This window comes from Solanum dulcamara, chromosome 1 (genome assembly GCF_947179165.1).
Source record: "Solanum dulcamara chromosome 1, daSolDulc1.2, whole genome shotgun sequence".
Lineage (NCBI taxonomy): Eukaryota > Viridiplantae > Streptophyta > Magnoliopsida > Solanales > Solanaceae > Solanum > Solanum dulcamara.
In genome coordinates, this window is record NC_077237.1 from 9,000,990 (window position 1) to 9,073,078 (window position 72,089).

At 33.1% G+C, this 72,089-nt stretch overlaps 5 protein-coding genes across 7 annotated transcripts; 2 read left to right on the forward strand and 3 right to left on the reverse strand.

Moving 5' to 3' along the window:
- Positions 1-2,086: 2,086 nt before the first annotated feature.
- LOC129901062 (G-type lectin S-receptor-like serine/threonine-protein kinase LECRK3) lies at positions 2,087-4,867 on the forward strand. The gene has a single exon (XM_055976182.1). The coding sequence runs from the start codon at positions 2,126-2,128 to the stop codon at positions 4,460-4,462; it is 2,337 nt and encodes a 778-aa protein (XP_055832157.1). The 5' UTR covers positions 2,087-2,125; the 3' UTR covers positions 4,463-4,867.
- Positions 4,868-5,223: 356 nt separating this feature from the next.
- LOC129901070 (polyubiquitin) lies at positions 5,224-8,599 on the reverse strand. The gene is made up of 2 exons (XM_055976193.1): positions 8,431-8,599; positions 5,224-6,781 (listed from the first exon to the last, which is right to left on the reverse strand). Exon 2 carries the CDS (start codon positions 6,779-6,781, stop codon positions 5,405-5,407), a length of 1,377 nt encoding a protein of 458 aa, XP_055832168.1. The 5' UTR covers positions 8,431-8,599; the 3' UTR covers positions 5,224-5,404.
- A 2,763-nt stretch (positions 8,600-11,362) lies between these two features.
- Positions 11,363-19,279, forward strand: LOC129901082 (serine/threonine-protein kinase ATG1t). 3 transcript variants are annotated; one of them, XM_055976208.1, is made up of 8 exons: positions 11,363-11,644; positions 15,091-15,208; positions 15,553-15,611; positions 17,113-17,177; positions 17,267-17,360; positions 17,429-17,509; positions 17,592-17,703; positions 17,785-19,279. In XM_055976208.1, exons 1-8 carry the CDS (start codon positions 11,411-11,413, stop codon positions 17,850-17,852), a joined length of 831 nt encoding a protein of 276 aa, XP_055832183.1. In that variant the 5' UTR covers positions 11,363-11,410; the 3' UTR covers positions 17,853-19,279. The 3 variants fall into 3 exon arrangements, with proteins under 3 accessions (XP_055832183.1, XP_055832176.1, XP_055832191.1); XM_055976201.1 differs by having other exon boundaries at positions 11,369-11,644; positions 15,550-15,611; XM_055976216.1 differs by having other exon boundaries at positions 11,369-11,644; positions 15,550-15,611; positions 17,601-17,703.
- A 7,252-nt stretch (positions 19,280-26,531) lies between these two features.
- On the reverse strand, positions 26,532-30,803 carry LOC129901104 (acetylglutamate kinase, chloroplastic). The gene is made up of 2 exons (XM_055976224.1): positions 30,615-30,803; positions 26,532-27,931 (listed from the first exon to the last, which is right to left on the reverse strand). The coding sequence occupies exon 2, from the start codon at positions 27,807-27,809 to the stop codon at positions 26,766-26,768; it is 1,044 nt and encodes a 347-aa protein (XP_055832199.1). The 5' UTR covers positions 27,810-27,931; positions 30,615-30,803; the 3' UTR covers positions 26,532-26,765.
- A 4,905-nt stretch (positions 30,804-35,708) lies between these two features.
- On the reverse strand, positions 35,709-37,190 carry LOC129891272 (protein NODULATION SIGNALING PATHWAY 2-like). Its single transcript, XM_055966573.1, has one exon. The coding sequence runs from the start codon at positions 37,188-37,190 to the stop codon at positions 35,709-35,711; it is 1,482 nt and encodes a 493-aa protein (XP_055822548.1).
- Positions 37,191-72,089: the final 34,899 nt, after the last annotated feature.

Here is a 72,089-nt window from a genome sequence, read left to right on the forward strand (position 1 = left end):
GAATAATTTGGATTTATGCTGAAAATTTTACTTTTAAGGATAAACCGCTATTTTAACGTCATATTTGAGACTAATCAAAAATGAAAGAGTATTTAGCGTTGGTGAAAATTACAAGATTACAAATTACAATTGAAAAATAAAATGAAGAAAATAAATTTACTTCTTGGCTGAGGCGCGGATATCTCGCTCTCTTTAAGGAGATTCAAGCCCACTGCAGCAAATCTTTTCACCGATCCAGCAGTAGTACACTTGACTTGTCCCCTCCAGGATACAACAGTCTTATCACAAAATATAATTCAACAAACTCTGGACAAGAGTTGAGTTTAAAACTTCACAAAAAAGAACACCTCCCTTCAAATAATAAGAACTTTTTTTAGACAAACTTAATACACTCAATTTTTTCTTACCTTTCAAAACAAAGAAGACCTCTCTATTTATAGGAGAGGAAATTATTCAAAAGATAAAAAAATAATGGAACGCTATCATTATTATTTAGTGCACCACTTATTAGTGATAATTAGGTTAAAAATACATAATGGAATGAGTAATCTTGCACTCACTAAAGATGATAATGAAAGGCATTTTTATGCACTAAAGAGAGAATTATAACATATGCAACTTATGCAAATTAATATCACTCAATATTAATATTAAAATGCTAAAAACTGACATTAGTATTCTACCACAACTTTTGTTCGTTAATACCACCTTCGGTTTGCTGCATAGTACAAATGCAAATTTTACTTTTTGAAGCGTACTAAATTTTCTCTTTCCATCAATACCAAATTTGATTTAAAGAAAGGGAAAATTACAACAAATCTTTCTACTATATTACGTGGTATGGGTATAGTTTAAAATAATTATGGGTCGCAGCAAATATATTTACTCGGTATGACAAATCTTGTTGCCCGATATACAATATATCTGACCTCTTTTTATACTTCTTTTGAGTCGAGGGTCTCTCGGAAACAGCTGTCCTACCTTGATAGAAGTAAGGTCTGCGTACACTTTACCCTCCCCAGATCCCACGTTATGGGATTTCACTGGGTTGTTGTTGTTGTTGTATATCAGCTACCATTATACAATTTTTCTAACAAATATACATATACTATTCGACAGATATACATATACAATTTGACTCTCTCCTCCCTCTCTCGATCTCGCTCGCCTCTCTCTCAATCTCGCTTGCTAGATATATAAATACATATGTATACCAGTTACATATATACAATTTTTTAACAAATATACATATACAATTCGACATATATACAATTCGCTTCTCGTTTGCCTCTCTCCTCCTCTCTCTCGATCTCGCTTGTCAGATATACGGATACATATGTATACCAGTGTTTGTATATTTTGGTATATAAACAATTCGTGGGTATAGCGATTGTGTAATTCGCTACAGCTTTTGTACAATTCGCTATAACATTTGTATAATGGCAAAATTTATGTTTGCCATTATAAGTAATTAGGAAAACTATACTATATGGAGTAATTATGCTTAAAAGGTTTGTCATATCTGAAAATTTCCCTTAAAGAAATTTAATTATCACAGAATTATAATGCTCTACATTCAGTTAATAATTGGAACAATATAAAGATCTTGGGAAAGGCAAAGCTAAAATTTGAAGTTTATGAGTTTTGAAAGTAAATTTTTTTAAGTTATTTCGTTCTAAATTAATAACAGACGCATTCGTCCTACATGACAATTTTGTGTCCTATGTATATTGTGTCATGTAGGACACATGTGTTTACTTGTTCAATTTTATGCAAGTTTCAGTGCCTACTTGTACACATCCAAAATTAAAGGGCATAAATGTGAAATAACGTCAAATTAAAGGGCATATTTATGTTTTATGTCCATTCATAAAAAAATATCCAAGTGTAAATTTTGAAACCATTATTTCTTGACTAAAGACTTGTATAATATATTCTCAAAATTGACAGGACTCAATAATTTCCAAGTCTCCTCTGTAACGCGTCTTTTACTTAATTGGCATAAGTTGACTGGTCCGAAAGTCTTTGGATGCATCCAAGTTTTAGTTATAAATTGAATGTATTAACATATTAACGTCACAATTTTCTGATAAATCAAGAAGAAGAAAAAAACTAACTAAAATATATGGCTGTTTTGCTATGGTTACTAATCTTATGTGCATTTCTTGCAGTTGCATTAGCACAACAAAGGCAGTTTAATATAACTCTTGGCTCTTCTCTAACACCTAATACCAATTCATCATGGTTTTCGCCTTCCAGGCGCTTTGCCTTTGGGTTTTATGAACAAACAAATGGGTTTGCTGTTGGAATCTCAATCGTCGGTATGCCTAAGAAGACAGCAGTATGGACAGCAAACAGAAACAGTCCTGTTGTCTCTAGCAATGCAGTCTTGCTCTTAACTAATGATGGAAGACTCATTGTGCAAGTAGGAGGCCGAGAAATCAGTGTCACCGATAGCCCTGGGCAAGCTATTGCTTCAGCTTCCATGCTGGACACTGGCAACTTTGTGCTCTACAATTCTGATCACGATGTCATATGGCAAAGTTTTGACAATCCAACAAACACCCTTTTACCTGGTCAACATATATCAGCTGGACAAGAGCTGTTCTCGAGTGCTTCGGAAGCAGATGATTCATTTGGGATTTTCCGTCTCAAAATGCAAGGTGATGGGAACCTCGTTCAGTACCCTGTCAATACACCAGACACTGCCCCATATGCTTACTACTCAAGTGGCACCGATGGAGTAGGGAATAATGTTACACTGAATCTTGATGATGACGGCCACCTCTACTTGCTCAATTCCACTAAAAGTCTAAGAAATATAACCAGAGGAGGCTACCCTAGAAAAAGCACCATCATCTATATGATGAAAATTGATGCTGATGGTATTCTTCGAGTTTATTCACATTCTCTGAATCAACAGAACAGCTCCGCGATATGGTCATCAACAAATGATAGGTGTATTCCAAAAGGCCTTTGCGGGCTTAATGGTTATTGTACCAATATAGATGATCAAGTTAAATGTTTGTGTCTTCCGGGATTTGATTTTGTAATGCCAGGAAATTGGACCGCCGGCTGTGAAAGGAATTTTACCGCGGAAACCTGTCGGTTAAAGGAGAACACTTCCAAATACTATGCCATGAGACCAGTTGTAAACACAGGATGGGAAGATAGTACTTATGTTACTTTGGACACAACAACCAAAGAAGATTGTGAACAAGCCTGTCTACAGGATTGTAACTGTGAGGCTGCTTTCTTCAATGACAACAAGTGTAGAAAGCAAAGGTTGCCTCTGAGGTATGGAAGGAGAGACATGGGTAATTCCAATATAGCATTGGTCAAGGTGGGCATTAACGTGTTAGCCGATGAAGCGCTGCCTAATCAGATTGAAGAAACAAAAGGCAAAAAGCTAAGGATAGACATCCTAATTGCCGGAATTACATTGGCTGTTTTTGCTTTGTTGGTGTTAGGCATCTCTGGATTCCTCATTCACAGAAATCATGTCTGGACTTACAGGAAAATCCAGGAGAGTAGAAGTGTTCAGTTATTCGAGGATGTTGCTCCACGAGCATTTTCCTATGCAGAACTAGAGCAGGCAACCAGTGGCTTCAAAGAAGCACTAGGGAGGGGAGCATTTGGAACAGTATTTAAAGGGATTTTGGCGGAAGACCAGAAAGTGATAGCTGTTAAGAGATTAGACAAAGAATTGGTAGAAGGGGAAACAGAGTTCCAGACTGAAATGAAAATCATTGGAAGGACACATCACCGAAATCTAGTCCGCCTCCTTGGTTATTGCTTAGATGGATCAAGCAGGCTTCTGGTGTATGAGTACATGAGCAATGGGTCACTCACAGACGTACTTTTTACACCAGAAAAAAAGCCCACATGGGAGGAAAGGTGTGGCTTCGCTCGAGATATTGCAAGGGGCCTCCTATATTTGCATGATGAGTGTGACACACAAATCATCCATTGCGATATAAAGCCTCAGAACATACTCATGGATGATCAGTTCTGTGCAAAAATATCTGACTTTGGAATGGCCAAGCTCTTAAAGAAAGACCAAACAAGAACCTACACAGGGATAAGAGGGACCAGAGGCTATGTTGCACCAGAATGGCACCGAAATCTGCCAGTGACAGTGAAAGCAGATGTTTACAGTTTTGGTGTCGTCCTAATGGAATTGATCTGTAGGCGGAAGTGTGTAGATTGGAGCCTTGATGAAAATGAGTCAATTCTTGAATACTGGGTTTACAATTGCTTTGATACAGGAGAGCTAGATAAACTAGTCGGGGACGAGGAGGTTGATAGAAGACAATTCGAGAGAATGGTGAAAATAAGCATCTGGTGCATTCAAGACGAACCATCACTTCGCCCTTCAATGAAGAAAGTTTTACTGATGTTGGAAGGGACAGTAGATATTCCAGTGCCTCCTAGTCCTACTTCTTTTTTAAGTGCCATATAGTTTTAAACTTCTTCACTTTTTGGTTTTTGGACTTCAAGTTTCAAGTATCCCAACTTTCCCATAGAGAGCAGAGTACTTTATCATAATTCTATTCAAATTTCTACATCACTATCCACCTCTTGTAGCCACCAATTAACAGAACTACATGAATTTATCTTCCGCTATGGTATCTCAAGGCTTATGTTTCCATATTAACACTTCTCTTCAAATTTACATGTAGTACAATGAAACTATATTTTTTGCCAAGTGACTGACCTTTTAAGTGGCAACAACCACCATTGTAATATTTGAATTGTAAATACTAGTTTAGGAGACTTACGGGGTTTCTCCGTAGCATAAGCCCACGACTCATTTCATGTCACCGATAGTCGGAAGTCCTCACAAAAGGGATGAACTCCCTTACTCCACAGCCTAGATATCCTTTAGGAATGCAGAGAGTTTTTCTCCTCCTATACGCTTTTTTTAAAATTAAAAAAAAAAAATCTTGCAAAATATTTAGTGAACCTATTACAATAAGGTCCTTATGCCTACCTTTTAATAAAAGAAATATACTACAAAACAAATAAGACTGCGTAGATCAAGGGTAGAACTCTTCACTATTAGCAGAATTTTACCACACCACCACCATAATACTGTTTTGCAAAAAAGAACTACTGGGTTCTCAAACTGTCAAACATGGCTTCTTTTTTTCCTGTCCTGTACCTGCATGGTGGGGTGCGTGCATGCGTGTTAAGTTCACAATGTATCTGAGAGAGTGAAGATCACCAACACATTTTTCGGCTAATCTTTATTTATTTAGGTTGCAGCAAAAACAACAGAACATAACACAGTATGAGGTCTCTTAAGATAAAAAACTATAACGGAAACACAAAGTCTTGAAACAAAACAACAAAGCAACCATTGACACAACCATCATGAAATCACCATTAGTGCGCATGAAATTCAGAAGTCTCCACCACGGAGCCTGAGGACAAGATGAAGAGTAGACTCTTTCTGGATATTGTAGTCTGCAAGGGTGCGGCCATCCTCAAGCTGCTTACCAGCAAAGATGAGCCTCTGTTGATCTGGTGGAATCCCTTCCTTGTCCTGTATCTTTGCTTTCACATTGTCAATAGTATCTGAGCTCTCCACCTCCAATGTGATTGTCTTCCCAGTCAGTGTCTTCACAAAGATCTGCATCCCTCCTCTCAAACGCAACACCAAATGGAGAGTTGACTCCTTCTGGATGTTATAGTCTGCAAGAGTCCTCCCGTCCTCAAGTTGTTTACCAGCAAAGATCAAACGCTGCTGGTCTGGGGGAATACCCTCCTTGTCTTGAATCTTTGCTTTGATGTTGTCAATTGTATCTGAACTCTCAACCTCCAACGTAATTGTCTTCCCAGTCAAAGTCTTGACAAAAATTTGCATGCCACCTCTAAGACGAAGAACAAGGTGCAGGGTTGATTCTTTCTGAATGTTGTAATCTGCCAAGGTCCTTCCATCCTCAAGTTGCTTCCCAGCAAAGATCAACCTCTGCTGGTCTGGAGGAATACCCTCCTTGTCTTGGATCTTTGCCTTAACATTGTCAATAGTATCTGAACTCTCAACCTCCAAAGTAATTGTCTTCCCTGTCAATGTCTTAACAAATATTTGCATGCCACCCCTCAGACGAAGAACAAGATGTAAGGTTGACTCTTTCTGAATATTGTAGTCGGCCAGGGTCCTTCCATCCTCAAGTTGCTTGCCGGCAAAGATCAGTCTCTGCTGGTCTGGAGGAATCCCTTCCTTATCCTGAATTTTCGCCTTCACATTGTCAATTGTATCTGCACTTTCAACTTCAAGGGTGATAGTCTTTCCAGTAAGTGTCTTGACAAATATCTGCATACCACCACGAAGGCGGAGGACAAGGTGAAGGGTGGACTCCTTTTGGATGTTGTAGTCAGCAAGAGTTCTACCATCTTCAAGTTGTTTCCCGGCAAAGATCAGCCTCTGCTGGTCAGGGGGAATGCCTTCCTTGTCCTGAATTTTAGCTTTGACATTATCAATGGTGTCTGAGCTCTCGACCTCAAGAGTTATAGTCTTTCCTGTCAGAGTTTTAACGAAGATTTGCATTCCACCACGGAGACGGAGGACAAGATGGAGGGTAGACTCCTTTTGGATGTTGTAGTCAGCAAGTGTTCGGCCATCTTCAAGCTGTTTCCCAGCAAAGATCAGCCTCTGCTGATCAGGAGGAATGCCTTCCTTGTCTTGAATCTTAGCTTTGACATTATCAATGGTATCAGAACTCTCGACCTCAAGAGTGATGGTCTTTCCGGTGAGCGTCTTAACAAAGATCTGCATCTGAAAAATATTGAAGCACACAACTGTCAAACTAGCAGCTTTGGAAGTTCAAAGAGAAAAGAAAAGTTCTGCAAGTTCTCCTACAGCAGCGAACTACCGCATAATAGGAACTCTCATAGCTTGCAGACGAATCCTAGAACTTATTTAATTCAGAACCAGGTCATCCCAAGAAACAAAGTGAAGCTAAAGTTAAGCATATCAAACCAAAGGCAACTTAGGAGAGTATAAGGAAAAATATCCTAATTGATTAGAAACCATAGAAAGTGCAAAGCAACATCTCCAAGAAGTCAACTAATTACACTACCAGAGAGCCACCAGAAGACGAGAACAACCAAATAAAGAAGATAAATAGATCTAACATCAACCAAATAAAAAAATATCATCTAATTTCAGAATTCTTTATTAACAAATCAAATCCAGTGCACCTGCATTTTTACAAAACAAACCAATAAACACATAGAAGCAGATCCAAATCTACATAAGCCAAACTATATTTCTAATTCATTGAGTGATACATGTACAGAGAAACCCACAATTGGATACATCGCAAATCAAATCAAGTTCACAATCCAGTAAAATCAGAAAAGAATTACGAATTGCCCGCACAAAAATAAAAACATTCCAAAAAAAACCTCACATCAATAAGAGTTGACAAACAAAAAACAACAAATCAAGAAAAAGCTGTAATCTTCAGTGCTACTAAAAGTTTCAAAATCTAGTTCAATTTGTTCACAAAAATCCTAACATAGGACACAATTAATGAAACCTGGAAACTTCTAATTTTTATTAAATCGCGAGTAAAAATAGATAAATTCCAAGGCTATAAAATCATCAACAGAAAAGGCATGCATCATCCATTTAACATAGTTCTCATTTTGATCACAAAAATCCCTAGATAGGACGTCCACAAATATAATCAAACCTGGAAACTTGAACAATTTCAAATAGAACCAGAAATGGAGCAACTTGACAAAATTCAAGACTATAACATCATCAACATTAAAAAAGCATGTATCATCCATTAAAGATAGTTTGCAAATTGATTAATTTTGATCACAAATATCCCTATATAGGCCATAATTAATCAAACCAGGAAACTTGAACAATTTCTATTTAAATAGACCCAAAAGTCAACCACATGGACGAAATTCAAGGCTATAACACATTATCAATAGAAAAAGCAAGCATCGTCTGATTAACATAGTTCTCAAATTGATTAATTGTGATTACAAAATTCCCTAGATAGGACACAACTAATCAACCCTGGAAACTTTAACAATTTCTAAAAAATAGAAACCAGAAATCGAGCAAATCAACGGAATTCAAGGCTATAACATCACCAACAGAAACGGCAAGCATCATCCATTTAACATAGTTTTCAAATTGATAATTTTGATCATAGAAAACCCTAGATGACACAATTAATCACACCGTACACTTTAACAGTTTCTATTCAACGAAATAACATCATCAACAGATAAAAAAAACATGCATCATCCATCCTAAAAAGTTCTCAAATCGATTAATTCCGAGCAGATCTGATCGATAAACAGGTAAAATCTGTTCATATATTTACAATATAAACTAAGTTTGCGTAAATCTGAACCTCTTAAACAAACGATTGAATTGAAAGAAGAAAAGATTATTACCTTGAGAAGAAGAAGTAACGCTAGAGGAGATTGATTATCGAGAGAATTGAAGGAAGAGGAGGTGCTTTTCTTGAGAGAAGTTGCGCTAGAGAAGAAAGATGAATTTGGGGATTAGGTAGAAAGGGGGACATTTGTATTTATAACAACAGAGAGAGAACTTATGGGCCTCATGGCTCAGCGCTTACGCAATTTCTTCGGATATCTTAGAAGATACGGTTACGCAATTTATTAGATCCTAGATGCTTCTCCTCTTTCCAAACAAAATTAATTTTTTAAATTTTGTTGGTCAATTCAAACATAATTTAATCGAAAAAGACTTGAATATATTCTTCTATTATTTTCTATTGTTCAAATTTATTTTTATTATATTATTTGGTTATATGAGCATTTATTGTCAATCAAAATTTCATATATACTCCTAACTTAACAGATTGGACATGTGGAGGTTAGAGAATGAAAAATTCAACCTAAATTAAATAAGATTTATTTTGTTTCGTCACTAATCCGTTAAAAAATTTACTCTCAATTAAATTTTTTAAAACTTAATAAACATTTTAAAAGAAACAATGAGACACTTTTGGATGTTCTTGTCTCATTGGAAGGATTCGATAAGTTGATGAAATTTAATCATGTCAATTAGCATAAGTATTTCAATTTATATGTCATGCATTTATTAATCGTCTTTCTTGTAAATTTCTACATTATAATATTTTATTAATTTTTATATTATTAATTTATAATAACTTATTTTTTGAATCAAAACTATCCTTAATAGTATTTATATGCATATTAGATGTTTGACTTTATTTAACATGTTCTATTTTTAAAAAAAATGAATGAAAATGGCCTTTAAGCAAACAAAATGGGTCTTGGCATGTCATTTTTCATTTAAAATATATTGTTGTTACTTTTTAGACTAAGGTTCAATTATTTCAAATAAATCTTAAGAATATTAATATTGATATCCCCTCATTTTTCTCATTAAAATCATATACTTAAACTTTTTCTAAGGACTATTATTACTCTTTATCCATGTCCAAATTGAATTCATTGCCATGGTGGATGATTATTTCTTTCCATGTTACTTACAACACAAATATTTTGAATATTTAAAAAGTAAAGGAATGAGCATTAGGCACCTTTCATCTTTTTCCTTTTTTTTTTCTATAAATTTGTAATAAAATTACGATCAATTAATAACATGATAATTATTTTTAATCGTATCAAACACAATAAAAAAATCTATTAAAAAATATTATAGTAATATCTTCGTTAACTAAAAAGAATTTCAATTTTTACTAGTATGATTCGAAAAAGAAGAGATTACAACTATTTAAAATAAATGAATGTGGCCTAATGGCTAAAACTATAATATAATAACAAAATAATCTAAATAAATAGATCTTTTGAGATTGCTACACAAATTTCTCTAGAAAGTCCCAAACATGATCTTGACAATAATTTCTTTTCTTAAATTTTTTTTAGAGACCTCTATCCATGTTTAGCTCATCACGGTGACCTTTTTTGTAGCTTATGATATTAAATTTATTTATTTATTTTTAATTTTCTTATAACAATTTTATAATAGGAAAATGGTCAAAAAAAATTAAAATTATGTGAAATGAATAAAAATGTTCTCCGTTTATAGTTTGATCAAAAATATCATTGTCGTCAATACTTTGGTTCAAAAATGTCATTATTGTTATTTAATAAATCAAAAATGCTCTTTTTCTAAATAAATATATCATTTATTTTCTTTTTTAGCATATTCTTTTTCTAATAATATTTTTTTATTAGCAAATGTTTATCCTACGTCAATTCAAAAAAAAAAATATTTCTTATTTTATTATAAATTTATGGTTATCTAAATAAAAATTAATGATGGGTTTAATATGATCTTATATATATGACATATATTATCTGTTAAAAGGATACGATATGCTATTTTAATTAATAAAATGGGATTAAGAAGAAAAAAATTATTTTCCTACATTATATTAGTTAAAGTGGTTTTAAAAGAGACAAAACAAAAAAAGGGTTCTTTAAAAACAACATTTTTATTAGGAACTTGATATGTTTAAAAGAAAGAAATAATATATTTATTCAAAAAATGATAATTTTGACCCATTTAGTAACAATAAAGATATTTCTATTCTAAACTAACAATGACAAAATCATTTTTGAACCACAGTACAAACGAAGAACATTTTTTTGTTTATTTCACATAATTTAAGAATATTTTAAAATATTTTTTCTTTTATAATTTATTTGTCATTAATATAAAAATAGTGTGAACTAACTAATTTACCCTTTATAAACATCATTTTAAAAGAATTAATATCCATTCTTCTTCCATCTATTACTTCGAAAAATTGAAAGAGTTTTTCTAAAATTGCTGAAATTCAACTTCTATGCTCACTTAACAAATATCATAATCCCTTTCAAGTAAATCTTTACCATATGCATACTTGCATATTATCAACATATTTTTTTTCTAATGGAACGAGCAATAAAAGATATTTTGGAGATATAATTTCAAAATTGAATCTTTACGTGAATATCAAATGTGATTAATTAATAAATTAATACGAGTATCAAATAAATAGGGGACTCAATGAGAACATAAATGAGCAACCACGTTCAAATTAAGAATTAGTGACATTATATCATAGAAAAAAAAAGGTATCAAAGTGTGGATGGAAGAACTAATTAGTATTAATACGAATTGTGGTGCAGTTATCGAACTGTTTAATATTTAATTATAGGTCTCAGATTTGAGTCTTATGTATGGATTTTTTTTTATTGGGACGCTACCCCAAATGAACTTTAAAGTGCGCAATTTAAATTTAATCGGGGTTCCATGATCTCCGAACATCGAATGGAAAAAAAATAAAATAATTAAGAGCTTGGAAGAAATAATAGAAAAAATATTGGCTCCTAATATTATTTGCAAAAGAAAAAGCGCAGAGAGAGTATACAAATGGAAGCTGATCGTCCGACGATCGGAGAGTACAAGCTTACGTGTAAGCTCGGCGGCGGCTCATCGTCGACGGTGTGGAAAGCCGAGCAGCGGACGACCGGAAAAGTGGTGGCACTGAAGCAAATCGACCTCCTCAGGCTCACTCGCCAACTCAAGAATTGCTTGGACTGTGAACTCAGCTTCTTGTCTTCTGTTGAACATCCAAATATCATTCGCCTATTCGATTTCTTTCAGGTTTTGTGGTTCTTTCTCTTTAATATCAATAAAATTATCCAATTTCGCATTTTGGGATTTTTTCGCTTACATTGATTTATGGTTTTCTACAACTCTTGTAAATGGAATTTGGGAGTACCATTTGGTTCAAAGGGAAAATGTAGTATGGCTATGTGGGCAGGTGACTAGGTGTACATTATGAGGAGTTCCAATCTTGCTGATGAGCCAGATTTACTATTTGAGTGGACAAGGTAAAAGGAGGCCAAGAGGGGAACAACTGATTTCTCAGATATCCCCCCAAAAAATAAAATAGAATACGTCGTTCTTGTTTGATAAGATGGAAACTAACTGCATTAGTGGTTTATATTCAACTCTCATTGTGTCCCAAATGTGTGATTTTGTTGTGGGCTTGTATGATATGAACCGTTTAACCTGATTTAGGTTAAAATTAGTGTTCTGTAATGGGGATAAGTGTGTGGTTTTTCTTAAATGGAACTAGTGTGTAGTTAATGGATAGACTATTCACTAGCAAAATCACCAACTTTGATTTAGTAAAAGGTGACTTTGATCAGTTAGCTAGCAGCTTCTTATCAAAATTATCAATGTCTGTGGCTCTGTGCAGCTTATCAAAAATGAAACAAAAAAAATCAAATTATGTTCAGAAATTCCAAAACCAAACAGATCGGCAAATGCATCTTGTTCAAACTTTAGATGTTGTTGCGAAAAGAATTCGAGTATCCAACACAAATAGGCAATGGGCAGAGTAGTCCAGGACATTATAGACGCCTTTGGAAATCCTTACACAACTAATGAGGGACAAGTGCATCCTCTAATACCCTCTTGCATGTGTAACCTGGTGCTTGGGCCTACACGGGGATTAAATATTTTTATCTTTTGTTTTTTGGAGAAGTTTGAAGAGTGGACCTACTAGAGAGAGATCAAGCTCAACAGGCCAAAGAGTGGGCTTGGATCTGAGAAGAGAGTAAGAAGTGGACTTGGAGAAAAGTTTGCGGCTAAATGGGCTGAATTGAGAGAGAGAGAAACATAAAGAGGTTTGATGGGATGAGTTGAGAGAAAAGCTCATGTTCTTGGGTTTATGTGTGGGTTTATTTATTTATTTTGTCTTTTTTCTTGGAGAAGATTGGAATGGACCTGCTGGAAAGAGAGAGTGATCGAGCTCATCAGGCTGAAGAGTGGACTTGGAACTGAGTGGAGAGTACGCTCACCGGGCGTAGGAGTGGGCCTGAAGCAAAGTTTGTGGCTCGATGTGCTGAATTGAGAGAGAAGCACAGAGAGACTCGATGTGCTGAGTTGAGAGAAGCCTAGAGCATTTCTGTAGGTAGAGAGAAGTGGTTGTTCCAAACAGACTTACCAAAGTCTGGCTTTGATGTGACATGTGAGCATCTAATACAAAACCTTAAGGCAATGGGTGGAGTAGCCCAGAACATTATACACTCCTTTGGGAACTCGTACACAACCCATGATGGACAAGTGCATTCTCTAATCGATGCAAGTAGAAATAGACTAGCTAGCATGCTAATGCCAAAGTGCCTGTGATATGTAGGTTTTCATTCTATCTTTGAGTTATTGGTAGTGTGTGTGCCTGATTTCTGTGTACATGTGAGGCTTGAAGTTTCTATGCAGAGGGCTGACATAGCAGATTAATAATTCAAAATATTTGTTTCTCATGTTTAGACTATTCTCTTTATGTGTAGACCGTTTCTCCTGCATTTCAATATGAAGGTACATAGGTTACAGTACCCAGAGTTCTTGCTATGTTTATTTCTTTTAGCTATGTAGCTGTCCCTCTTGAAGGTTGTGTTGTTTTAAATTAAATCCAGTAACTACTTAAGTTTAGATCTTGCGAAGTTTCACTAATTAGGAGATTGTGAGCCTGTTTGGATTGGCTTTTGGCTTATGACTTATAAGCCAAAAGCCATAAGTTAGAATTTCTAACTATGACTTTTGGCTTATTTTTGTTATTTTGGCTTAAAAATAAGTGCTTATAAGCACTTTTTAACTTTACCCAAACACTTCAAAACTGCTTAAAAGCTATTTTGGCTTAAAAGCACCTAAAGGCACTGTGTAATTTTATGTAGTAACTGGTGTCTTAAAAAAGGAACTAGATTCTCTTCAAATCTTAGTTGATCCTTTTGCCTTCGGGGACATCTTTGCATTCCTTTTGTTATATTAAAATAGTCTTGATTCTTGCTCTTTCTCTTGCCTAAAGGAACTTGAGAGTTGTATGAACTGCTGCTTTTCACAATGTTTTTCTTTGATAAGTCAAAAATTGCATTTGGAAATACCAAGTAGTGTCAATAGTATGTACAAATTGTTTATACGGTTAAACCCGAGTCATCCACGTTCATCTTGGAAGTTTGTCCTGCTATCTATACAACATGGTCTTCTTTCTTTGCACAAGAAATACAAGTTCGTTTAGCAATGTTAACCCTTTTGCACTCCTGGATTCTGTTGGAGTAACGGTAACCTAATTTTTTCTTTTCATTGTAGAGCTTATATTTTTCCATTATCAAATGGAGGATGAAATTTGTCCCAGCCAACAGTCTGGTTAGGATAAATTAAACAATAACCTCATTTAAATTTCATCTGAGGCCAACATTATACAAACTAAAAATAAAAAAAATTAGAAATTCTCTATATTTTCTACCGGCAAAGAATCGCTAACAGGGCTAAGAAAACTTCTAGAAAGCATAGACCTGAAGCAAATATATCAACATGACTAAAATATATTCCCAACTAACTGGTATAATATCTCATAGAATGTCTTTGATAAATTTAAAAGGATTCAAGGTGAGTGTTTTTTTCTCTTTGACTTCACGCGATAATTGAGGATATCTTGACCTTTGTTGCACCAGATTATTTCTTTATATTGGTAGATTTGTTACTTTTTGATGCAATTGAAGTAGTGGAGGTGAACTCACAGCTTGATATGGAAACATGTTGACTGAGATAGTGTTCAAGCAAATAGAATTTGTTGGCCTGGTGTTCCAGTTATTCTGACTAAGTCCTTTGTTTCTTGTCATCACAGTCTATTCTAGAACTCATAAGTGAAAAAAGATAATGAGTTGATCTTTTCCATATTTATACTTCTTTTGGATAAAGTAAATAATTTTATTAATGTGGAAAATTCCCGAATACAAGCTGAATGCAAAAAAAGGTAGAGAACCTACACAATAATATTTTTTGTCGGAACGTATACAATAATATAGTTCTCTACAAATGTCATTCAGTCTTCTATTCAGATAGGAACTTCAGGGGTGCACCAAAAACTAACTAGGAATGAGAGGCTCTCCTTCAATGCACAAAATCAATCCTTGTTGACATGCATCAATGTATGGCTTGTTTATGTTTGACTTGCAAAAGTTGATTCATTAGGAAGAAGAATTAGTGCAATAATATAATCATTGTATGATTTCTTAATTTGAGAAAACTACTTTATCCCTCAGGCTGAAAATTCTATTTTCCTTGTCTTGGAGTTTTGTGCTGGAGGGGATCTGGCTGCTTATATTCGGAATCATGGCAGAGTTCAAGAAGGTGTAGCTAGAAAATTTGTGAAACAGATTGGTAAGTTTTTGTTTAGAGCTCTTCTTCACTACTCCCTCCGTCCCATATTATATGAGTTAGTTTGACTTGGCACAGAGTTTAAGAAAGAAAGAAAGACTTTTGAAATGTGTGGTCCAAAATAAGTGATAGATGTTTGTGTGGCTATAAATCATTTCATTAAGGGTAAAGTAGGCATTTTAAAGTTAAACTATTACTTAATATAGAAACGTGTCATTCTTTTCGAGACGGACTAAAAAGGAAAGTGAGTCATATAAAATGGGACAAAGGGAGTATTTCTTTTTCTTATCATGTTGTCCTTGCTCATTTTTTGTACACTTGATGTCATTCTGGTTGCGATATAGTAGGAGCTGGCCTAGAGGTACTGAGAATGCACCAAATCATCCACCGTGACTTGAAGCCAGAGGTATAAGTTTTTGTTTCTTATGATGTTAAATTGAATACATTTCAATATGCACATTCTAGATCTATAAACTGGGTTTAGCTTCTTCCAGCACAGAGGACTTTTTAGGTAGGGTCGTATGCAACAAAACCCAAGGATGGTTGCTAATGAAGCATGGGTAATACTTGTGAACATGCATAAAATAAACAAACTTTAAACTGCTAAAACTTTAAGGGGTTGTTTGGTAGAGTGTATAAGAATAGTACTGAATAGATGTGTTAGTAGTGCTGGGATCTAAGTTGTGTGGACTCTTCACTTTCAATGCCGCACCCGTGTCGGATTCTCCAAAAATATACTACTTTTGGAGAATCCGACACGCACCCGGTAGACTTTTTTTGAAGAGTCCGATCAACATAGGCTGAGATTAGTTATATTGGGATTATTTCTTATCCACTGTTTGATTTGGTGTATTAAGGACAATTTTGTCTTTAACCATGCTTATTCATGTATTGATAAACTTTGTATTGCTAATACCATAGTTTGCTATGTATTTGTTATACACCCTATAATATTGAAAATCTTACCAAAGAAAGGATTAAATAATACCATGGCTAATACATGTATTATTTTCTCTAATACATCCTACCAAACAACTTCTTGAAATAGAAGTATACTCACTATTTTTCTCCCAAGATATAATACATCTTTGATTTAATTTGCTATTGCACTATATCATTATGCAGTTTTTTATTGCTTAGTTTGCACGTAACAGTGGGTAAAACTTGATGCATCAACAATTTTTCCAAATGAACCAAGCTTGGTTTAGGTTGTTGAAATCTCTAGGTTTAGTTTCTTTTTTTCCCTTCATTTTGCATAAGTCAATTGTCTGAAATGTTATTTTCTCCAACTAACATTTCATACTCCTATTATTGTCTTGAGCTGATATTCCAATCCCTTTCGTCGGCTGAGGAGCTGAATGTGTATGATACAAATGCGAGGTGTACTTCAGTTTCGGAATTTTAAAAAAATGTAACTTAGGAAAAGGTTTTGAAAAGGGGAAAGGAAGTTTGAGAAATATAAGTAGGGCCTAATTCTTGAGATACAGTGAAGAAGGGAATGAGGAAGCGTGAAAATGCCTAAAGTAGGAGAAATTGTGTCCAAAAGATAGCAATATGTATCTATGAGAAGAAATGAATAAAGAGTCTCCTAACACACAATCTACAAAAATTTAGTACACCAGCATAATAAATCTACAAGTGGGCCACATAATTTCAAAATTCTTTACCCGATAATCTTTTTGGTTTTGGTTTTGCAAGTTTGTATTTGTTACTGCTTAATTAAAAAAATAGTATCTATTCATCATTGTTCTCTTCTTTTTCTTGTTGAATTTTGCTACCTTTGAACACTTATGCTCAAAATACATGATGCTTATCTTCTTCTTTTTTGTGTCTAATAATATTCTAATTTATTTCAGTTACCATTATTAAAAAAAAGGTAGTTCTAACTTAGTTCATTTCTGGTTCAGAACATTCTTTTATCAACCATGGAGAATGACCCGATTCTTAAGATTGCTGATTTTGGTCTCTCAAGGTAAAGAATATGATATGGAATTATCAAACAGGGAATGTCAAGTGCTTGGCATCATTAACAATCTCTGAATCTTTTTATTCTTGGAGCAGAATGTTAAATCCGAATGACCTTGCAGAAACAGTTTGTGGGTCTCCTTTTTACATGGCTCCAGAAATTCTACAATTTAAAAAATATGATGACAAGGTTAGAACTAATTACTCTACAACTATGTTACGCAGATTAGTCAAACTGACATGTATTCTCTTGAATAGGTTGATATGTGGAGTCTGGGTGCAATTCTTTTTGAACTACTTAATGGTTACCCTCCCTTCCGCGGTAGAAGTAATGTTCGGGTAATAGCATTTCTCCAATGCAAAGGCCTAGCTCTGTTTGTTAGTTCACTGTCTTCAACTATTTATATTTTTGAAAAAATAGATACTGCAGAATATCAAGGCATCTCTACGTCTTCCTTTCTCTGAGCTGATTCTTCCTCAGTTGCACCCGGGTTGTGTTGACTTGTGCTCAAGATTATTGTCTATTGATCCAGGTCTGCAGATTTCTGCACTCAATCTCATTTGTATTATCTTCCTATCTCATTAAAGTTTGATAAATCTCCTTATATTTGCAGAGAAACGGATCTCTTTTAAAGAGTTTTGTCAACATGACTTTTTGAAGATAGACGAAAGGGAGAGATGAGAGGTTCTGTTAGAGGTCAAAAACAACTGGATATCTCACTGAGCAGAAGTGCTCACCAGTTTAATCATCAATGTATAAAAGTGGATTCCGTTTTTCCATTATCACCTTAGTGAGATCAGCTTCTCTTTTTTCCTGCTGATTACTCCAGGCTAGTCACCAGTCGATCAGTTTTGAATCATGTAAAGGACAGAAATCAACACTATCCCTTTTGCTTCATTTGTCTGTAAATTCTCATGTACAACCTGATAACAATTGTACATCCTAGTTCTCTTTCCACAGACGATTAAGTCAGGTTTTACCCTTCTAATAACTAGCTTCAGTAGCTTCGAATCCTAAACTACTTACAGTCTCATGCTTTCAATACTTTCATCTTTGGCCATCAGAATTAAAGGACAAATAAATGGCTTTCTCCAAATTCTTCAAATTGATCATATCAAGCTGGGAAAATTTCTTCAGTACAACCAGCGGCCGTGTCATTTGTCTCCAAAACCATCTAAATTCTCCTTCCTCAAAAATTTTCATCATTCCTTGATTAAATGGAATTTATGAAATTCCTTCAACTCTTGGGCAGCTGTAATTTGCTGAAACATTTAAAGTGCTCAGTGCACTAGTCCCCTTATCCAATATGAAACTTGTTCTTCCATTTTTTTTCTCCAAAATCAGAAAATGAAGTCTTTAAGAAGGTTGGCTACACTTTGACTTGAAATGCAACAAAAGGTTCTCTTTCTGGATGTTGAGCATGAAAATTGAGCATCTTGCAGCATCATTTACTTCAATTTGGCTGGGGAGTGTGGAGTGAGAACAGTGCTTTTTATATTGGGTTTCTGTGTATTGACTTATATACTGCCTTGAATGGATGATCGGATGAATCCTAATCCAATCGTCTCCCTACTTGTGGGACTCTGTAAGACACTGCTGTGAACTAAGAGAGAAGTTTTACCCAAAGGGTGGAAGTCACTTCTTTTATCATATGGTTTCCATTTCACTTCTCCATGAGTTCAAGGGGTTCATGGTGCTAGGGAAACCAATTCAGCGAAACTGATGCCAACCTGTAAAAGGTATTTGTAATCTTCTGCTCTTCAAGTTGGAGCTCAACAACAATCTCCAAATGCAGTCGAAGGGGCATTTCAAGTTGGCATATGGCTCTGCCACCACACCTAAGAAGAGTATCATCATATGATCCCTCCAGTCGTCTGGATGTATACCTTGAGTTTATGTGGTTTTACTATTAGAAGGTGTCACAGACATCCCATTTCTTGAGTCTCCAGTCGTTTGTTAGTTTTTTTTATGCCAAGTGAAAGAGTTTCTAATTATGTACTATATGTCAGTTGCTTGTACAGGAGTATTTGTATGCATTGGCATGTCTTAGGGATGTTAATGCATCTTATATGAATCAACTTTTCTTATCAAGGTAGTTAAATGTTGAATTCTTGTGTGATGTACATTTTAACCATATAAATATGCACAAAAAATCACAGCTAACGGGAAGACACTTGTATTGGTTCAGGCAGCTACACTTTTATTGTCAGTCTTTTGCACTACTCTTAATTACAATGTTATGTCTTTTTGAATTCAAAGTATACATTCACTGAAATGTTTCTCTGGGGTAATTCAGTGGAATATTAACAGTTTCATACATGTTATGTATTATCAAATCTTCTATATCTCACCAACAAGAATTGTGGTGGAGTGGTAAGTACTTTTTCATCCTTAGATATTCTATATGTAAATATTTGCTTAATGCTTATTTTTTTTCTTTATTTGTTTTTAATATTCACCTTCATAACTAATATCTAATTGTTAGAAAGTTAGTGGATGTTTAGTGGATGTTTTATTTTATATAAGTGGGGCTCACTCATAAGTGGGCAACCTACTGATTTCCTCTCTTTCTAGCCTATCTTTTGCCTATATATTGCAGGCATGTAAATGAAGTGTAGTACGTATCGAAATACAAAATATTTTGCATATTCTGCTCTTCTGTTCTGCTTCCTTTCTCCTATTATCTTTGTTCTCCTCTTTACCTTCTATTTGTTGTTTTGCCAATTTAATTCACAACAAGCTTTTGCCAATTTAATTTACAATACGTTATCAGCACGAAGCTCTGCTATTTATTCAAGGTAACAAAAGTGGTAAGAATTTTATTTAAATTTATTTTCATAAAATGGCAAATATTTCAAAAATTGAATTTACTGCTCTTGATATCTCTGGAAAAGGCTACTCATCATGGGCACTTGATGCCGAAATTCATTTAGAATCAATGGGTCTGGCAGACACCATTAAAGATGACAATATGGCATCCAATCAAGACCGTGCTAAAGCCATGATATTTCTCCGTCACCATCTTGACGAGGGGCTAAATTACAATATCTCACATTAAAATACCCCCTTAAATTGTGGAAAAATTTAAAAGAAAGATATGACCACCTGAAGTTGGTCATGCTTCCACAAGCTCGTCATGATTGGCTAAATCTAAGATTAATGAATTTCAAAAATATAACTGAATATAATTCTGCTTTATTTAGAATTATAGCTCAGTTAAATTTATGCGGAGAAGAGATCACTGAGCAAGATAAACTTGAAAAGACATACTCCACATTTTCACCCGCGAATATACTCCTGCAGCAGCAATATCGCGAAAAAGAATTTAAAAAATATTCTGAATTACTTTCTCACCTTCTTATTGCTGAAAGACATAATGAACTATTAATGAAAAATCATGATAGTCGGCCAGTTGGTTCTTTGTCACTCCCTAAAGTGAATCAGGCAAATTCTAACCAACGAGAAAGAGGCCATGGCCCCAGTCGTGGTCGTGGTCGTAGTCAAAGAAGAAATTTTAATCATGATGCTCGGCTAGCACCGAGAAATAACCAGCAATATAAAAGGCAGGGTAAAAAGCCAGAAGCTTTACCGAAGAATAATTCAGAAACAATATGTCATAGATGTGGAGGTGTGGGGCACTGGTCGAGGATTTGTCGGTCGTCAAAACGTCTGGTTCAGCTATATCAGGAATCATTAAAAAGGGCAGAAAATAATCCAGAGATAAATTTTATCTCTGAAGATAATATTGAGCCCATGCATTTGGATGTAGCTGATTTCTTTAATTTTTCAGACGAAAATATGAATATTGACAGGACTAATAATATGTAAATATTTTTTTATCTGTATTGAATATAATATTTGTATTTTTCTAATCAATGTAAATAAATAAAATTTGTGTAATATACCATGTGTTAATACGTATTTTATTTCTTATTGAAGAAAATATGAAAATGCCTCGAATCTTGTTTGGATCAATGATAAATCACGAGGATATTTGTGTAATTGATAGTGGAACAACCCATGCTATATTTAAAGACGAGAAATATTTTTCCAATTTGCTTAGAAGAAAAGCTAATGTTAATACAATATCTGGTAATTCAAAAAAGATAGAAGGCTCCGGAAGAGCTACTATAATTATGTTTAAGGGGACAAAAATTGTTATAGAAAATGCACTATTTTCTTCTAAATCCCCAAGAAACTTGTTAAGTTTTAAAGATATCCGCAGAAATGGATATCATGTTGAGACACTAAATGAAATGAATATTGAATATCTTGGTATAACCAAGAGTGTCTCAGGCCAGAAATATATTTTGAAAAAATTACCAACTCTGTCATCTGGCCTATATTATGCAAAAATTAGTGCAATTGAAGCACATATGATCGTAAACCAGAAGTTTACTGATCCAAATACATTTGTGCTATGGCATGATCGAATAGGTCATCCTGGATCAATAATGATGAGACGAATTCTTAAAAATTCAACTGGACATCCGTTAAAGAACCAGAAGATTCTTACAAATGATGAATTTTCATGTGCTGCTTGTTATCAAGGCAAATTAATTGCCAGACCATCGACCCTGAAGGTTAGCATCGAATCTCCTGGCTTTTTAGAGCGTATACATGGAGATATATGTGGACCTATTCATCCACCTAGTGGATTGTTTAGATATTTTATGATCCTAATAGATGCATCATCTAGATGGTCTCATGTGTGCCTGTTATCATCTCGCAACCTGGCGTTTGCGAAGTTGTTAGCACAAATAATAAGATTGAGAGCGCAATTCCCAGATTATCCTGATAATGCTGGAGAATTTACATCCCAAGCATTTAATGATTATTGCTTATCAATTGGAATAAAAATTGAACATCCTGTTGCTCATGTTCATACTCAAAATGGCCTTGCAGAGTCATTTATAAAGCGCCTACAATTGATAGCAAGACCTCTACTAATGAAAACAAAATTGCCAATTACTGTTTGGGGTCATGCTATCTTACATGCAGCAGCACTTGTACGTCTCAGACTGACACATTATAATAAATACTCTCCGTCGCAATTAGTATTTGGTCATGAACCAAATATAGCCCATTTAAAATTTTTTGGTTGTGCGGTATACGTGCCTGTAGCACCACCACAACGTACAAAAATGGGCCTTCAACGAAGGTTAGGCATATATGTTGGGTTTGACTCACCCTCTATAATTCGATACCTTGAACCGTTGACTGGAGACTTATTCACTGCTCGATTTGCAGATTGTCGGTTTGATGAAATAATTTTTCCGCCATTAGGGGGAGAGAAAAAGGAACCCGAAAAAGAAAAAGAAATTGCGTGAAAAGTTTCATCACTATCACATTTTGATCCACGTACCCGCACATGTGAGCAGGAGGTCCAGAAGATCATCCACTTGCAGAAAATAGCAAATCAAATGCCAGATGCATTTACTAATTTTAAACGGAAAACTAAGTCACATATCCCTGCAGTGAATGTACCTATCCGAATTGATGTCCCAAAAGGACCATCTACTAGTATCATAGCTTCTGAATCCCAAACACGCCTGAAACGTGGTAGACCATTAGGATCAAAAGATAAAAATCCTAGAAAGAGAAGAATGAGAAATAATAAAAATGATACTACACAAGAACCTCCTAAAGAAGGTCAAGATTTGAGTACTCCTGATATTTCTGAAGAAATCAGTGAATCCGAGACTCAAGTGAATGAAGAATTTTCAATAAGTTCTACCAGTGATGAGATAAATCTAGATCGATCTAAAATCATGGTTGATAATGTTTTTGCATATAATGTTGCACTTAACCTCATGCAAGATAGTGAAAGTCTTGAGCCTAAATCCGTCGAAGAATGTCGACGTAGATGTGATTGGCCAGAATGGCAAAAGGCAATTCAATTAGAATTAAACTCACTTGCTAAACGTGAGATTTTTGGACCTGTAGTCCAAACCCCTGAAGGTGTGAAACCAGTTGGATATAAATGGGTTTTTGTACGGAAACGAAATGAGAGAAATGAAATTGTAAGTTATAAGGCACGCCTTGTTGCACAAGGATTCTCTCAAAGACCCGGAGTCAACTATGAAGAAACATATTCACCTGTTATGGATGAAATAACATTTCGATATCTCATCAGTCTAGCTGTACATAAAAATCTTGAAATACATCTAATGGATGTAGTTACAGCTTACCTTTATGGTTCACTTGATAATGAAATTTACATGAAAATCCCAGAAGGATTAAAATTGCGTGAAGCATGTAATAAATCTCGGGAGATGTACTCAATAAAACTGCAAAGATCATTATATGGTCTGAAACAATCAGGGCGCATGTGGTATAATCGCCTAAGTGAGTACTTAATAAATGAAGGCTATATTAATGATGTAATTTGTCCATGTGTTTTTATTAAGAAAACGGAATCAGAGTTTGGCATACTCGCCGTTTATGTTGATGACATAAATCTCATTGGAACCCCTGAAGAGGTCCAAAAGGCAATTGAATATCTAAAGAAAGAATTTGAAATGAAAGACCTTGGAAAGACAAAACTTTGTCTAGGTCTGCAAATTGAACATTTAGCAGACGGAGTTTTTGTTCATCAATCTGCCTACACTGAGAAAATCTTAAAAAGATTTTACATGGACAAAGCACATCCATTAAGTACTCCAATGGTTGTTCGATCACTTGAAGTGGAAAAGGATCAGTTTCGACCTCCAGAAGAGGATGAAGAAATTCTTGGTCCTGAAGTACCATATCTCAGTGCTATTGGCACACTTATGTACCTTGCTAACGCAACTAGGCCTGATATAACATTTTCTGTCAATTTGCTAGCAACGTATAGTTCATCCCTAACGCGAAGGCATTGGAACGGTATCAAACATATTTTGCGATACCTTAAGGGTACTATTGATATGAGTTTGTTTTATACTAACAAAGGTTGCGCAGACCTTATTGGTTATGCAGATGCAGGTTATTTATCAGACCCACATAAAGCTCGATCTCAGACAAGTTATCTGTTTACATACGGAGGGACTGCTATATCATGGCGATCTACAAAGCAGTCCATTGTTGCTACTTCTTCAAATCATGCTGAAATAATAGTAATTCATGAAGCAAGTAGAGAATGTGTGTGGTTGAGATCGATGATACAGTTCATCAAAGAAAGATGTGGTCTAGAAAATGATGTTAAAGTATCCACAGTTATATTCGAAGACAATGCCGCGTGCATAGCTCAATTGAAAGGTGGCTTCATAAAAGGAGACAGAACGAAACATATTTCACCAAAATTATTCTTCACACATGATCTACAGAAGAATGGTGATATAGATGTACAACAAGTTCGTTCAAGTGATAATCCCTCAGATTTATTCACAAAGGCATTACCAACATCAACTTTTGAGAAATTAAGATATAAAGTTGGAATGCGTCGTCTCCAAAATATCAAATGAAGTTTTCATCAGGGGGAGTAAAATACGCGCTGCACTCTTTTTTCCTTAACCATGGTTTTGTCCCACTGGGTTTTCCTAGTAAGGTTTTTAATAAGGCAGCAATTAAGGCGTATTACCAGATATGTAGACACAACATCTATGGAGGCACATTACACGTGGACATCCAAGAGGGAGTGTTAGAAAGTTAGTGGATGTTTAGTGGATATTTTATTTTATATAAGTGGGGCTCACTCATAAGTGGGCAACCCACTGATTTCCTCTCTTTCTAGCTTATCTTTTGCCTATATATTGCAGGCATGTAAATGAAGTGTAGTACGTATCGAAATACAAAACATTTTGCATATTCTGCTCTTCTGTTCTGCTTCCTTTCTCCTATTATCTTTGTTCTCCTCTTTACCTTCTATTTGTTGTTTTGCCAATTTAATTCATAACAAGCTTTTGCCAATTTAATTTACAACACTAATTACTTATTCAATTAACACCTTATGTTTTTCATATTCATAAACCTCCAAATATTTAATTTATAACTTTAAAGATATCTTTCGGTATTACTCCATTTTTATCTATATAAATTCATCTTTTTTGTTTCATGAGACCCCTTCCCAAGGTTATCTTTTCATTTAATAGTTGAAGTAGTGAAACACTTATATCAGTATTATGCTATTTGATTCATGCTTTAGTTTGACTTGATGAGGAGGACTCTTGAATTTTGACTGTTTTGGGAGAAAGTGTCGAGAATTCAAAAAATTTATGGGTCCCCCCCCATGATATTGTTATGATTAAAGTCTTAAGAAGGATCTATGTTGTATTTTTTTTCTTTGTTTATTTTTGTTTTCTTTCCGTTAGACTTCTTTAAGTTAATTTTCTATGACTTTCTAATTGTAGTAAGTTTGTATTTTTATTTGGGCTCAAATTAGTCATTTGTGACTTTATTAGAAATTTGCTAATTTTTAACCAAAATTTAAAATTTACAGTTGGTTCCTTAAAAGAAATTAATTGTAAACATTAAAATATACCTCTCATTTGGTGTTTCTAATCAAACTTTGAAAGTTTAATTCACAATTGTTGCATTGTATTACTCATTATATATATATATATATATATATATATATATATATATATATATATATATATATATATATATATATATACATAGAATTTTAATCGTTCTAATAGATCTATAAAAATAAACATGAAATAGACGTTCACGCACGTGTTCAGAAACTAATAAGAACAAAAAAGGAGAAGCTCAGGTTTTGATCTAAAGACTCGAATAGATATATCGATCTCCCAAAATCTATCATTTCTAGATACAACAAAATCAGATTGAGTTTATATGTTTGATGCCTACCTACTTTTGTTCCAGCAAGTGCAATTAGAACACCAGGTAATACTATGACTACTATTATGAAGGAATAAGCGAGACAATTCTCATCTACCTAACTAACCATGCATCCTAATTTGTGTCATTCATAACCTTCTATCTAAGGTCATGTCCTCGATAAGCTGAAGTTGCGTCATATTCTGTCTAATCATCTCTTCCCAACATTTCTTCGGTCTACAACCAACTTCTCATACCTCCGGGCATCTCCTCTTCACATTGTCTGAGGAGCATGTAATGATTAAAAAAGAGTTACAATGACTACATTACATGCCTGCTCAGACAATGACTTCCCTAAGTTCAAAGGTATATGATGTGATCTGTGATTGAGGAACAAATGGTTCTGTGAGTGGAATCTTGAAGAAAATAATGCCTTCAGAAGGAACATATCCATGCAAACATCAGTTTGCACATTTATCTTGATAAATGTTATGGCTTTACTCATATTATTTTTCTAATTTCTGTTCTTCTTGATAGGCTATCTATATTTTTGGAGGGGGGGAAGGAATTGAAAAACTTTCACAAAGTCAAAACGCTAGTAATATCCACTTGATATTTATTCATACAAAAAAAAACCATTAGCATGGACCATTACCAAACAGAATACAACAGAAAGCCAGACAAAGCATCAGTCTGTCTACCAAAATTTTGTAGCAGAGTGACAACATATTGATAAGAGAGAACCATAAAGGTCTAGAGCTTTGAGAAGCGTATCTTACTAAACTTTGAAACTTCATAAAATAGTTGCTCAACTCACAATAGTGGTATCTAGCCAGTGATCATTGTTCCAGCCCCTTCATCAGTGAGAATCTCAAGAAGTAAGGAATGTTGCAGCCTTCCATCAATAATACTTGCGGTCGTCACCCCTTGAGCCAAAGACCTTACGCAACAATTCACCTTGGGGATCATCCCACCAGCAACCTTGCCATCATCAGTCATCTTCTTCACTCCTTTTATGTCAATCTGCTTCACCAAACTCCCTGGATCATCACGGTCTTCCAGAATTCCAGCCACATCTGTCAACAAGATTAGCTTTTCAGCTCCAAGAGCAGCTGCCAACTCACCTGCTGCCGTGTCTGCATTAATATTGTAGGATTGACCCCTCTTATCAGCTGCAACAGAGGCGATCACTGGGATATGGCAATTGTCAATGAGCGGCCGCAGTACACTAGGATCTACACTAGCAATGTCCCCAACAAAACCAAGTTGCTCAGAGTTGGGGGAAGGACGTGCAGTTAAAAGGTGGCCGTCAATTCCTGATAACCCCACTGCAGTTGCCCCAGCCTTGTTAATCAAGGAAACCAAATGTTTGTTGACTTTACCCACCAAGACCATTGATACAATCTCCATGGTTGAGGCATCAGTAACACGAAGGCCATTCAAAAAGTTGGGTTTGATTCCCAATTTACCAAGCCATTGGTTAATTTCAGGACCACCCCCATGGACAAAGACAATGCGCATACCAACACAAGAAAGAAGGACAAGATCAGCAATAACAGAGGCCTGAAGTGCCTCAGATTTCATGGCAGCTCCTCCATATTTCACTACAATGGTCTTGCCTCGAAATTTTTGAATGAATGGTAGTGCCTCAGAAAGGATTTTCACTCGGGTTGCTGCAGGGAAAGATTGAATATCAGGTGCAATGACGGATTCCAAGGAAGTGTTGAGGCATGAGGCCTGAAAAGGGTTGCTAAGAATGTTTCGACTGGCTTTGATAGCTGGAATAGATTTTGGAAAGATGAGACCGGAATCTGGAAAGTTGGAGACTTTGGTGATTGGGGAAGAGAGTGGGAGGGTTTTAGCAGCCAACATCCTCTATTCCTTTTACTTCCTCCCCTTCTCTATTGAATCTAAATTGCAGGGGAAGTGTGACACTAAAAGTTCTTAAAGACCGTTCGTTTAATGGGGTCAAAGCATCAATGCATCAAAGAAACCTGCAACCAAAACAAGCCATCGGTTAGCACTTGAACCTCAACAGTATACCACATAAGAAAAATATATTTGAAAATCAGCATATTTGAGAAAGCCCCAAGACGTAATTGAGAAGAAATCAATCAAATTAGATATATAAGAAAATAAAATTCAAAAAACCAATGAAACCCTCTACGTTCACCAGTAAGAGCAAAGTTTTTTAATTGTCACAAAGTTATAATTTTTTCATATGTGATTCATTATTTTTTTCATTTTTTATCTTCAGTTTTCCTGCTCCCCTATGTATAGACCAGCATCTATAGTATTATTTTTCTCAGCTTCTAATAAATCCGTACCTCTTGAAGCGTAATTTATAGTCAAAATGAATACTTTGGATTAATCAAAGAGGAAAAGGCAGCCTCCTATGACTTCAAGGTGTAAATCTATGTGTTCTGTTAATGTTGTTACCTTAGCTAGAGGTTGGTCTTTAAAGTAGTTGCGGAGAAACGAGAGAAATAATGATAAATAGAAGTTGATCAAACTTGTAACTCAAAGTGAAAGAAAGAAAGAGAAATTCAAAATTAGTAAGAAATTGGTCGAGGCTACATGAAGCAGATGGAGGAAGTTGTGATCTTTTTCTTTTTTTGGACGTACAAATTATTTCAAGAGTTTTGCTGTAGGATTTTACTAATGTAACGATTATTTTTATATTTATATTTACGTATTTGATTAATATAAAATATTGGTGATGTTTGGATGTTACTTTTTTTAATTATTCAAAATTTTAATTTGCTTTGATTACTTTGTGATAGAAAAACTAAAGATATTTAGTTGTTTTTTTTTAATAACAAACTTGTGTTTTGTTATACATGAAATTTTTAGTTCTTCTATCTCAACAACATTTTCAAAATTCGCTATCAGTTTGTTCACTGCCTAAAACTGTGATTATAATGATATCACCTCTTCCTTTTCTGCAAAAGTATGGTGGATTTTCAGAACACAAGATACACTCCCGAGGGAGTTTTTGAAAGCCAAATATAGTAGTAACAGAGCCCATCTTGTTGACAAAGAATTTAAATGGGCAGATGGCTAATCTCATACATGGAAGAGAGTGATGGAAATCAAGAGTAAAGCATAGAAATACATATCATGGAAGGTTGGCAGAGGACATATATCTTTTTGGTAGGATGACTGGGCTGGTACAGGATCTCTTGCAAAAGTAAATGGTGATCTCAATGTCTCTAAGAACACTAAAGTAGCTGAGTTCTTTGACAAACTCAGCCTTTATATATTCAACTGTTTTCGATGAAATTAATACATCCAACTGTTATTTATGTCATCAAAAGGATATTTCAATATGGACACTTAAGCAGGCAGGACCTTTAACACGTAAATCATTATGGTAGCAAGGCAGTCCAGAAATATGACATTTAGTGGAACCAAAATATGGCATCACAGACTATCTTTTAAGATGTCTTTCTTTATGCTTAGGATATTGCAGGATAAAATTCCAACATATAATATTGTGATCAAATTTGGAGATGGAAGGCCATCAAGATGATGCTATTGTATTAATGGAAATCCATCAATATGATTTGGAGAATGTCACACACTTATTGTATTATTGGAAGTCCATCAATATGATTTGGATAATGTCACACACTTATTTGGTAAAAAGTGTTGTGGGTAAGCAGGTATGGTCATATTTTAGTAAATTTAAGTGGCAACAGATTTTCCTTTTAGCGGCAATTGATTTCATGTCATTGCATCTAGAGTCGCTAACGCCTTTAGCGGCATTTAAATTTTTCAGGAAGGGATCGGACCTATTAGACATTTTGATGCAATGATGATTAAGTAAGCCTAAAAATGAGGTGCACACTCTCGTCCGGCAAAGTTGGCCTAATGTAGCCTGTTACGAAATTTGGAAGGCTTGATGTAAAGTTAAGTATTAAAATGATACTGAGATCTATTATTCGACAGGGATCTGTTGGATGATGAACCTGTTGATACAAAGTCAATTTCCCAAGATAAAACTGTCAGATTCATGGACTGAAAATGTAGCAGCGCCATTGAAAAGGTTCAAATGGTTATACAGAGACAAATGGTAAGACGGACGAGACCTAACTCAGTCTATCTTAAACTGGATATTGATGGCTGCAGTAAGGATAGTTAAGGTAGTGCAAGAGGAGGTAATATTATTGTACACGTACATTGTACATTGAGGGCCAATTTAGTTCATAATTCCAATATATTATACAATAACTTGTAAAATTGCATTTATGATACAACTTGATTAAATTATAGTGAATTTTATTTTCATTTCCTAACATTTAAATATCATAACTTTGCAAGGTAAATAGATAAGACTCTGAGCACACAAAAAACACCCAAATCTTAACAACACAAATCAAATGATGGCAGTTGATAAAGAACATAAAACATCTTCACCCAATTAAAACCCAAATCCCTAACAAAAAAAAAAGAATCATAAAACAGCAAAAAAGAAACTTGGGTGTTTCAAGAATTAGCGAAATGGTCAATCTTGAAAAAGAATCATAAAACATCAAAAACTAAACTTGGGTGTTTCAAGAATTGGGGAAATGATCAATCTTGAAACAGTTGTACAAATTCCAAGAATTAAGTGGAAAGCAATCCCGATTCCCAAGTGATTTGAGATGAAATTGAAAATGGATAAATCATATATACCTGAACCCGAAAGCCCTGTACCCTTGAAGAAGATATGGACGATGCCTTTCTTACAAATGAGGAAGGAAAGAAAGATCAATTCAGTGGGTGTCACAGATTTACCTTGGTTTTTTAATAAACAATTTGAGAGTGTTTTTGGAGGAATTAGAAGCGAGTGTTTTTGGAAAGCGAGTGATTTAACTTGTACATTTATATCATTTGTGTGTTGAGTAGGTGGTGCCTAAATTATTAAAAAAAGATAAAGGAAGAGGTAAATGAGATTCATGCAATACTAAAAATAAATATTTAATAATATTTATCTAATTTATAAAATTAAAAAATAATTTTAATTTAATTTTTAATTTATTTTTATCATTAATTAATAGTCATTTCATCATTACATTTTTCAAGATATTGGATTTATTATATTTAAAAGGTGATATGATAAATTTATCCTTCTATTTATAGTTTCTTAAGACTTTACTTTGTCCCAATAATATTACACTAGTCGTCATTGGTTTATGAATTCAGTTGACTAAACTCCATTAAATCATTTTGTTGATATCAACGAGATGGATGGATTCAGAATCTTTACTGTGCATATAATTTAAACTTGAAAAGGTGAAATTTAAATTCCTTAAACCACTTCTCTCTCTCAAATTATTTGACATGTTTTTGCTTATTAAGAAAATATTAATTAGAATTCTTTTTTGACTATTTTATCTTTATTGGTGAGAAAATAAAATTCACTATAATTTAATCAAGTTGTATCATTAATGCAATTTTACAAGTTATTGTATAATATATTGCAATTATGAACTAAATTGGCCCTCAATGTACAATGTACGTGTATAAGTTCAAATATGTCATTATTAGTTTTTTTTTTTGGTGGAAAAAAATTATTAGTTTTTTTTAACTATGCTTGTTTAAGTTCTGTGTGAAATAACGACATTTTTTACTTAGTTAAGTAACGATAGTGGTATAGTTAGACAAAACTAGTAATGAATAACAAATATAATGAATTCTGCATATATTAAGAGTATTTTGACCCTTTTTCGTAGTATTTATATTAATTTCAAGTAGAAAAACTGAATAAAGGTAAAAATAAAAATACTATACATTTTTACTTTTCGATTATTTATTTATTCAAATAGCAAATATCCATATTCAGCGATTCCAACCCTATAAACTCCTCACAACTGCAACGAAAAACAAAAAAAATCATCTTATACTCAAAGAAGCAAAGTTTTGGGTATCAATTCCTCCATTAAAGATCATTAAATCAACATTGAAGATAAATAAAATTTAATTTTGAACATGAAAACACCAAATTTTTCATTCCTTCTGCCTCTTTCCCAAAAGCATCCTAAATATAATGTAACTTTAAATTTGAACAAATTGAATCTTTGTCTAACAATAAAAAAAATAGGGGAAAACAACAAAGGGAATGAATATGCATAAAAATTAAAGTGTGTATTCACTCAATGTTTGTATATAATATGCTGAGTATACAGAAAGTATACACCAGACAACAATTTTATATACACTGGTAATAAATTATATATTTAATATCTATAATTTATAGTCAGTTTATATTCATTCACACACATTGCACATATAGTATACACACATGATATATTTGATATATACACTCTAGATACATTAGGTATACATTTTAAAAGTGATAGTTTTAAAATATATACAATAAAATAAGGAAAAATTATCTTATTATACATACCTTTTTACCTTATTTTCTATTATTTCCTACAATTTCAAAAAATTACCAAAATCCTTTTTTCCTCAAAACTTCTCATTTTTCGAATACATTACTCTTCCAACTCCCAACTTCACGATTTTCCTTCCTATTTTTATGCTTATAATTACAACAATTACCTCCATCTATCTATTTTTGAGTTTCAGATCTCTTCTCTCTCCAATCAATCGATTTCAACTTGCTCAATAGGGTTCTTCTTCTTCTCCAATTTTTAGTTCATCACTTTTTTTTAAAATAAAAAAAATCCATCTACAATTTCCTAATACATATGGATGATGCTTCATCTTTTAGTATTGGGATTATCCAAATAGTCTTACCTAATGTAGGTTGTGTTTTTTATTCTAACGATGAAGATTTTAAAATCGACCGTGAAAAATGATCAAAAAAAGGGAAAAGGTCGAGTTGTCGGCATCTTTGATAAGGGCTTTGGATCGAGATACATGGGTGATGCCATTATTGAAAGTGAAAAAAAGGCTATGGGTGTTGATATAGAGCAAAGGAGAAAGTGTATATCAGATTATTGATATTTTTTTGATTTTTTTTGTTTATCTTTTCCTGATACATATGGGTTCTGATCCATCGATTAATATTGGTCTTACTCAATCTGTTTCATAAACGAAACATCTCATCCCTTGTGTTTGTGATTCGGAATCAAAGAATGATACATTTCATGTTCGAATTCGATATTATGTTGTTCAGCTTTTTCTGATACAAAAAAGGGGAAGAGTAGAACATGTTGCTAAACACCCTTCTCTACCCAAGGTTTAGATTTTTAATGTATCTAATTAATTTTGATACATAAATTTATGTATAATGCCTTCCTTTCAACCTATGATACATTAAATTAACATTTGTTAGTGTTATCACTAATTTGATACATCGTTATTACAGTAGCTTTTGTTATGCAATGATTTCCGATCTACTTTTCTATTTTTTGATTTTTAAAATTGATTGTATGAGTTAATCAAAAGATGATACATTATTGATAAAATATATGTTTCATATCGCAATGTATCCATATTTAAGTTTAATTTGTTGTTACAGCAAACCCTAAGTTTGTTCATTATTGAAGTAGTTATTCTAATTAAATTAAGTTATAATAGTTTATCAGTTAGAAATTGTTTTATTCAATATATTTAAGCTACATTATCTATAGTTTTAATAAGTATATGATACAAACATATTGTGCCATGTTCAATGAGTAAAATGGTTAATTGTGTATCAATCAAAAATTGCGATAGTGGAGATGAATTACCTTCTACCGTGCATAGGATCTCAATTTTTTTCCTACTGTTGTATCAATACATAGTGATACATAGCGATACATAGCAAATCCAATCTCATATTTCTTCACCTCGATGTACAACCTTACTCCCATATCATTCCTAATAATCAAAGGAGAGGAATTACCCTCTAGAATGTATTAGATCTCCATTTTTTTGCCTTGATTCATCAATATTCAATTGAGCTGCAATTGCCGAAACTAAATTTATGAATGAAATATTTTTCCCAACAACGATTTCTCCATTTTTGTATCGTTCATATCTACCCTCACTTTTCTAGATTCCTGAATGCCTCAACAAAATCGAAATATTCATTATGTATGTTTTCTAATTTTTCGATAATGACTGGAACAGAGAACAGGTAGCAAAGAATAGCGAAGAATAGGGAAGAAGAATTTTGAAATTTGAAATTTGATTATGAATTTACCAGGCTCTATTACGCTATGTCAATTAATAATTAACAGTAAGATGAAACTGATTTGCTTACTTATGGGATCTCAACTTGATTTTCAATTTTTTCCCCCCTTAATATGCGCTACAGTTGGATACATGATGTATTAACGATAAGGGAAATTTACATAAATATACAACATTAAGAAAATATTTACTATTTATAGCAATAATATATTTTTTCCACTGAACACTTATAATATAATTATAATACAATTTTAATACATATTAGCGAGAATAATTTATAAAACTCATATAATACAAGTTTTATTCATGGATACTTAATTTATCACATACTTTAATACACTTATAATACATTGTGTCAATTTCTTACCAAACAAGTATAATATATTTTAAAACACTTATAATACATTTATAATTCACTTTTAATACATAGTAGATATATCATAATATTGTTATATATTGCTATAAATGATAATAAATAAAAAGTATCGCTAAAATCAGTAATTATTTATTAAAAAGTGGTTTTTCTAGTAATTTTTTCTAACAATAATGTATCCGGTCACTTTGTTATGTATTCGGATTCCCTAAAAATATGAGATTTATGTAATTAGAAAAAGAGTAGAGTTAGAAGGTAATTTCACCATGTGATTTCTATAATTTTTTAAATAGAATAATCAGTTTACAATAAATATAGTCATGTTTTATTTACATAAAATAATATCATAAGTAATAGAAAATATACACTAACTATACAATATAGCTTGCAAAAAGTCATAGAAAATATACACTGACTATACAATATAGCTTACCTATATATGAATTATACAGTGACTATATATTGTGATACACTCAAAAAGTTGAATATCACTTAATTATACATAAAGTATATACTAACTATATATAAAGTATACTCTGAGTATTCAATCTAAATATAACAATTGTTGCTTGGCTGTACTTGAGAAAATGAGAAGTTACAATGAAGAGCCTAATATACCTCATAAATGCAAAATATGTGTTAGAGAATAAACATTAGCATTAAGGATGTGTTCGGTATAGAGAAAAATATTTTACAATTTTCTCTTGTTTGATTGGTAAGAAAAAAATTAAAAATAACTTTTTTATTTGTTGTCATATTTTTTGTTATCATGCTTCGAATATTTCTCTTTTGAATCGAGGTTTTATCGATTGAATGCAACCACAAATGTAGGGGTAAAGTTCACATATATTCTATTCTCTCCAATTCGACTTGTGGGATTACTCAAGATTTATTTTTATTGTTATTTTCTCTAAGTAAAAATAAGAAAAATAATTTCTCTAGTAGAAATAAGGAAAATAAATTTCATAAGTGGATATTCCACTGTTTATTTATCAAAAATCAGAAAATAAGTAAACAATCCAAAACTTAGAGAAAAATATTTTCTTTACTACCAAAAACACCATAATATATTACTAGTTCTTGTGTTAACCAAAAGTTGCAAGATAACAACCCACTTAGAAAATAGAATGATAATCAAGAAATACAATCTCATTAATTCAATCTTTCCCAAAACTACTACACTATCTTTACATTGTAAATTTTCAATAACCTCCAAATCTAATTAATTCCCATGAAATTCAATGTTCTAAAATTTTATTACAAAAAAATTAAAAAGATATTGAACTTGAAGGACTAGGACTTGATGATATAGGAACCCAAATGGAAGCACTTGTCAAAGGCCTTGATTTCCAACACAAAGCCAATTTACATTGCTCATGTTGCACCCAATACCCTCCACTAAACAAACTTACCAAGTGCTTAGCTTGTCTCACATTACTTGAACTCATTGGAATTTGCCTAAAACCTTTTAATGAATAAAGCCCTTCACTCCATTTTTCCCTTTCTAATTTCTCACAAGGGAATTGTCTTAATGAGTCCAAAATTCTAACTCTTAAGAATTCTTTCTCAATAACCCTTAATGCTAACTTGTATCCTCCACCAAAACCTCCAAGAATTGAATCAGATATTGTTGTGTAATGGTGTAGAGCTTCACAAAAGAACTCAACAAAAGACATGGATGTGATTTTTGTTAAATTGAAGAGTTCTTCTTCAACTAAGACAACCATTTTAGGTGACAATTTTCTTAGTCCATTGAAAAATGTCTTGACTAGTGAACTTCCCCTTTGTGGCATGTGAAGTTGGTGGATCATAACATTAGCTATTAAGTTGTTATGACCCTCCTCAACAACTTGAATTTTTTCTAAGTCCTCTAAGAGAACTTGATCAAACATGAAAGGAAGATTGATAGAATTAGCAAACTCTTGAAGTCTTTTGCCTGTCTTTCGTACATGACATGTTTTTGAATGATCAACAACAAGTGATGTGATCCTTAGAGAAGAATTTGTGTTTCCTCTTTCAACCAAATCAACCATCAAAGGAGGCCATTGGATGCCTTCCATGATGTCAAAATCCAATATATGAACTTGTTGGCTCCCTTTTGTAGCTTCAAGAATTGCTTGATTCGCGGTGAAATGAGCAAACTTAACATAAGGAGAGATTTCTTGAAGCATTTGGAACGCGGTCATTGAATACGTTAACTCTGATGATTGATATTGATTATGATTCAACAATTCATTTGGTGAATTATTATTCAAGGTCTTGTATAACAAGGCTTGTGTGAAATACAAAGCCAATCTTTCAACAGGGGAAGTTTCTCTGTTTTCTTGATTAGAAAGGATTGTATTTAGCCTCAACACAACTATAGAAGCAAAATCAATTTTCCTAGCTTCAATAGCCTCAGCTCCCATAAGAAGAAGATCAGTGACACTTGTTTCCTCCATGAGCTGATCCTGAAGGTATTTGAGACGAAGATTGTAGACACGTAATTTTTGATCCTCTTTCGAGAACTCAGTATCTCCCTGAACAACTTCTTGTTGCGAGTTTTGAAGGGGGATGTCGACATCTCCATCGATGAAATCGAAGTCACTTGGGAAATAGTCTAGTATGTCAACATCATTAACAATAGTCACAAAATCTTGGATGGAACATTGAGGGTTAATACTAGGATTGTTCCAAGAAAATGTGGTCTCTAAGTTGTTATATTCAAGAAATGGATTAATGTAACTTGGTTGAAAATTTTCACACTCCATATTTTTTTTAAAGAAGGAATAAAATTGGATTTGTCTAAAGGTCCTTGCCTCTTAGGACAGTTTTTTGTTGCTTGTTAGCTCTATTTCCAAGTGTTTGGGGAACATGATTTATATATACACAAAACTAATATTAAAAGGAATTAAAAAATAGGGTTTCAAAGTAGCAGTAAATGCAACTTGTCCTAGTAGACACTTTTAAACAATTAATTAAGAAAATGATTACTCAATGCCAAGAAAAAAAGGAATCTTTTGCCTAATGTGACGTGTCGAGTGTAGCATTCTTCGAGGAAGTTTTCAACAAAAAACCTATAATATTTTTTCTTATTTGGTTTTTAAAAATTCTTAATTGTAAAATATTGACGTCACATGATATAATAGTAACAAAACGTAGAGGAATATAAAAAATAAAATAAAGATAAATCCCCCTTTCCCCCACGCTCCAACATTGACACCCACAACACCATCTTTTTAGGACATTTAACTCAGTAATTGTACTATGATTTATTTTTGGGATCAACACAGCTCAATATATGACATACATATATTGAGACATAAAAAGATTAGAAGAAAAGTCATTCCATTTAGACAAAAGACCTATACCCAAGAAGGGGTTAGAGTTTTAGCTACGAGTTAGACAGAATTAATAACTTTAGTCGGAATTTTGTATGTGCTAAAAAGTTTATTGATTATTTATATATAATGAGATAAGTGTCAAAAACATATCTGAACTATCTCCTTTTTTGAGTTTCATTTCGAAACTATTGGGAGTGTGAGTCCATACATAAATTATCACTTATTAATTTGAGAAACACACACCTCTCTTTTATTCACTGTCATCAATCATGATGTGTGTAATACACTCTTTCTTTCATTTAAAAAAAATTATCACATCACACACTACATGGACAAAACATTTCACCTTTACAATAAATAAATAAATTATTAGAATTAGTTAAAATTAAAAATTAAAATATTACTATCTTCCGCTCAAAAAAAATTATAAAATAAAATATAAAATATTTTTCTTACCTCACTCCACCACTTTCTCTCACCATACCCCCCTCCCCCAACCCCAATTTTTTGTTTTATTTTTATTTATTAAATTTCTTTTGTAAATTTTTTTAAAAAAATTCTTACTCCATTCCCCTTCCCCTCCCCCCTCATATAATAATTTAGATATTTTTTTTTTTAAAAAAATCTATCCCACCCCACTTAACCCTCCGTTTTTAATTTTTTTTTCTCGTTATGTGTTAGATATATACATATAATTTTAGGAAAGTATTTTTTACTTACCGTAAGACTTTTCTTAAAAAAAATAATTATTTCTATTAAATTCGGTACGCAGGTAGGAAAAAATATTTCTCTAAAAATATATTTACATATCTAACACAAAATGAGAATAATATATATATAAATTAAGAGCGGAGGTTAGATGGGGTGAATCTAATTTTATTTTATTTTTAAAATAAAAATAATAACATTTTTAGGAAGGAGCGGGGTAGGGGGTGAAGTATGAATTCTTTTAAAATATTTTATAAAAAAATTAAAAAAATTAAAAAATAAAAGGATGGGGATTGTGTGTGTGCGGGGGGGGAGCGCATGAGCAAAATATTAAATGTTATTTTTTAAAAAAATAATATTTTTTGGGGGGGGGAGAAAAATACTTTAGTCTTTAATTTTTATCTAATATTAATAGTTTATTTAATTATTGTCAAGGTATAATATTTTATCCATATAAAATGTCACGTGGTAAGATTTTTTTCAAAAAATAGAGAGAGTGTATTACACACACCACTAAGGTGTGTTTCTCAAACTAATAAATGATAGTTTAGGTATGAAACTCATACTTCCAATAGTTTAGGTATGAAACTAAAAAAATGAATAGTTTAAGTATGTTTTTGACACTTATCTCATATATATTATATAGACAAACTCAAAAGTTTATTGGATGTTTCTGTGCCTATACTCAAGTTCCATAGTTTTTGGTTTGTGTAAGGAATCTTTGTGATAATCTAGATTCCAATTTTTCAATGATATTCCCATGATCAAGGTATATAATTGGCTAAATATCATAAAACCATTTTATAAAAGTTTATTGGTATCATCTTATAAGTTTCATGTTACTTTTGCTTTTATTGGGGCACAATATTTTCCATTAAAAAGAAGGAAAGATTCCTTTTGTCTTTAGTTTGAGTATAACAAACTAAAAGCCATTGTTGAAGTATAAAGTCAAGAAAAAACAACTAGAATGTATAATATTTCTTAAGTTCTATACCTAGATATGAAAAATGAAGTTCAATTGGAAGGTGAAAAGAAAAAGACATCTCTAGTGTTTACTTTTCTTTTTGTTTCCTATTTTGTATCCATATTAATATTGTGATTCGATTAAATTCAGATTTATATCAAAAAGTCTCACATTGAAGAAAAAAAAAGCTTCATAACAAAGGCGAACCTCAAACCTCTGATTAAAAACAAAAAAATACTTATCATATTACCACAGTATGTTGGTATTACTAGTTTTTGCAGGATTAATTGATTCCATAATTAGTCTAGAAATTTACGTGATTGATTCTTTTGCTCAATTCTTGATGGTCAAAACCAGGACATGGGGATATTAAAGTAACAATTATAAGTTGTTAAGACTTTTTTATTTAATTGTGCACCAATGGGAATTGTTGATTCTTGTCCACTTAACTACTCATTGTTTCATCCATGCCAAGCCAATAATAGTAACTAGCTAGGAGATATAAACCTTTCACATCTTCAACTTTTTCCACTATGATCAATTTTCTTCATTGGTCAAACATTTACTTGGCTGATTTATTCTTTTTATCTTTTTGGACTTTTTCATTTGAATTAGTAAAATTTTTTGTAAAATAATATCTGAAGGTTTCAACCAATAGATAGGGGAATCTTTTCGTGAGGTCAATCACTCTAAACTTATGAAACTAGGAAGGTGTTTGCCTAAGTTTACAAGTTGGTTCAATTAATATAGAGTTAAGGGACAAAAACATATTTAAATTATCCTTTTTTTTTAGTTTCATACCTAAACTATTAAAAGTGTGAGATTCATACCTAAATTATCCCTTATTAGTGTGAAAAAACATACATCAGTGGTGTGTGTAATACACTCTCTCTATTTTTTGAAAAAACCTTGCCAAATGTCATTCCACATTGATAAAATATTCAGACAAAAATTAAATAAAATATTAATATTAGTTAAAAGTTAAAGACTAAAGTATTTCTATCCCCAAAAAAAGAAATTATTTTTTTATAAAAGAGATTACAATTTTTAATTTTTTTTAAAAATAAAATTTAAAATATTTTGCTCACACACTCCACCACCTCTTCCCCCCCCCCCCCCCACACACACACCACAATCCCCGTCCTTTTATTTTTTTAAATTTCTTTTATAAAATATTTTTAAAACATTCATACTTCACCTCCACCATCGCTCCTTCCTAAAAAATGTTATTATTTTTATTTTTAAAAAAAATAAATTATATCCACCACATCTAATTCTCCGCTCTTAATTTATAAATATATTTTTTATATTTTTCTCATTTTGTATTAGATATGTACATATATTTTTAGAGAAATATTTTTTCCTACTTGCATACCGAATATAACAAAAAAAAAATTATTTTAAGAAAAGTCTAGCGGCAAGTAAAAAATACTTTCCTAAAATCATATGTATATATTTAACACAAAACGAGAAAATTTTTTGAAAGCGGAGGGTTAGGTGGGGCGGGATAGAATTTTTCTTAAAAAATTTAAAATAAAAATATCTAAATTATTATTTCGGGGGTGGGGGTGGGCTGGGGGGAGATGAAGTAAGAATTTTCTTTAAAAACTTTAAAGAAATTTAATAAATAAAAATAAAAATAAAAAAATTGGGGGGGGGGGGATGGTGAGAGAAAGTGGTGGAGTGAGGTAAGAAAAATATTTTATATTTTATTTTATAATATTTTTTAAGCAGGAGATAGTAATACTTTAATCTTTAATTTTAACTAATTCTAATAATTTATTTAATTTTTGTTAAGGTTGAATGTTTTATCCATGTGGAGTGTGATGTGATAAAAAAAAAAATTAAATGAAAGAGAGCTCATGATTGAGAGTGGAATAAAAGAGAGAAGTGTGTTTATTAAACTAATAAGTGATAGTTTAGGTATGAAACTAAAAAATAAAAGTGATATTTTAAAATTTATTTACGTGTTTGGTCATATAGTCATATTTATTCTATCTAGTTGTTTCTAATTATATTTTTTTTACAAAGATACTACTAAATTAGTAAAAAAATATATAGAAAATTTAAGAGTATTTTACTCAATTTAAATAAAAGTTACCTTAACGACATTTTTTTAATCAAATTTGTCAACTATTTGTTATTAATTTTAGCACTTCTAAAACAAGCTGTAATGGAGAGGAGCACTTAATAAAAAAATTCTAACACTTAGAAACTTACCAGCTATTTACAATCAACTAATTCAAATTTCCAAACAGATTCTAAGTTCACGAAGTAAGTAAATTTAGGGAGAGTTAAATATAATATTGGACTTAAATTCACTTGAGAATATACATTTTTTATGATTGAGGTTAATAAAAATTTAACATAAATTTGGAAGGAATGTTATTCAAAAATTTAACATATCTTTTCTGTACAAGCTTCAACTTTATTCTTAATGGATGTTGCACATTGAAAAATTAAGAAATAAACATATATGGTTATTTTCTCTTAATTATACCACGTAGTTGCAGGGAAGGTCTATTTCAGTTACATATTTTTGACCGTCACAACTCTATTTATATTGAGTCTGAGCCTTAAGAACACAGCTTGTAGATTCAACGTGAATTAAATTAGTCTAATTCTAGAGCGAAAATCAAGTATCGATGGAAAACTAAAAAAAAATAATTTTTACTTCATATACACCCATTTTTAAAAAGGAAAAAGGCTCAAATATGTCATCGAACTTTAAGAAAATGCTCATTTATGTCATTCGTTAAAAGTTTGACTCATTTATGTCATTCATGCCATTATTTGTAAAATTTGTGTAATCTTTCCTTTTTTTTTGTCACACAAGATTCCCATTAATTTACTAATTAAAAATTAAGTAAGGTTAGCAAAGGGACATAATAAGAAACAATTCAAAAACTAAATTTTATTAAGTTTAATTATCATATTACATGTGTTCAGAGAATATACGAGGCATATTATGAAAAACGGATTAGTATCCTGACTGGAATTTTTAATTAATTAGACATGTAGTTAAATTAAATTGACTTTTTGTGAGAAACCAAAAAGTTATGACATACCCTAACATTTTTTTATTATTATTTAGAAAGAAAAAAAACACATCAAACAAGTCCAAAATGTAACTCTTTTTTTTTTCTTTCTATTTTTCTGTTTATGGAAATATTTACATTAAAAAAAGTGTGTATCTTGCCCATATTAAATGTACTCGTTGGAGGGTAGCCGCCCAGTTTGATTTCTGATTGTTTTATTTTTCATTATTAGTTTTAAAAAATTTAGGTTACATACACTTATATTATTAATTAATATTTCTTGAGTTATCATATAAGAAAACAAGTCACACGCATTAATAACGCGCAAACTAATCAATTAATTATCAGATTTGATACAATAATTATGTCATTTGTGTGTTCCGCATGAAGGAAAATATTTCTTAATTTTTTCATGTTTGGTAAAAATTTTTTTAGGAAAATAAATTTCTTGAAAATGAGAAAAATGACTTTCTAAGGAAAACAAGTTTCATAAGTGACACTTTCAGTTCGTCTCCTTTTTACCAACACAACGCCCCCAGTCCCCACTACTTGACCATTCGAGTTCTCGCCACCTCTAAACTCCACCACCTCATCCTCACCCTTATTGTATTTGCTAGATTTATATATAAATATTTTTGGGATAATGCATTTTTGCTTGTGTACCGAATGCTAAAAAAAAGTAAGAAATCAACTTGTTATCCAAAAAATAAATAATTTGAAAAACATTTACCACTACTAGAAACATAGGCTTTTCTAACTACACGAATCAATGAAAAATTTGTGTTATAAAATATGATTCCTACTTCATTCCCACTAGAACCAGCTCACTGAGTAAATGCGTGGTGAAAAACAAATGCTTATTGAAATATTGAAAATAACCACTAAACAGTTTTTCCTATCTCACTGATTCAATCAAAATATTTTTAGAAATAGCCACAAAATATTTTTTGTGAAAAATTTCCATGAAAAATAGTGATTTTTTTAGTATCGTTCCTTCGTACCGAATACACCCTTAATCATGATTATGTTTTCTAGGAACAATGTCATTGAAGAGGTACTTTGTTCAACAAATGGCCTTTCGTATCTCTAAGAGGTGCTTTATAGAATTGTGAAATGATAAAGTGCATAATCGATATCGTTGCAATCTTGCAAGACACATGGACTTCTATTTTAATTATTCAACAATCTAATTCATTTATATATGTTATCTAGTGGTTTAGTTTGAATTTACATAGACTACTCGACAATTTAGGAAGTATATTTTCCTTGTAGGAATAATTTTGTCATTTTTCTATTTTAAGTTTACAAGTAAGCATCAACTTGGATAGGGGTATTTGAACTATATTTTATGTGCTTATCTAGTTTGATGAATTTAAATATATAGCAATGATATAGCTGAGAAGGTTCTGTTGGTGAAATTACAAGATTACAAATTACAATTGAAAAATAAAATAAAGAAATTAACTTCACTTCTTGGCTGAGGCGCAAATATCCCGCTCTCTTTAAGGAGATTCAACCCCACTGCAGTAAATCGTTTCACTGGTCCAGCAGTAGTCCTCTTGACTTGTCCCCTCCAGGATACAACAGCCTTATCACAAAAATGTAACTCAACAAACTCTAGACAAGAGTTGAGTTTAAAGCTCTACACAAAGAACACCTTCTTTCAACTAATAAGAACTCTCTTTTCAGACAAACTTAATTCTCTCAATTTTTTCTTCTCTTATCTTACATTTCAAAACAAAGAATACCTCTCTATTTATAGGAGAGAAAATCATACAAAAATGAAAAAATAATAGAATGCCATCATTATCATCATTTAGTGCACCATTATGATTTAGTGCACCATTTATTAGTGATAATTAGATTAAAAATACATAATGAAATGATTTAGTACACCACTTATTAGTGATAATTAGATTAAAAATACATAATGGAGTGATTTAGTCTTGCACTAACTAAAGATGATAATGAAAGACATTTTTATGCACTAAAGAGAGAATAATAACATATGCCACTTATTCAAATTAATATCACTCAATATTGATATTAAAATACTTAAACACTTACAGGTTCAATTATGATGAAAGATAAATACTAGATTCAGAATTTTACTAAGGAGATTTGAAAAATAAAAATATAGTGTCTGAAATTTAAATTTGTAAATCGTAAGCTCAAGATAAATTTGAATCTTCTAAACTAATAAGTCAATCTTTAATCTTGGGGTCAAAGAATATAAAATATATATATACACAGTTCGTCGAGGGGGTTCGAGTGAACATCCTTGCCTCTTCCTAGATTCTCCCTTGGGCGAGTAGCCATTATCCTATTATTTTTTTTGTATGAAACTTTTATTTGGCCCGCTTCAAACAAATTGAGAAAAAGAATTAAGTTAATAGCAAAAGTTTTTCGTTTTCTTCGATTTTCTTTAATTTTGGAAGATAGTCCTTCACATTCTTAATCCGACAAAATATTTCTAATTGCATATCTACAATAGAGGTCCGGTGATCAGCTAGGACTTTGATTGATTGATATCTCCTTTTTTTATCGACCTCCTCCTTTATTTAACTCACTAGGCATAGGAGGTCAAAGTCCAATTATTATGAAAGCTATTGAATAAATCTATATCGTTCTAATTTGATCTAAGACAAAGAGAATCACGTATTGTAGGATTTGAATCTATGACATTGGATTTTGGAGATCATGTTCTACCGAACTAAAGTAGTTGTCCTTTCTTCCTATTACACTCCTCGCTCTAGTGATTGCTTCGTATACTAAGCTATTTATCTAGCGTACTGATTCCACTAGTTTAAGGCACATTAAGTTCGATGAGGACAATTTCTTACACATTAATTTAAATTGATTGATCTAAAAAGCTGGTTTTGTAGCATTAGAAGCTTAAGTACACGAAAAAAGAAGGAATGAAGATGTCGAGCAAACACGACTTGAACAACACGTCCAAAAAAATATTCTTTTTAGAATTCGACAATTTATAAAGTAATTATTTCAACTGATCGATCGATTGTTTCTTTCACAACTAAAAAGACTTTATTGAAAGCTTCAAAAGAGCGGAGAAAAGGGCGCACACGAACATTGAATTAGTTGAGAATTTTATTGTGACTTAGATTTAGTGCGGAAATCCTTCAAGGTAACTAAACTTGTAGATAGACTTAACGTGTGTGTGATACATCGAAGAAATTATTATTTAGGGAGGAATTTTTTTTTAGAAAAAATATTTGATTATTAGAAAATATTTTTCAAGAAAAACATTTTTTTTACAAAAAGTTTTTTTCTTTAAAACTATCTTGACTTTTAATTTTCATATTACTCGATTCAACTAACATTTAGACATTATTATTGATCATCAGTACTAAGAAATTCAAGAAAGTACTCGCTGATTTGCAAATGTTTATTAGTACTCTTTAATATATTTAATTTTCCAAAAAATATCACCAAATAAACATCACAAAATATTTTGTGATAATCAAATAGTTAACTTTTTATTATAAAACTAGTTTAATGACTTTTTGTGATATTCAGACAAAGTGGACTATTTTTTCTACTATAAAAAATAATTTAGTGACTTCAACGTAATGAAATAAAAATTGGGTGAACCCAATCTCTCCAACTACAGGACATGTACACATGCCATAGTTTTGCTTCTCACCATAACACCACAAGGCAATTTAGTTTCATAAGATGATAGGAAGTGTTATCTTCTTAAGCATTGTATTATGCGGCACGAATTGAATTGATTGTATCAGTGGATTTCAGATATTAGATTATTATGTGAAAAAATAAAAGTTTTTTTCAGTTGGTAGAGTGTGTTTCCTTTTTATATAGATTGAGTCTAAATTAGATGATTATGTAGCTATATGCTTACTGAATTTGAACTTGTAAGGCCACTGAATTTCAAATACTAAATGATTATATCAACAACAACAACAAAAAAAAAGTTTCTTCACTTGCTTTGAGAAATTTTCTGAGTGGTGAGAAAAAAAAATTGCTATAAAGAAAACTCAAAATCATGGACAGAACAAGAGGGAATTGTTCGGAAGATAGAATGGGCAGGGAAAACATAAGTTTAATGTATTTTTTATTCTTTTTCTTTTGTATAAATATTGATTTATTAATAGAAGATGATAGTTGATAGGGAGAGATTCTAAAAGGCTTTTCTTGTCTTATTTGGCTGGCTTATTAATAAAAGTCTCCGATGTGACATGACTTTAACTCGATGTACAACATATCATATATTAGCAGAGTTGGAGAAGGATCGTTTTTGAGAGATGTGATATATACCCTCTATTCTAATATCAATATTAGTCAATATTTTCAACCTTTGACCTTGGAAATAACTTTACTTCTACTTCAAGACTTTTTCTTTAGAATGACAATTATAATAAATTATTATTAATAATAATCATAATAAAATTGAAAGTTACTTCTCAATTAGGTCTTCTTTACTCCATATGTCAAATGAAAATCATAGTCAGTAATTATTACGAAATTTTATGGGATTTTATTTAATATTCTTTGCTTTTTAGTATTCTTTGAGTTTGTTCTACATCAATAGTGGGATGTGAATTGAATGTCCATGTATAATCTTGAACAATCTTTATCTTATAAGTTAATATTTAAGTTGAATTAGGTTGAAAAATAATTTCTTATCCTAGCATTAGAAATAGGTTCATTCCAATAATTCTCCTTCATCCAATGTTTGACCCAATATTTAAGTTATCATTTCGAACATCTAACAGGTCATTCTATTTTAATTATGCAGAATCACATTATTGATATTGTGCAAGATATAATGTCAAAATCATGCTTGTAATTATAGGTCTTTGTTTAAAATAGGCTCTATTTCATCAATTGTAGACCAAAAAATAGAAAATATTTTTTCAACACTTCAGATTCTTGATTTATCAATAGTTATCATGATATTAAGAGCCTAATATTTTATTTTTTTTGAAATTGTTGTACTTCTTACACTTTGTTGCTATTTGTTACCTGTCATCTAATTATCTTTTTATGTCTTCCTAATTGTTTTTAAAATATGGGGCAGGGGAAAGGAAAAGAAAGGAGGAGATTACAAGGCGCGAAATCGAATATGCACCAATAATCCGATAGCAAGTGGCATAGCTAGGTAGACTCAAGACTCAAGAGTGGTCACTTGAACACATTTTATTGAAAAATTATATTATATATATAGAAAATAATATTGTGTATTAGGTCAAAAAAAAATTAAAAATATATATTAAATTTTAAACAGTCTTTGCAAAATTTCTTGCATCACCACTGAGGTACCCAATCAAGTGAGCTAATAACATTCCCCCAATGGAGTCATATTCTCATGATATTTTATCTATCAAATATGATGGAATAAACTATGTGAGAATTTCATTTTCTAATCTTTGTTTAAGGGATAAGCTTGTTTAAAATCTTTGAATGGATCATCAACTAAGCCAAACAAAGGCAAAGAAAAACACGTTTGGCACACTAACAATGCTCGTGTCATTTTGTGGATCTTCAATTTCGTAAATATGAATATTACAATCAGTCTGTGACCATTCAATTTGGCGTTGGAGATGTGGAAGCATCTCAAAAAGGAATGTGCTCAATGTAATCATGTATGCTAGTGATTTTGAATTTAAACATACTCTTTCGAAATACAAGTAGGGAGATAATTACATTTAGAATTATTATCCAGGGCTTCTGGAAATTTGGTCACAATAGGATCAAAGTTTTGGAGGAAATCTTTCTTCCACAAGTTTCAAAAAAAAACTATACTAGAGAGGAAGAAGACTTAACTTGTCCAATTTCTCATGAAATTGAGATCTGACTTTGAGTACATTAGAACTAACATTCTTAACAGAAAAACTCTTATCAGACATTGATGTAGTTTTTGCAAAATACATTTATGACGCGCATCAATACTCTAGCAAGCCATGGATTTGTCCTACACAATTAACACAACTATGTACACATCGAATGGTATCCATAAATTCTACCTTCAGAGTTACGTTCATCTCAAAAATTCGGACCATAATACTTTGAGTGCAAAGAATATGGCCATATTGCCTCACATTTGCAAGAAGAAAAATATATGCAATTAGTGGGAAGAAGTGGTTTCTAAACTAGCAAGCAACTAATAATTAGAAAGGTAAATATCATTTGAATGAGATGAAATAGAAAGATAAAAGGAGTAGAAATCGAATCTAACAAAGTTATGATCATGACATGAACCTCAAATGCAACATTTGATCTCAAAGTTGAGATAATGTAACAAACAACACCACCTCCATATACATGAGTCAATGGAAGCAAACATGAAGTGAGCTTTTAATGGTGCATGAAGCAGAAAACACAGCCTAAATAAAGCATTTTATTCTTCTTATTTTTGCACCAAATGGATATATACTAACTATATTAATATATTTCATTTAAGAAAAGGATAATCTAATGGGGAAGGTTCCCAAAAGATAGTTTTTGTCTTATTTGATCTTCTTGAAAGAAAGGAATATTAGATTGATTTGAATATGATTTAAAATCAGATTGATGTGAAGTTGAGTGTTGTTTGGTTTGGCTTATTTTAAGTGTTTTTAGGTCAAAATATTTTTTAACATAATTTTTGAGTGTTTGAGTAAATTTTGAAAGTGCTTATGATTACTTGATTATAAATTAAAATGATAAAAATAAGTCAAAAGCAAAAAGTCAATTCAAACAGGCTATTAGGGCCCGTTTGCTTTAAAAAATTTACTTTTAAGTCAAAAAAAAGAAGTAGGGGGACCAACTTTTAACTTCTTTTTGTAAATTTTAACTCATTTTTAGCATTTTTTTATTTGTCAAACACTTTCAAAAGTTAAAAAGTAAATCAACTTTTAAGTCAATCCAAACATACATGACTCTATCTGTTTAATATGTTTTCTGATTTGGATTTAATATTGTGTTTAAGAAATTTCTTTTATTTTTGTGATATTTAACTAAAGATATGTAGAATATATGAAAATGTCATTTAATTTTATAGTTTCAAACATGTCATGTGAAAATTTGAAATTAAAAAAACTATCAAAAAGAAAAGAGTTCTTTTTTAAAAAAAAAACATAAAAAATAAATTGAAATGTTTTGATCATATATTATAAGATTGTTTTACTACTACTTATAAACTTAATAATTAATGACTAAAAGTTGAGACTCTTTCCGATTTGAATATAATATTGAACATTTTTTTAAAATTTCATTTATTATTTTGGGTCAAAGAGATGTATACGTTGGCTAAAAAGTGAAGATGACTGGTTGTATTATATTATCCATTACTAAGTGGACTTAATATTGTATGCTTCTCGATAATGCAACAAATCTATTATTTTTATTTAATCGAAAAAGTTTAAACACGTAAGTTAGATGTAACCCTCGCAAGTAATTAATTATTGAACGGTTCATAATTACTCCGTTTAACACCTACGTCAAGAAAACAAACAGATTATTAATTTACAACAACAAATTAAACTACTTCCTTTGGAAAGGGACACCATATGAAGAAAAACTCCAAAAGATAATTTCTGTCTTATACTCCAAAAAGTATGCAAATAAAAGGATAAAAAAAATTAGGTTTGCCGGCCATAAGTCCACAGCTGATAGATTTTGAATAGATGTGATAAAATTAGCTTGTGAAATTATAATTTGTTTAAATTTAAGTTGAGTATTGATGAGCCTATTTATTAACTCAGTTTAATTCATTAAAATTTGAATTGATATTTAATCCAAAATATTATGAGTAATTTTATCAAAATATTTTCAAAAACATACCTCTTTTTATTTGATATGTTATATAAAGTATTTTAAAAGTTATTTTTAGGACTCGTCTCAAGGTAGAGCACCAAGAAAATGCCTCGAGGCTTACGTGTGAGGGGTAGTTCTATAAGGCTTATGTCCTAAGCATCTGATTGTACAGTCTAAACACGTTTAACACCCAACGTTCGAGAATCATCTAATATTTCTCACACAAATTATGTGTCAGATTTAGTAGTTAACCTTTTTGATCCTCATTATTCTTTGTAAATGAATGATACTTCATGATTTTTTTTAATTTATAAAAATTAAAAAAATGAGAGTAACTAAAATAACAAGTCATAGAAAATATTGCATATTGACTATTTGAAAACAAGGTGACATTTGAATATTACTTAACATTTTTTTAAAAATATAAAGCTGAATTTTTTATTTTAACTTGTCATTGGTCATCATATTTTTTGTTTATTTCAAAATTATTATAATTATTATTTCTCTTTTTGAAAGTATTCTTATTTATATTCATGAAGTGATGATGGATTTTTTTTGGTGCAATGAAGAAATGATGTCTCATTATATTGCTGATAAAATTTGTTGATTATTTTTTATAGTGAGATAAATTGCATAGTATGATAGTGATATTTTTTAAAAAAATTATGATTATTATTTTTTTGTTCGAAAGTTAAGATGTTATATTTGATTTGCAGGTCATAGTGACCTTTATATCATTGAATTTTATACTTGTAAAATTCCGTTAGAAATTTTATTTTCTCTGTGTTTTTTTAATTATATTTTTAATATATATATTTTTAGAACAATTAATGTATTTTTAATTAAAACATTTAGTAATATATTATTTGTCACGATCCAACCCACCGGATCGTGCATGCACCCACTATATGACCTAAGTAGGAGAACCCTTAATCCCTATAAGCATTGGGAAGTTATAGAAAATTAAATAATAAGTCAGGAAGTTCTATTAAATCAGTAATAAGTAACATCTAATAGTTTTATACAAGACTCTGTTTAAAATTTCCCATGAATGCTAATCTAAACAGGTACAAGAGCTCTACAGAATAGGACATAAGACAAATGAAAAGACACATCTCCCACCACAAGGAAGGAAAAATAGGAGCTACCAGGAGATCAACTTCGCCTTCACTTAGGGAACTCCAATGACCCTGCAACCAGACTATGCCAAGTGGAATAGCAAAAATAGTATCAGTACAAACAACACGTATTGGTAGGCATCATCGATCAATTCGATACCCACCGCATAATATATATATATATATATATATATATATATATATATATATATATATATATATATATATATATCTATATATATATATAGAGAGAGAAATAAGATAGATCATAAACAATAAAACTTTATAAACCTTTCCACTCTAACCTGCTAGTAAACTCCTTACTCTCACCCTTATAGTTTTCACCCCTCTACTAACCACGATTTCACTACCCACTCCGATTTACGAATTTGAGACCTGTGAGTTATAGGTCCACTATGCTTCCGCTGAGATCACCCTAACATTTAGTCAGCTGAAAATCTTAGCCACTTCACGGGCAACACAACTATCACTAGTCTTGACCCATTTACCTTACAACATAATGACCTAGCCATCTCATAACTACACCCCATAACTAACTCTGATTCTTAGGCAACAACTACTACTATCATTATTATCTGACTGAAGCTCCAATGAGAACAACTCCCTACTAATCAGACACCTCCCCTCTTAAGCCCGAAGACATAGAATATCCCATGTATCACAACCTAGCCTCACAAGCTTCCGCGTCCTTACTCACGAATGATCCTATACTGACTCTCAATCCTCAACTATTAACACCCACATCATCAACTGGGTTCTATCATAAAATCTTACTCTTTAGTTCATTAACAACTACACTCACTATTTCACAATTAACAAATATCATCGAGTCCTCTCATGGGACCATCCATATATACACTTGGCCCTCTCATGGAACCCAGACTCATTCATATATGTGTCGGAATGTGATACTCAGTTCAAGAACCTGTCAGAACGTGACATTCGATTCATTAATGTGTCGAAACGTGACACCCGATTCAAGATTTGTGTTAGAACGTGACACCTGATCCTCACAATCACAAAATTTACATTTGCAATTTAGGCAAACATAACAACGCACATAAAATCACTCAGGTCTTGCACTAAATCTTTAAGGTTGCTAATCCCTAAGGTTTATCACTATTCTTCTCATTATTTTCTACCAATGTACGTATAATATGGCATTTACCAACACACAAGTCTAAATATGATAATACCACCGCCAATTTTCTCAAATTATTACAAACTTTCTTACTCAGGTCACTTCAAGTTAGACTATCGATAATACCTGAATTTCTAGCCGTGATCCGTGACCCAGAGCCTAATTACGCAGCTTCTCATTAAATTCCTTTTATACTATGCAATGGGTATGGATTTAACTACTCAGATAAGAGAAGCCTAGCTTACTTGGGCGCCAAGCAGCAGTGGAGAGATATATCGGCTCAAATCCTTGGTTTCAGATGTTAGACCGACAATACAGGCTTGAAATCTATCGATTGGAATTCTTTCGGGGCTGAGATTTCTACTTCCCTCCTTTCCAAGTCTTGAGGAGCCTTTTTGAGGGTTATTGCAGTAATCTTCGCCCTCAACTTACCCTTTGGAAGAAGTAAGGAAATAAAAAAATCGTGACTTAAGTTCTGTCCCACGATTTTTCGCTCTGGCGGCAGGAGTCCCGCTGGCGCGGTCCCACTGTGGCGGGACTATCCCACTCTGACGGGATAGTGGGACCCGGTTGAATATTTATTGCGATTTCTCCTAATCTTAATTAACGACGGTTAGGATCGTTACACTATTTTACTACATTATTATTTTAAAACTTAAAGATCCATAGAGTGTTTACGCCTCGTCTCATGCCTTAGCCGTTTAGAACATTGGTTATATGGTCATAATTATTTTTTTTAAAAAGTACAAAAAAAAATAAATGAACAATATAGCAGATAAAATTTGATAAGAATTTGACAAGTTCGATTTCGATCAATCTTATAGCCATTTCAGTCTAACTCATTTCAACCAAAGTAACTTTTTAGTGGATAAATAATTGTCCATTTATTAACAAGTTTTGCAGCTCCTCTTTTGGGATGGTTATAATTTTTGCCTCTCAAATTTGTGACTTTAATATTTGCCCCTATTGCTCATTTAATAAAAATTTATGGGTCAAAGTATTACTATGACCTAATTCGCTAGGCAAAATTAATTTCACAGGGCAAAACTTTTTATAGAATATTTGCCTTGAGTTATAAGTTTTATAGTATTGTGATTCGCACACAAGACTTTTTAGAGAACTTTTGCCTAGAGGCATAACTTATGCACTGAATTATGTCATTTGACATAACATGTGCCACTAAATTTATGATTTGGACATAATTTGTGAAATTAGACTTATTGTAACACCCCTCAAAATATTTCTCTAAGATTCGGACCTTCCTTGTTTACGTGTGGGGTCTAACTCAATTATTGTAAAGTATATGCTTGAGTTAAGATGAGTCCCTGAGTAATTGAAGAGTGTTGGAGGTGATGTGGGGTCACAAAGGACCCCTAGGACCAAGCTAAGTCGAAAAGGTTCATCGTGGCTAAACTTTTTGGATGAGTTCGTTTAAGGGGTCGGCTTCTAATGACCCTATCTTTTGAAAAACGACAATCTGGGTGGCCACGACCTATTAAATTAAAGTTCGTCGAGTCTTCTTTCCAACGCCACCAAGAATGTAATTTTTGGAGTTCGGAGTCAAAAGATATGACGATCCTAAGACGAACTAGCACGACAGGAATTTCAGGCCTGGGTGCAACTGCTGGAAATCTGGGATTGGTGCCGCAGTGGCGCGACGCGCCACTATCGCGCCAGGAACAAGCCTCAGTATTTTGTCCCCTGGCGCGGTGCGCCACTACGAGGTGTGCAGGATTTTCAAGCCAATTTTCAGAACCCAGAAAATATGGCATTGGCACTGTAAGGGCGCGACGCGCCACTATCGCGCCAAGAATGTGCCTCAGTAGTTTGGTCTTTGGCGCGGCGCGCTACTAATCGATGTGCAGGTTTTTAGGCATAATCGACCTGGCGCTGCAAGGGCGACGCGCCACTATCACGCCAGGAGCATTTTAGCCTATTTTTCAGAACTTTTGAGGAGTAGCAATTTAGGAAATTGTCCCAAATTATATATGTATCATCCTTGAGCATTTGAGAACATAATTTTCAGCCTCCCTCTCTCTCTAGAAAAGCCATAGAAAATTTCCCTCTCCTCTCTTCTTCTCCAAATCCTCCTTCAACAAGATTTGCCTCCAAGAGCTTCAAGATTCGAGCTTTCCATTGAAGACCCAACAACAAGGCTTTCTTCAAGTCTTCACTAAGGTATGTAAGGCTATCTAAAACATGGGTTGAGTCCACCCATGTGCCCTATGCCTTCTTTGAGAATAAACGTCCATAGGAATGGAGTTTGTTGTTAGGGTTATGTTCAAATGAGTCTTGTCATCTATTAAATTAATTCTTGCTATGTTGATGAGGTTGAGTCAAGAAACATCTAAAGAGAGCCTTTATGTGAGTATGAGTTGATGAAGATGAGTTGTTAAGTATGCTTTATTGATCTTCTTAACTATGTAGATTATGATAAAGGATGTTATTTTTCTTTAAAATATTGCTTATTTTGAAGTGTCGATTTTAAAGCCTTGAAGTTGTGATGAGTCTCAAAGACTAATCAAATGGATGGAGGAAATGATTGGTTATGTCTATATGTTGCTATAAATGTGCATTTAAATTACTTTTGAAAGATATGATTGAGATTGATCGGATAGTATGATTGAGAGAGATTTGATTGTGATAGAGTTGATGAGTTGACAAGGTTGTAATGAGACTTGTCGATATGATTTGATTGAGTTGATTGGATGGAGTTTTATGAGCATTGAGTCTTGGGAGGAGTATAGAGCACCGAATTGGGTAAGAGTATAGTCCATACTCGAATCCAATAACTACGTCGCCAAATGTAGAAGGGGATTGAACCGTTAAAGTCGGATGCTTCCCCAAATTTATTGTCCTGACATTATAGGACTTAGTTGGATTGGATCCATGATTGGTTGATTCGTTCATACCCTGGCAAAGTATGAACGGACGCGGCAACAGCGTCGGTTTATTGTACTTTCACTGGCTCATAAGTGATGGTTGTCGGATAAGAGAAACTCCCAAATAGGTCTTGATAGTACTCTGAGTCGTATTGAGTTGATTTGTATATGATTTGGTCCCGTCTAAACTATATTCTTGCTTAGACTTAGGACACTTGATTGAGTTGTTATTTCTCTTGAGTTGAGATTCCGAGTTGATTTGTTTCTTCCTTGATGCTCGTTTCATTCGGCCATTTTATATACTCGTACATTCCATGTACTGACGCCATTTGGTCTGCATCGTTTCATGATGCAGAGACAGGTACTAGAGATCATCAACCGGCGCTCCGTTGAAGATCCACATACACTCCCAGCCAGTTGGTGAGTCCTCCTAATTTCCGGAGGATGTTGAGCTTTCTTGTATAGTTTTGTTGTCGTTTCCTTTATTTTGATTGTTGGTAGCCATGGGCTTGTCATTGGCACCTCCTAGACTTTGATAGAGGCTTCATGGACTAGAGTGTGGGAAGGATGGGCTGCTATTTTTGAGAAGTCTTATTATATTTGTTTTGATGAGTTGATAGTGATTGACCCTCGGCCCTTATATTATGAATAGTGTGTCTATGATTGAGTCTTTCTCTGAGTGAATGTGAATGAATGATAGTGTGACTGAATCAAGTGGTTCGCTTGAAAGCCAGAAATGGCTTTCGAGTGCCGGTCGCGCCTAGGGTACCCTCCCGGGGCGTGTCACTTATGTCCTTTGACTGACTTGAGCTATTGAATTTATGTTTTGGTCATAACTTGTGCCACTAAACTTATGCATTGAATATGACTCGTGTCACTGACATATGTCTTTAACATAACTTGTGTCACTGAATTAATGTTTTGGAGCATAACTTATGCCTTGTGCATAATTTCTTCATTCTTGGGGCATATAACTTGTGGTCGATAAACTTATGTCGGCATACTTATGCCTTGCAAATTTTCTTTTGTCTTGTTTTTTTTTAATTTCTTTTTGTTGTCAAAGGTATTTTCAGTTATCTTTTTATTTCTTAAAGCCTTGAAGGGTAAAAATTAAAAAATTAATAATTTTAATAGGCAAATGTTAAAAACCATCCCAAAATAAAGATATTTGTGTGGATGATTCATTTATTAATTTAACCCCTTTTGACTCTTTTAAATTCAGCACAATGAACCCATTTAATTGTGCGTAAGAAATTAGACTAGAGAATATTTATTTTAAATCTTATTCTTTATTGGTCCTTTTATTTTACATTCTCGCTAACAAAGTTAAGGGTCGAATGATTTTTTAAAAAAAAATCTATAATTCATTCACTTAGACAATAAATATGTGCATTAATAAAGAGTGATAAAGTCTTTACCAATATTAGTTAAATGTCATTGGATCTAATGTCGCTATAGGTTTTAGGAATATTTACAGAGAATGCTAATTGCCTCTAAAAAACCATATTTAACAGCAATTATGTTATTGTCGTTAATTAATTACCTGCTGAAAATCATTTTTGATATATTGTTACCTTTTATGTTAATTGAAAATTTGACATAGACTACAACAACAACAACCCAGTGAAATCCCAAATCGTGGGGTCTGGGGAGGGTAGAGTGTACGCAGACCTGACTCCTACCAATGTAGGACGGCTGTTTCCGAAAGACCCTCGGCTCAATAAAAGCATAGAAAAAGGTCAGACAAGAATATTAGAGTAAATAAGTAGATGACGAAAACGGTCCAAACAATAGTATAATCAAAGCACAAAAAACAGTAGATATTATTAGATAATAACATAAATACCATAAATAACATACATCAGAGTACAAGAAATCATAGTGCGTTAATACGCCTACGAATAAGGGAGAATAAAACCACTATGTACTAGCCTTCTACCCTAATGTGTGTCCTCCACACCCTCCTATCTAGGGTCATGTCCTCGGTAAGTCGTAAATGCGCCATGTCCTGTCTGATCACCTCTCCCCAATATTTTTTCGGCCTACCCCTACCTCTTCTGAAACTATCCATGGCCAACCTCTCACATCTCCGCACTAGTGCATCTGGGACTCTCCTCTTCACATGTCCAAACCATCTCAGTCGCGTTTCCCGCATCTTGTCTTCCACCGAGGCCACTCCTACCTTTTCTCAAATAGCCTCATTTCTAATCCTGTCACTCCTGGTATGCCCACACATCCATCTCAACATTCTCATCTCGGCAACCTTCATCTTTTGCACGTGAGAGACCTTAACTGGCCAACACTCCGCCCCATATAACATAGCTGGTCTAACAACCACTATGTAGAACTTGCCCTTAAGTTGTAGTGGCACCTTCTTGTCACATAACACACCAGAGGCGAGCCTCTATTTCATCCATCCTGCCCCAATACGGTGTGTGACATCCTCGTCGATCTCTCCGCTGTCTTGCATGATAGAACCAAGGTACTTAAAACTACTTCTCTTTTGGATGGCTTGGTCCCCGAGCCTAACTTCCGCGCCAACCTCTTGAGGTGTCTCACTGAACTTGCACTCTAGGTACTCTGTCTTGGTCCTACTCAGCTTAAACCCCTTAGACTCCAAGGTGCGTCTCCAATCTTCCAGCTTAGCGTTAACTCCGCTACAAGTCTCATCGATGAGGACTATGTCGTCCGCAAAAAGCATACAGCATGGCACCTCACCTTGAATTTATCGCGTTAATCCATCCATCACCAAGGCAAATAGGAACGGGCTAAGAGCTGATCCTTGATGCAACCCCATCATAACTGGGAAGTGTTCTGAGTCCCCTCCTACTGTCCTTACCCTGGTTTTGGCACCCTCGTACATGTCCTTGATCACCCTTATGTACGCTACATGTACACCTTTAGCCTCCAAACATCTCCATAGTATCTCTCGTGGACTTTATCGTAAGCCTTTTCCAAGTCGATGAATACCATATGCAAGTCTCTCTTCTTCTCCCTATATTGCTCCATTAGTCTCCTCATAAGGTGGATGGCTTCTGAAGTTGAGCGTCTCGGCATAAATCCGAACTGGTTCTCTGAAATAGACACGCCTCTCCTCACCCTCATCTCTACCACTCTTTCCCACACTTTCATAGTATGGCTTAGAAGCTTAATACCTCTATAGTTGTCACAGCTCTGGCTATCCCCTTTATTTTTGTAAAGCGGGATCATGATGCTCGATCTCCATTCTACGGGCATCATTACCGTCGTAAAGATGATATTCAATAACCTAGTCAGCCATTCCAAACCTACCGAGCCCGCACTCTTCCAAAATTCTCCAGGGATCTCATCAGGTCCGGTCGCTCTTCCCCAGCGCATCCTACGAACAGCATCCTTAACCTCATCGACCGTAATACTCCTACAAACCCCAAAATCGTGACTCCTTCCTGTATGTTCCAAATCTCCCAACACAATTTCTCTGTCCCCTTTGTCATTCAAAAGTTTATGGAAGTATGACTGCCATCTTTGTTTGATAAGGGTCTCCTCTACCAATACTTTTCCGTCTTCGTCTTTAATGCACTTCACTTGATCCACATCGCGTGCCCTTCTCTTCCGGGCCTTGGCTAGCCTGAATAATTTTCTGTCCCCACCTTTCTCTTCCAGTTCAGCATAAAGGCGTTCAAAAGCTGCCATTTTTGCCATTGCAACCGCCGACTTCGCCTCCTTCCTCGCTATCTTATACAGCTCTCCATTCGTCCACTTCCCCACCTCATCCTTTCTCTCCATCAACTTAGCATACGCCACCTTCTTTGCTTCCACTTTCCCTTGCACTTCTCCATTCCACCACCAGTCCCCTCGATGCCGACTACGACTACCTGTCGAGACTCCTAGCACTTTCCTTGCTACAGCCCTAATATAACTAGTTGTCCTATCCCACATATCGTTCGCATCCCCACTACTATCCCAGGCCCCCAAATCCTTCAATTTCTCTCCCATCTCAAGGGCACTAACCGTTGTCAAACTCCCCCATCTGATCCTAGGTCGTTCTTCCCCGACCCTCCTCGTCCTTGTCATCTTTATCCCTAAATCCATCACTAAGAGCTTATGTCGGGTTGTAAGGTTGTCGATCGGGATGACCTTACAGTCTTTGCACAAACCTTTATCATCCTTCCTAAGGAGTAAAAAATCTATCTGAGTTTTAGCCACTGAACTACGGAAGGTTACCAAGTGGTCCTCCTTCTTTGGGAAACTCGAGTTGGCTATCACCAATCCGAAAGCTCTTGCGAAATCCAACAGTGCGGTTCCTCCTCTATTTCTGTCCCCGAAGCCAAAGCCCCCATGCACATCATCATACCCTCCCGAAATAGACCCGATGTGCCCATTGAAATCCCCTCCCACGACAAGCTTCTCAATAGGTGGTATGCCTCCCACTAACTCGTCCAACTCCTCCCAAAAACGCCTCTTATCCTCCTCGCATAAGCCCGCTTGCGGCGCATAAGCACTAATAACGTTCAACGTGATCCCTTCAACGACCATTTTAATCGACATCATCCTATCATTGACTCTCCTAACCTCCACCACCTGATCCCTTAAATCACTGTCTATTAAAATGCCTACCCCATTTCTATACTTCGATTTACCAGAAAACCAAAGCTTATACCCGTCTACCTCCTTAACTTTAGAGCCGACCCATTTTGTCTCCTGGACACAGGCTATATTAATCTTCCTCTTCTTTAGAATCTTAATCAGTTCTATGGATTTACCCGTTAACGTCCCAATGTTCCAAGAACCTATTCTCAGTCTAGACGCTCCTTTAACCCACTTACCTCTCCTTACCTTCGTCCCCGTCCATGAGCGAGAACATGACCCTAGTCTACCATCACTATCCAAAGCCACAAAAATGCGTATGAACTAATAAATTATTCGGGGGTTTAAAATCGGCAAAATATAACTACAAGTATATGAACAAGGGATAGAATATAAAGATATAAAAACCGGAGGTACCAACTCCGGTAGAAATGAACCTGGCTGCCGCCGGAAAATACTGCTCACGTCGGAGTACTATTCACGTCGGCGTACTTAGTTGAGTTGCAGCGGTTTTTCGTCACCGGAAATACAGATCTGTACACCTGGAAGAAAAAAAAAACTTTGCCGGAAAAACTAGGGCTTCGCCGGAAAAACTGGAGCTTCGCCGGAAAAACTTGAGATCTATTTCAGCAGTACCTTTTCCACCGATCCACAATGGTCCTCTCACAAGAGCTCGGCAGCAGCCAAACAACGCTGCAGCTGCAGCTGCTCCAACGCTGCCGCCGATATTTGAGAAGACGGAGAATCTTGACCTGGATACTGGAGAACTCAGATTCTGAATCTCCCGGTGGCTTACAGTCACAGACGAGCCGTCCTTGATAGACTTTTGTAGTGCAGTGAACTAGGGACGTCGTCGGCAAGCCTCAAATCTACTTCCTTAAGAACAGATTTCGAAACAAAATAAGTTCGAATGTCTCTGTTCTGACCGCAAGTCGAACTATCGTATTATTAAATAACTTAAAGGTGTATAAAAGGGACATAAACGTTACCTCCTTCAAAAATATACAATGAAGTGCCAAATAAAAATGTTGCTAAAAAATGAGACCTAAGTTAGAGATCTAACCTACATCAGTTGGGAGGACTCCTAAGATGAAACACCAAAAAAATTAAATTTTGTGTTGATTCAAATTATGTCTATCCATAGATGGAGGGAAGGACACTTTTAGTCCAAAAATTAAGAATAAGATCAATTGTGGTCCAATAGATAGAAGTAAGCAATTTTAAATTATTTTTAATACGTTAGAAATATTTTTTTAATCATTTTTCATTTAATATTTGTATGAAGTGAATGATTTGTATTTTCATAACTACGTCATAACTTTTTGGTATCTCATAAAAAGTCAGCTTAATTAAACTATCATGTCTAATTAATTATAATATAAATTCCAGCGAGGATACTCATCCAAAATTCATAATATGCTTCGTATATTCTCTGCACACATTATAATATGATACCCAACATTAACATAATTTAGTTTTTGAATTGTTTCTTGTTATGTCCCTTTACTTAATTTTTAATTAGTTATTTGATGGGAATCTTTTGCGAAAAAAATAATCTTTGATCCAAAACGTTTAATATTATGATAGAACGTAGAATTATTGGATGTTTTTTTTGTTTAAAAAAAAGGAATTTGTTTTGTCTCTTTTCACACTAGTTTGAGAATTTCCCAAAACCTGATGAAAGTTTTTATAATTACATAAATGTTATGTTATATTTAAAATTACAACATTCAAAAGTTTTATAGATATATAATTGCTTTAACATATTTAAAACTATAAATCTCCAAACCAAAAAAAATTAAACTAGTTTCAATCAAATATTTTCACATACATTAAACTTTTTGCACCGCTCAAAAGAAGTATCTCGATGTCTTAAATTATTTATCGTGATTTTATTTTAATTTTATGCATCCCCTAAGATACATTAATTAGGAGGAGTTTTTGACCATTTTATCTTTCATTAGTAGTTGAACAATCATAACTCCACTCATAATTAAGGTGTTTGAAGTTTGAAGAATGTAATATTTCCGCAGTCTCAAATCCTTGTTGTATTTTTATTTACACGAATTTTAAAAAAATATTAATTGGGATGAAGTTGAATACCACCTATTTGTTCGGATCCATTTATGATTATTACTTCTATTGATTATTTTATTTTTATTTATGTTTTAAGATGTAATTTCTCTCTATTGAATATTTTCTCTATTTGAGGTTTATTCTTTAAGAAGAATTACTACTAACATAAAATGGAAACAAATTAGTAATTTTGTGTTAAACTTATAAAAAGACCATTATTTTAAGACATATTTTTAGTAAAAATAACAAGTATTTTGAGACGAGGGAGTATCAACTAAGTACTAAGGATGAAAATGAGAAAAAAATAATTAATTTTATCTTAAATTTTAAAATGATAAATAATTTGAAGGAACTATTTTTAAACATCAGGACAAATAATTTGAGACGGATGAAATATTACTCATAATAATTAATTTCATGGTCTATTCAATTCTAAGAAGAATACAATTGAAGGGACAAAATGTTGCCTTTTTCAACACCAGATGTCGAGGAATATTTTTTTATTTTCATCTAATGTTTGACATTTATTTTAAAATTCGACTAATTTAAATTTGCGTTTAAAATTTTTATATTGAAGATAAACATTATTTATCATAGGTGACTCTATTTTCAAAATTCTAATTTAAAATCTTTAGAATAATACTTATCCCTTTAACTTTAACACAAACTTTAACGATAGATGTCGAGGAATCAATCATTAAAAAATCATAATTAAAGCCCCACCCTTTTTATTCTTTTTCTGTAATGTGTTTAATATTTTTGGACTTTTCTAGCATGATTAATTAAATTTCATGCACTAACATAAGCTCATCGTAATTAGCATGTCATCTAAATTAGTCATTGGAGAAGTACCAAACCATTTTGTCTAGACATGATCTTTGAAGTCATAACACTAACATTGGCCATTTGATAAATTATTTTTAAAAACTTTGAACTCCCAATGAGGAAATATAAAAACATAAAACTTAAGAAAAAGAAGGCTTATTTAAATATTAAATAAATAATAAATTTCTAAATTAAGAAAATAATCTCACTATTATATACTTGGCTTAAAAAGAAAACTTGAACTCAAGTTTTGACTTTCTACATATGTCCAAAGTGGTCATTTCCATTTTTCAAGTAAGCCGATTCATCATTTGTACCACAAGTTGACAAATTTGACCTTATTATACATGAATAGAGGTGTCAAATGGAGGGTTAGAATTGAATTTAGGCACATTGAAAGGGCCGAATTGAATTTAGGCATGTCGAAATGGCCTGAGTTAATGAATGATGCGTTATTGACTCATTCAAAAAATTACTTATGCTGAAAATGTTTTAAACTGCAGGTTATATGTATCTATGTTTCTGTTTTAGAGTTAATCTGTGTAAATGTGTGTGAGATTGGGAGAGAAGAGAGGCGAGTGAGATTCAAGAGAGAGAGGAGATTGTGTATCTGTGTAACTTAATTTCAATTGAGACACATATTATATTTGAGATATATCATGCTTGTCTCTCTCCTCTATCTCTCTCGATCTCTCACGCCTCTCTCCTCTTTATAATTGTTTCATAATTATGATCTAAACTATAATTATTTATGAAAATTCCTCTTTTAATAAATGGCCTATTGCCCTTTTTCATAAACAACAATAATTCAGTGAAATCCTACAATGTGGGGTCTGCGGAGGTTAAGTGTATGCATACCTTACTCCTACTAAGGTAGAACGATTATTTTCGAAAGACCCACGGCTCAATAAAAGTATAAAAGCATAGAAAGAGGTTAGATAAGGCATATATGGGAAAGTAAATAACAAGAGCGACAAAGATAAAATAGAATAATCAAAGTACAGAAAATGATAGATAATAACAGAAATCAGAGCACAAGAAATTATAGTGCGCTAATGGGCCTGCTAATAGAGAGGAATAACGAGACTATGTACTATCCTTCTACCCTAATGTGGGTCCTCTACACCCTCCTATCTAAGGTCATGTACTCGGTAAGCTGTAACTGCGCCATGTACTGTCAAATCACCTCTCCCCAATATTTCTTCGGCTTACCCCTACCTTTCCTGAAACCATCCATAGCCAACCTCTTACACCTCCGCACTAGGGCATCTGTGTCTCTCCTCTTTCCATGCTCAAACCATCTCAGTCGCATTTCCCGCATATTGTCTTCCATCGAGGCCACTCCTATCTTGTCCTGAATAGCCTCATTTCTAATCCTGTCACTCCTAGTATACCCGCACATCTATCTCAATATTTTCATCTCGGCAACTTTCAACTTTTGAACATGAGAGACCTTAATTGACCAACATTCCGCCTCATATAACATAGCCGGTCTAACCATCACTTTGTAGAACTTGCCTTAAGTTGTGGTGTCATCTTCTTGTCACATAGCACACCGAAAGTGAGCTTCTATTTCATCCACTCTGCCTCAATACGGTGTGTGACATCATCGTCAATCTCCCCACTGCCTTGCATGATAGACCCAAGGTACTTGAAACTACTTTTCTTTTGGATGGCCTGGTCAGCAAGCCTAACTTCCGCGCCAACCTCCTGAAGTGTCTTACTGAACTTGCACTCTAAGTACTCTGTCTTGGTCATACTGAGCGTAAATCCTTTAGACTCCAAGGTATGTTTCCAATCCTCCAACTTAGCGTTAACTCCACTATGAGTCTCATCGATCAGTACTATGTCATCCGCGAAAAGTATACACCATGGTACGTCACCTTGAATTTGTCGCGTCAATCCATCAATCACCAAGAAAAATAAAAATGGACTGAGAGCTGATTGTTGATGCAATCCCATCCCGACTAGGAAGTGCTCTGAGTCCCCTCCTACTGTCCTTACCCTGGCACCCTCATACATGTCCTTGATCACCCTAATGTACCCCATAGATACACCTTTAGCCTCCAGATATCTCTATAGTATCTTTCGTGAAACTTTATCGTAAGTCTTTTCTAGGTCGATGAATACCATATACAAGTCCCTCTTCCTCTCCCTATACTGCTCCACCAGTCTCCTTATAGGATGGATGGCTTCTGTAGTTGAGCGTTCTGATATAAATCCGAACTGGTTCTCTGAAATAGACACGTCTCTCCTGACCCTCATCTCCACCACTCTTTCCCACACTTTCATAGTATGGCTTAGAAGCTTGATACCTCTATAGTTGTTACAACTCTGGATATCCCCCGTATTTTTGTATAGAGAGATTATTACGCTCGACCTCCATTCTTCGAGCATCGTTGCCATTTTAAAGATGACATTGAATAACATAGTCAGCCACTCCAAACCTACCGAACTCACATTCTTTCAAAATTTTCCAAGAATCTCATCAGGTCCGGTCGTTCTTCTCCAACGCAACCTACGAACAATACCCTTAACCCCCTCAACTGTAATACTCCTGCAACACCCAAAATCGTGACGCCTCCCTGTATATTCCAAATCTCCCAACACAATCTCTCTGTCCCCTTCTTCATTCAAGAGTTTATAGAAGTATGACTGTTATCTCTGTTTAATGAGGGTCTTCTCTACCAATACTTTTCCATGATCGTCCTTAATGCACTTCACTTGACTCACATGTCGTTCCTTTCTTTCCCGTGCCCTATCTATCTTGAACAATTTCTTATTCCCGCCTTTTTCTTCTAGTTCAGCATAGAGGCGTTCAAAAGTTGTCATTTTTGTCGTTGAAACCGCCGACTTCGCCTCCCTCCTCGCTATCTTATAAAGTTTTCTATTCTTCCACTTCTCCACCTCATCCTTGCTTTCTATCAACTTGGCATACGCCATCTTATTTGCTTCCACCTTCTCTTGCACTTCTCCATTCCACCACCAGTCCTCTCTATGCCGACTACGACTACCTGTCAAGACTTCCAACACTTCTCCTGCTAACCCTAATACAAATAGTCGTCCTATCCCACATACTGTTCGCATCCCCACTACTATCCCAGGCCCCCATATTCTTTCATTTCTCTCCCATCTCCAGGGCCCTAGCCGTGGTCAAACTCCCTCATTTGATAGTAGGTCAGTCATCCCCGGCTCTCTTCTTCCTCGTCATCTTGATCCCTAAATTCATCACCAAGAGCTTATGTCGGATTGTAAGGTTGTTGATCGGAATGACCTTATAGTCTTTGCACAGACCTTTATCATCCTTCCTAAGGATTAGAAAATCTATCTGAGTCTTAGCCACCGAACTACGAAAGGTTACCAAGTGGTCCTCATTCTTTGGAAAACTTGAATTGGCTATCACCAACCCAAAAGCTCTTGCGAAATCCAAAAGTGAAACTCCTCCTCTATTTCTGTTCCCGAAGCCAAAGTCTCCATGCACATCATCATACCCTCCTGAAATAGACCCGATATGCCCATTGAAATTCCCTCCCACAAAAAGTTTCTCAATAGGAGGTATGTCTCCCACTAACTCGTCCATTGCCCTCTTTCATAATGAGCATAAACACAAATTAAAAAATAACAAGACTAAGAAACAAAATAAAAGGAACAAGACCAAGAACAAAAGTTTCAATTGAGAGAATTCTTATTCAAATGATAACAATAATAATAACAAAGGCATTTGAGTTCGTCTTAAATATTAATTTGCCTTAACGTTACAAATATTGGTGGCGCACTTATCTCTACAACTTCGCCATTGGTCTTCATCTGCAACAACAACATTCTCAATTAGTAACTATTCTGAAGAGATTTTTCTATTCAAATACAAATTAATCAATCTAAAAAATTCAAAAAATTCAAAAAAATTGTATTTTAAAAAGTATATGCTAACCTTTATATAATTTTGCGCAATGACGTAGAGAGCATCCAATATTGCAATAATCAGAACTAGCAATAATATCGTGTGGACATGACCATCCACAACGATCATAACATTGATAATCTTCAGCAGGACATTTCTTAATACAATTTAAGAAACAATCATCAGTTCTAGCACAAGTTATTGATTTCAAAGAAGAAAACATTAAAATCATCACAAATGATATTATCATGGCAAAAAAAACATCATTTCCCTTCCTGTCCATTTTATATTAAAAACAAAGAAAAATATTCCTCTCTTATGCTTACTGCTAATTTTGTATATTTTTTTTCTTATTCAATTTATGACCAATGAGCTATTATTTATAATGTTAAAGTAATTAATTACTTTTCTTTTTATTAATATAAATATAAGAATAGATTGTAAGCAATTACATTTTTGTTGACTAAGGGAAAAAATAATTAGTTACACAATTTGGTCAATATAGAATTAATTATGGCATGTATACAATGAAAATTATATATTAAATAAATTGATTTTTGAGATTAAATTTTACTTACCCAAGCCAAGGCTATAAATCTGGTCAAATTATTGCTTTTGACCATGATTTTGATAATATTGCCATTATTTTAGATAGGATTCTTTATGAAATTTTTGCACATTTAATTTTCATTCTTTAATTTGAATTAGTTGACAAGAATTGAGTTTAAAATTTGAAAGTATTCGGTCAATGAATGAATGAGTGGACCATATAAATTGAGAATGTTTAGAATTTTAAATTATTAAAGCAAAAAAAAAAACTAAAAAGAGAATAAGGAAACTCAATTTGACATTTAAATAATGTTTGCCTATTATGGGGAAAAATGTATAAAATCTAAATTTTTTCATTGTGTTAAGTAGGGGCGTTCATGGTTCGATTTGATTCGGTTTTTGGCTAAAATTAAACCAAATCAATTAAGACAGTTTTTTTTAATATTCGAACCAAACCAAATCATTATAGTATAAATTCTATCGGTTTCAATCTTATCGATTTTGTCGATTTTATCAGTTTGGTTCGTTTTTTATGAGTTCAAATAATATATTTTATAATGCAAAAAAATTGACAAACTTATTTACTACCTTCATACTGCAAATCAATAGAATTTTAAAACAACTGTCATTAATTTTCAAAGATACCTGAACTCGTACAGAGATAGTAAGGATAGAAGAAAAGTATATAAGCTAAATAAGTTATCATCTAAAGTCCAAGCTAGAGGTATAAGAGAGAAGCAAATATGGTTCCAATAATAACAAAGTTGAATATGTCCTGACTGGAACTATGTCTGATGTTCTTGTAAAGTATATAAGCTAAAATGATAAGCTCTAAAAAGGCAAAATATCAGTAACATAAATCCATAAGTTGGTGGATCGTTCAACTCCTACGGTCCACGAAGGAAATGACTTCAAAAATAAAGAATTGACAACATGTTTTGACTGTCCAAGTTCGATACCGAATCTAAGAAGAGGAACAACCAGAACAAAAAGAAGTCCTTCAAGAAGCATCATTGTTTTCACTATTGCATGAAGTAATTGAAGCATTCAGGCGTGGCCAATAGAAAACTTGCTACTTTACCTTTTTCCAAGATGAAACTATTTGAAAGAAAACTGAAAGCACGGATCAGCACAGCAGCATATGCAAAAATAGCTTCGAAAGAAATTACAAAATTTTCATCATGAGGAAGATAGCAACTACTGCATAGTAGTACAACTTCCACAACAACAAAATTAAGAAGGCTAGTCCATAAAAGGTTAATTATATACATTACTTTTTCATTAATCAAGTTAAGAAAAATAACAAGGTCTTTAAACAGTCCTCCGAATGATCAACATTCAACACAAAAGAATCATATACTCAATTGTCACCAGAGAAAGATCATTTAATTGCTTGCATAAAAGTGTGATTAAATACAAAAAAATATGTCAATAGCATAATCCAAAAGTACTTCAGGTGAAGCAACAACAAAAACCTGAAAATTAATTATCAAAGAGCAAAACAGTTGCACTACAAATTTCAATTGCAACATCCAAACTAATCAATGCTCAAGGTTGTGCCAGCATATTCTGAAAAAAGAAAGAAGAAAGTTTAACAAAGTAGGCGTTAAAACTTTTTAAACATAAAAGACATATTCATAAAGAGTTAAATGTGTAAATTTACCTTTTTCAACTATCTCAAATTTCTAAATTTCTTCTAAAAGATCTTCAAGCTTGCATTCTTTGGAAGTGGATCTTAACCATTGTTGAGTGCAAATAGGAGTTTCTACTGTCTTTGGAGATAAAGAACTTCGATAAGAGTCAAGAATCCGACCACCGGTGCTAAAAGTTGATTCAGAAGCAACAGTAGAAATAGGAATAGAAAAAATATCTCTTTCCATCCTAGAAATAATTGGATATCTAGGCAAAGAAACTTTCCACCAAGACAAAATATCTAACTCTTTGGTCTTTTTCAAATCATCTACCAAGTACTTCTCAAGTTCTGATTTATTTTCAGTATTGTCTTCATCTGCCAAATATTTCTCCCATTGTGATTGCCACATCTCGTCACTATGCATGGTATCAATTTCATCATTCAAGGTTGTTTGACCATCAATTTTATTGGTATGAGTCCCACAAAAAGAACTCATGTAGTAATCATACAAGCGACTCAAAGTATCCATCACCTTTTTTGATTTTTCGGCTCCCACCAAACAACCATAAGAGTTTTTAAACAGATATTCCACATACTTTTAAAAGTAACCCAGTATTTGTTAAATTTAAGCTCCATCTTTTTAGCCATGCCACTCAAAATAGAATCTTCACTACGAACATATTTGTAAATTATCTTTTGAAGATTAAATATCTCATGGAAGAAAGAATTGGAAGTAACATATGAAGTTCCTGAGAATTTCAAAGTTACCTGGTAGAAAATCTCAAGGAACTTAATGAAAACTTTAACATTCTTCCAATCATCTATCGATGGATGCCCTCCCACATTATTTGTTTCTAAACAATACTTGAGGTACTTGTGATCATCATCATACATTCTTGAAAATGCTCTTTCAAATTTTACAACTCTATCTAGCATCATATATGTGGAGTTCTACTTAATCTCAACATCTAAAGTCAAAAGACCATGAGTGTCAATCTTAACCTTCTCGACAAATGACTTAAAGAAATCAAACCTTCCAGCTGAGGACTTAACATATTTGATAGCATTTCTTATCCGAGAAATAGACTCATTTTGTTCACCGAGTCCTTCTTTCACGATCAAATTTAGAATATGAGAATTACATCTAACATGTAAGAACTCATTTCCTAAGATGCCTTCTTTCCAATCCTCAATTCTTCTCTTCAAATGTTTAATTGCAGAATCATTAGCAATTGCATTATCTAATGTTAAGTGTAACGTAACAAAAAAATAAAGAAATTATTTAGCTAATTGTTGTAGAAACTTTAATATCAAATTCTAAGCTTAATCACACTTTCTATAAATAAGGAAGATCTTTGAAGATGGAAATATATATTCATATAATATTCTTGATCATAAATAGTATATTATGGTATCAAATATTTGATCAAGACTTATTGTTGGTAATTTTTGAGATTTTATTTCTATATAAATGGCGAATTATTATTATTATATATATATATATATATATAAAGAGGATATGATTGTTGAAGGGGGGTAATTCTAAAAAAAAAGTGAATTGTTATAGATGGTTGTTGTTGTTGTTGTTACAGGTTAAAAAAATTATTATAAAGAGATAGAATATAATATAAAAAGTTAATTTAGAAAAAACATAATTGTTATAGATTTCTACTGAAGTATTGTTATATAAAAATATTGTTATAAAGAGATTGATTTGACTGTATTAGTTGATAAGAAAAACTTTGAGTTTCTTATATATCGATATTAGTTTACATAAACCTGCATTGCACATGATAATATTTTAGAACAAAGAATATTTTTCATTTCTCCCATTGAAGATTTGAATTTTATATGAATTAATCACAAAGTATAATAGTCTAGATTTCAAGTTCTTTTCTTTTTCATTTTTCCATTACAGGAAAAGATCTTTTTCAAATAATCATCCAGATATTTAATTGTTATTAAATTCATAAAAGATATGTTGACTATTAATATTAATATTAATATGATTTATAATAAAGGACTAGTTCTTCTACATTGCGTCATATTCACATCGAAGAAATAGATTCGTTCTCTACTATAAAAAAATATATAATATAATCACGTCTAATACTAGTACTAATCACTAACTCAAACAATGAAAAATCTAATAATAAGTAATATTGAATAAAAGGTGACCAATTAACCAAATAATGCAATTACTTGTTACAAATACGTACATCGTAAATTTTTGAGATAATTATAGTCCAATACCTTTGAATAATCTAGTTTATAAATAATCAGTAAATATATATATTTTTGATATTTAAATTTAATATACATATATATACTTATAATACATAATTAATGTATAAATTTTGTATATTTTTGTGATGTTGATAAATAAATTTGGCCAAGCTATACATATCAAGACGTTTTCCTGATTTTTATGTAAGAGAGTAGTAAGTTGGGTACAAAATTAGCCATAAAAAACAGGGTAAATTACCCTTTTACACATATTCCCCTAATATATTTACTTTTACTCCTATATACACCAAAAAATTTCCAAATTCCCCCTTTTTCCTTTCTCTCTCTAAACCTCACTGATACATTTGCCCTCTTCCTTCATTCTTGCCCTAATTTGCTCTAGTTAATTAGTTACTCTTCAACTGTTAATCAATTTCAAGGTTCCAAATAAGGTACTGTATCAATCTTTCCTTATATGGAATTTTAATTCATCCTCATTCAATCTGATTTCTCCTAAAATTTGTATATTTTGATTTCTTCTGAAAATCTTTGAAAAATTTTCTAAATTTTTATCATTTGCTTTCTTCTGTAAATCTTTCTATTTTTGTTTCTCATACCTTCAATTATACATATGGAATCCGTTCATGGTCTCAAACAGTCCACTAAAAATCAACGAATTCTTGTTTCTCCTAGTTCTGATTCGTCTTGGGAAGGTTACGACGAAGTTAGATCCAAACATCGTAATGATCCAGCAGTGATGAATAAGCTACGTGAGAATTTGAAGTCGAAAGCTACAGTTAAACATGCACCCAATGAAATAGACAAAAAGATTGAAGGGGTTACAACACGTCCTAATCTCCCAAAGGTATGTGTTCAATTAAGTTTTTTGTTTTAGAATGAAA

Bases quoted from the DNA above. Each gene is read 5' to 3' on its own strand.
- LOC129901062 (XM_055976182.1), top strand. From the start codon at position 2,126: ATGGCTGTTTTGCTATGGTTACTAATCTTATGTGCATTTCTTGCAGTT.
- LOC129901070 (XM_055976193.1), bottom strand. From the start codon at position 6,781: ATGCAGATCTTTGTTAAGACGCTCACCGGAAAGACCATCACTCTTGAG.
- LOC129901082 (XM_055976201.1), top strand. From the start codon at position 11,411: ATGGAAGCTGATCGTCCGACGATCGGAGAGTACAAGCTTACGTGTAAG. The intron at 11,645-15,090 runs GTTTTGTGGTTC...TTTATCCCTCAG, and splicing joins GCCTATTCGATTTCTTTCAG to GCTGAAAATTCTATTTTCCT. The intron at 17,704-17,784 runs GTCTGCAGATTT...TTATATTTGCAG, and splicing joins ATTATTGTCTATTGATCCAG to AGAAACGGATCTCTTTTAAA.
- LOC129901104 (XM_055976224.1), bottom strand. From the start codon at position 27,809: ATGTTGGCTGCTAAAACCCTCCCACTCTCTTCCCCAATCACCAAAGTC.
- LOC129891272 (XM_055966573.1), bottom strand. From the start codon at position 37,190: ATGGAGTGTGAAAATTTTCAACCAAGTTACATTAATCCATTTCTTGAA.